This window comes from Wyeomyia smithii, chromosome 2 (genome assembly GCF_029784165.1).
Source record: "Wyeomyia smithii strain HCP4-BCI-WySm-NY-G18 chromosome 2, ASM2978416v1, whole genome shotgun sequence".
NCBI lineage: Eukaryota > Metazoa > Arthropoda > Insecta > Diptera > Culicidae > Wyeomyia > Wyeomyia smithii.
Genome location: NC_073695.1, coordinates 205309770 through 205381858, shown reverse-complemented (window position 1 = coordinate 205381858; position 72089 = coordinate 205309770). Strand labels below are relative to the sequence as shown.

Below are 72089 nucleotides of genomic sequence, written 5' to 3'. Positions count from 1 at the left end.
CCCAAATTTCACTCTGCCAGTGACACCTATAACAAACAATCGCATTGCAAAACATTTTCGAAACCCCACAGCGCTAGTGGGCGGCTGCCAAACGGAACGTGACACTAACCAAACTGTCATCATATTTAGACAAATTTGGGTCCCTTGTCGCAATAGAGAACAACATTTACCCTGCTGAAAAATAGATAGCTACACATTTAGTGAGCACACAGTTGACGGTGATCAGTCGTGCATATCATGTTTGCGCAACCCAAGCAAATCCACCCGCCCACTCTCCCGAAACACAACCCAACCTGGAAGCCAAAACTTTGACTCCGTGTTGACACGGAGGTCCCTGTCGTTCTTCGTTGCGTTGTGGAACTGTTCCTATTGTATCCGGATAAAATTAAAACAAATGAAGCCAAATTAGCGACGCTTGAAAACTTACCCTTGCTTAGATTCGCATTTCCAAGTTGACCTACTTTTGAAACAGATTCTTTTCATTTCCCCCAACGGGGAGACATTCTCGGAAACCCTATCAGAGCAACTAAATCCTTTTTATGCATCATCATCATCTCATCATTATTTGCAACCTCGTTTACAAAGCTCTTCAGTCATTGGGATTTGCCGTTATCAAATTATTTCGCTTCATGACGCTGTAAACGTTTGATGCGATGAAATTGTGCCGAACATGTTGCAAAACAGAATGAAATTTCTAATCACGGTTGGGAATTTTTACTGTCACCAATAAGAGGAAAGTTTCCACAAGCGTCGAAAGCATCGCCTTCTAAATGCATTCATAAAGCTAAGCACAGACGAGTAACGCCTCTGCAACATGTTGCCATTTGCCTCTTTACGTTACTTGTAAAATTTATGAAGTTTCTTTCAGTACCCGGGTACTTTCATTCCATTCAGCCAAATCCTTTCGTCAACTACAATGTGTGACTCCACTTATGGCACGTGCCATCAGTTACGAAATTATTGAGTTCGTGGAGCACATCAACCACGAACCACGCAATCTGCTCCGTTATAGGAAACCGTGCCAATGCATTTTGGATGAGTAAAGCGTTCCGCTAGAAAGCTTTGCTAGTTTCCTATTCAACCAAGCAACCGAATATGAAACCAGCATCCTCTCACTCACACACGCATACAGATTAGCATACGCTAGAGTTCACTATTCACTATTATTCTAACCCCAAAACCAAAAGCTCTCGAATGCCGGCAATAGAACGCGCTTGTCGAAGATTGTCGGAATAACGTGATGATTTATGCATATGATATTAATTATTATTTTCTGTTCAACTGATACCGGATGGTTTGACAAAAATCACTTGTATAAAATTGCCGTCCGGCATCACAGAATGTTGAAACTAAAACTTTTAGATTTATATAAATCTTCCAATATTCAATCGTCTTGATAAAGACATTTGACATATCTAAAACGTAATGAACTAAGCTGATAAAAACGGCGAACAAACCGTTTTGATACTTCAACGATTTTATTATGACATCATATACTTTCAGTTGTGTAAAAATGCTTGACTTTGTGTCAAATAGTCATTTGCGGAGAATGTTACTTTTCACGTTTTATTCAAGGATAACGGTGACTGAAACGCATCGAGAGTTAAAAAGTAGGAGGGTGGTATCCAAGACACGGCCTGATGACGTTGGACTATGGTATTTTTATATTCCAATGAAACAAATAATAAACGAAATTGTAACTCTAGAATTCTTCGGAAATTTTATCTAACAGTGCATTTCTAAATGCGGAGACGTTAAAGCTTTATAAATAATAATATATACTAAAAGAATGGATCTTTTATATAAGCGCTGTTACTTCAGAAAAATCTCTCTTCGTAGCTGCACTACCAAGACAATCTTTAATTTAGCGAATTTGGGAAAAATTTTCCTATCTTAGCAAAAAGCAAACTCAACGAGACTATCTGAAATTGAAAACCAGAACGATTCAAGCGGAAATTCTAAGATTGGAAATTGTCTGACATTAAACCCAACGGTCCGGTCAAACTTTGAACACTTTTCATTTAGACGCGACGATGATTTCTAGAGCCTGCTGCAAAATAAAAGCATCATTAAACCCGGGTCCTGACGAGATTCCGTCGACGTTTCTTAAAACGCAGATTGAGAACCTAATATCTCCGCTTCTGCATGTTTTCCAGCTATCTGTTACTTTCGGTGTCTTCCCATCCTGCTGGAAATCGGCGTACATGTTTCCAGTACACAAGAAGGGAAGCAAAAACGATGTGAGCAATTATCGTGGCATCACCTCGCTCTGTGCTGTTGCCAAACTGTTCGAGTTTGTCATCATCACAGCCGGTCGCTCCACCGCCACTAATTTACTTTGCCTCACTTCGTACATAAGTGACAGTATGGTGAAACGTGCTCAGACGGATGTCATTTACACTGACTTGACAGCTGCCTTCGATAAACTGAACCATCGCATAGCCGTTGCAAAACTTGACAATCTTGGAATCGACGGGAATTTTTTACTATGGTTTCAATCGTATCTTACCGGTCGCTGTCTAACCGTTGCTATTAGGGATTGCCAATCCTCTTGTTTCGACGCTACGTCTGGAATACCTCAGGGAAGTCAATTAGGACCGCTAATCTTCCTGCTCTATTTTAATGACGTGAACCTAGTTATTAAAGGACCACGGTTGTCTTACGCGGATGACCTCAAACTCTATCTTCAAGCTCACACAATTGAAGACTGTCTCTTCAACGTCAGCTAGATGTTTTTGCCGATTGGTGCCATCTGAGCCGTATGGATGTTAATCCATCCAAATGCTCGATTATATCGTTTTCGCGAAAAAAACAGACTATACCTTACAAATACGCTTTGCTAGGAACTGAGATCGAGCGCGTAAACCAAGTTAAAAACTTGGGGGTAATTTTGGATTCACAGCTCACTTTCAAGCCTCACATTTCGTTCATTGTCGACAAAGCCTCTAGAGCTCTGGGAAAGACTTTACGAATATCTACTGCCTTAAATCATTGTATTGCTTATTATCTCGCTCTATACTGAAGTACTGCTCGGTTTTCTGGACTCCTCATTACAACAATGAATGGCGTGGAAAGAATAGAATCAGTTCAACGGCGCATTTTGAGATTCGCTCTTCGTAAACTGCCATGGACGGATCGCTTCCGTCTACCAAGCTATGAAAGTCGCTGCTTATTAATACGTTTGGAGCTTCTGTCTGTCCGTAGAGACACGGCCAGGGCATTGTTCACCTCAGACCTTTTACAAGGCCGCATAGACTGTCCCGCTCTTTTGGAACAAGTAAATATAAACGTGCAACCTCGTGCTCTGCGAAACAATTCGATGCTACGACTGCCTGCTCAACGAACTAACTACGACATTTTTGGCGCAATGGTTGGTCTCCAAAGGTTATTCAACAGAGTATCTGCTCTATTCGACTTTAATTTATCTCGAACGCTTCTTCGTCGGCGATATCGTTTATTTTTTTCAAGATCTGACTAGTTCAAATGTTATATTGTTTGTAATATGTAATATTGTATTGACTCTCTGAAGATATTTCGATTGTTAGCTCTAAGCTCTACATTTGAGCACCTGCTTGCCTGTTGGTGAATATACCAAATAAATAAATTTAAACCGATCAAACTCATGCTAGGTTGGCTCCAGCCTAGCATATAACTTTATGTATTTCAAAAAATTACGTTTATTTCAATAACTTAAAAAAGCAAGACAAGTTTATTTTTCTCTCTGTGTGCGAGAAACTAAAACAAAACCGCGCTCCGAGAAACAAAAACGAAAATTAAATATATGCTCAATGAGAAAACTTCACCGATAATTTATGATATTCCTTTTACCGATAACTTATGGCACCTGTTTTAATCCAAATAAAATTTTCAGCAAATAAATGTTGATCATTGATTAACAGTACTTTTCCTTTGATGGATGAAGATTGGCTGAAAAAGTTTAAATCGCTGCAGTACAGTCGAATTATTCAACTGTGTTCGTTTAATCGTTTTAATATTTTTGATGAAGTGTTGATGAATAAACAAGAAAATACTAAATCTTCGATTAACACCCATTATAGCTACCCACACACGTGCTATAGCAATCCATACATACGAACGAATAAGACATTTAATTCGAAGACGTGCGCTTTTATAAGCAACTAAAATTTACCACCAAGTGCTTTCTGCTGCTCCAGAAAGAACCGGCCACTTTGCCAGCCAACGCACGAATGAGAAATTCAATTCGATGGCATGCGTATGATACCGGTACAGTTTTGGAATAAAAATGATGGGGTGAAATGTCCGAATGGTACCTTTTATATCAAGGTTTCGTCAGTTATTTGGAAAGAGGGAGAAGTTTTGAAGAATAGAGAATGGTAAGAGAAGTAAAACAACAACAACAACAACAAATCGTTTACAAAGTCAGATCGATTGTATCCGTTAGTGTCGGCTGTGCTTGAAAAGAGAGGTAGTGATTGGCTGCTCGGTGTGATTTAGACAATCGATGTTATTTACCAATTTTTCAATAATATATCTCAAACAATAGGTTGTTTTCGATACATAGATTTAACCGTAAAAAAAATTCTGACCGGTTGATGCCAAAACCTCGATATTCTTAAAAAAGAAATATATATAGATATATATATATATATATATATATATATATATATATATATATATATATATATATATATATATATATATATATATATATATATATATATATATATATATATATATATAGATATATAAGCGCTCAAAACCTGACCGCTTCTTCCTGGTTTTCCTAGTTGAATTACTAGATTTTCGAAATCAGGTGCCTAACTTCGAGATAGACGTTAGTTCAACGTCAAAAAAATTTACGGAACTGCTGCGCTAAGTGGAAAAACGTGGCGTGACTAGTTCCATCGCATAAAGATGGTAATTTCGACCAGGGAATAAATGTACCAAGCGATGACAGTTCGTCTATAATAGTAGTGGTATTGGCAAAATGAAGACAGCCCACCAGAAAAATGTTTTGCAACTATAACGTTGACGTCTAGTTTCCCATACACGAATATTTTTTCTGTGTTTTTTTTTTGTATATAACTTTCGGTATGCGATACACACATCCTTCCGTGCACAGCCGGTCTATTGCCGAGTTGTTTTTTTTTTTTTGTACGGAGACTGCCGTTAAGGTGTCGAACAGTCTCTATTTTACTCCTTACGCTTATTCTTCCTACAGCCTTGTGTAATAACCGTCACACGACATTCGCCACAGGCAAATAAAACAGGAAGGAAAATGTTTTCGGTGAATTTAGGCTGTTACCGAAATGCGACGTTGGTATAGTGTTGACACGAACATCTACACAAACAGCTTCTTTTTTTTCATTTTGAAAACACCCTTCAAATAATGCCGAATCGACACACGAAGTACGCGGGTAGCTATCGCAAACACACAGCAACAGAAAAAGTATTCTGAGGAGACAGTAAAAAAGGCTATACTTTTGGAGTAGAGATGGTCGGGTACGGGTATTTTCACCCGATACCCGTACCCGACCCGTACCCGACGGGTTCGGGTCGGGTTTCGGGTAACGCCAAAAAATATGTTTCGGGCTCGGGTCGGGTACGGGTAATTTAAAAACAAGGGCTTCGGGTTCGGGTTGGGTACGGGTTTGAAAAATTCTCAACTTGTCGGGTACGGGTCGGGTACGGCTAATTCGATTTTCGTGCGTTATGAGAATTTATTTATTGACTTTTCAAGCCTACGTGTTATAGCATAATCTTGGTCTGCGAGGGAGAAATGGATACGAATCTGTATTTTACAGACAAATTTGCACATTTAGTATTATGATGTTACTAAAAACTTAGTTGGAGTCATGCTCACGCTATCAAAAAACGACGAATGTGCGTGTCATCAGTTTCGATCAATTTTTAGTGCAGTATCCGTTTCTCCATCCCAGGTCTTGGTTTGCACTGTGACCAGGGATGCCGCATGTACAGAAATATGTGTTATGCCGAATTTAAGATTCCAGATTGCTACAATGCGCACATAAAACTCGTCGTTTATTCTAAACTCTACCAGACATGCATTTTTCACCATTCTCCGCGTTGTTCTAGTAGGGAAAATCACATATAGTGGACCCCTTTCTTATAGTGCACCACCCGCCAAATTAATTCATTTTATGTAACAACTCGAGTGATTTTTAGAAAACTTCCATCAGGAAACATCTTGTCCAACCAGTCTGCATCACAAACATAGGTTAATAAAACTTTAGGTTAATTTACCCCATTCTTCTTATTTTTTTTTTCTTTTTGTTAATATTTCAAAACAAATCTATTGAATTTTTATTAATCCTTCGAAAACAAAATAAATACTTTCAGCAGTTCATATGAATCACTCGCAGCATACAAAATGAATAATTGAAATCCCTGATCAATTTTATTATTAGGTAAATAACACGAAATATGGAACTAGGGTTTACAATCCCGGGAACAATTTCCCTGGAAATAGCTTTTCCCGGGATTCCCGGATCCCGGGAACAGAAATATTGATTCCAGAGATCCCAGGATTCCCGAGTTCCGCGAAAAATTTTGTAACATTGACTATAGTTTCTTATGCAATATTGCAATAAAATTAAATACGTCAAACTGATGCGACCTGGAATAAATCATTTAATAAAACTCAAAGTCAGTATAGTATTTCAACGTAAAAATCATCTTCAAGCATTCAAGCATTCAAATGCACTAAGAATGACTTATTTCAAGTCGTATTGAACTGATTATTTAGTGTTCCATCGTTTTCTTCCGGATTGTCTTGGTCACAGAAAACCACCGAACGGCGAAATAACGAAATAATATAGTTAATTAGGAAACTAAAATTCTTCCTCGGAATCTCACGTTCTAATCAATAATGATATAAACTCCAAAAGGGTTTGAAATGTTGTTTTGTCAATAAAAACTAGATTTGAGACGCAGTTTATTTGAAAAAAAAATCACAATGACATAGCAAATATATTTAAATGAAAAAAAAATAGCGAGTAGCTTTGCTACCGCTCAAGTAAACAGTAAATATTTACTGTAGTGTAAAAAATATTTTGCCCTAAAAGTCCGTACAGAATATAGCAAATAGTTTCCGCGTCCATTGCCTGCCAAAAACTCAGTTTTCTCTTCAACAAACTGAAAGAATTGGACACCAGTTTTAAATTAAGTGTAGCAAAAACTGTAACCGGTGATTTGAAAGTATTCTAGAAATCGAACATAAGCGGTGATTCAGCAGACTTGAGCAAAGTTTTACAAAAGGAAATAACATTTTTGAGCTTAACGGAAAATTGTCAGCGGGTCTGAAGCGATTGTTTGACGACATGAAGACCCTTAATTCTCCTCTTCTGCAAATATCTGCTACAAAAATCGATCACGAATATTTGATTTTAACTTGAATGTGTTTTGTATTTCTTTTTTTTTTTCATGTGAATTGAGAATGAGATTTTAAACAATATTTTGTTACCTTTTACTGATGAACTTCATTTGAATTCTCATTTTGCTAAAAAAATTGTCATTTTGCAAGTTACAAACATCATAACTTGCACACAAACTTTGATCAAAGATATTTCTTTTTTTTTCGTCTCGGTGTGATTTATTTTTTGCCACCCCCTTTGCTAACTTTGATAATCTTGGACATGAAAGAATTCGAAATTTGTATCAGCCTTAGTGCATAAAATGTGCGAGGTAACCAGGTGTTCGAAAAAAAATAAATTAAAAAAAAAGCCTGTATGGGTCGGGTACGGGTCGGGTACCGGCAATTTCGGGGTATTTTTCTTTCGGGTATGGGTCGGGTACGGGTAGTTTGAAAAAAAATTCTTCGGGTTCGGGTCGGGTACAGGTTTTTTAAACAAACCCGACCTCGGGCTCGGGTCGGGTACGGGTTTGAAAATTCTCGATGAGTCGGGTACGGGTAACAAATTTCCCATACCCGACCATCTCTATTTTGGAGTGTCTGTTAACAACTGCATACGTAAAAAAGGCCGAAAAGCTTCGAAGACGTTGAACTGAGGAAAGTGCTCATTAAGAAACCACGCCTAACGCAAAACAGCTTGCTTAGGTATTGAGAGATACCAGCCAAGCCATTTCCCAGCGATTGCATACTTTGGGAATGATAAAAAAAGAAAACAGTTGATCATCGTTATTTCGCCTGTGAACAACTTACTCCAGCGGTAAAAAAAAAAACAAATGTTTTTCTTATCGCATCATAACGAGTGATTCAAAATGGATTCATTACAGTAACCCAAGGTGAAGAAAGGCATAGGAATGGTTGGTCATCGTTTATGTCGTCGGTTTGGCCGCATATACACACTGCGAATGTTATGATGTGTATTTTGAATGGATCAGGTCGGTGTAATTCAAATGGTGAGTTGATAACCTGGAAGGAGCGTCAAGCGCTCGGCCCTCACAAATTCCATGATTGCACCATGCCGGAGACAGGGAGATTGCGGGCTCAAGTCCCGTCGGGATGCTGTATATTTTTCCAAATCTGTATCATGTTTCCAGTTCGCTTGTTTTTCGCTTTCCCTACTGCACATACTGTCTGCTTAGTAAACTTGCAATTTTATTACCTACAACTTTGCTGAAGACACCATTTCAATCGAACAAGTCAATGAAGTTTTATTTTGAATAAACAATAAACGCATTTTCTGTGGTCTGGTTATGGTTATGGTTTTATATCATTTTTCTAATATATAGGGTAAATTACCAATTCTCGTCAGTCTATCTCAATTGTCATGTTTTGAACTGTCATCCTTCTTTAGTAAGCTGTCTAATTTCATCTATTATTTTTCTAGCTTGCTTTCCTACTTTTTAGGAATTCCTTGGTCCAAAAACAGCGCGTTGGATTGGTATCATGCTCTTAGTGATAAATTTTCAACATTGTTGTGTGTAGCTAGAAAAAAACACTAAAAAAAAGTTCTGAGTGAAAATGTCAAAATACTAAAATGTTCATAACATTTTTGTTTTTCAATTTACCCTCACCAAATTTTGACAGATATTAGTACATGTTGTTATCTTCAATTTATTCAAAATAATATTTTAAGAAAGGTACTCTTTGAGATATTTAATATGTTGTGACACTTTGGGAAATTAGGTACACGAAAAAAAAAAGTTTTTTTCGTCCGGGTGAAATATCTAGATGTGTTAAAGTTGCAGTTAAATTTTTGTTAATTACACAATAAATATGTTTAATTTCTAATGAAGTGATTCATTCATGCGAACAGAAAAACTTCAACGTTCAAGGTAAGTTAACATACATTGAGTTTCTAAGTAGAATAAAAGCAGTAGAGCTTGGCAAACTGAATCCATGATGCATACCACCTGACTAAGCCGTCAGTTACCCTACGTACACAGAACAGATATGTAACTTCGAACAAAACTCTACAGCAAATCGGTGCCCAAGCTTTCGCATTCATTTATTGCTGTTCTATCCTACATTGATTTCACAGTGCCGTTCTAACAGTTCGCTCCAATAGTTTGAACATGCACCAAAAAACTATTTTTTTTGCTTTGATGACCAAGCAAAAAGGTGATCTTGAATAGATGAATCTATCAAAATCAGGTTAAGACAGGACCGCATTCAAGAGATCTTTAAAGTGGAAATTCAGTAACAATTCACAATCAACGTCAATAGAACAAATTAAACTAAAAATCTTTCAACCATTCAAACATTGCCTAACAAATTTCCTTGGATCGTACACCTCACGACTGTTGAAACTATTTTAACCTGTTAGTTGATTTACTTGAATATTTTCGTTGGACTTGAAAACCGAATTTCTCTACCAAGGACAATATTTTTTTTCTCGTACCATTTTTGCCTTTCTCCTAGAAAGGTATAGCAATCACAGGAAAAACCAAAGGTATAAAAGTGGTCCCAATGGCCGAATGTCATATTCCACTCGACCCCTTTCGACGAACTGAGCATTTTCTGTATGTATGTATGTATGTGTGTATGTGTGTGTGTGTGTGTGTGTGTATATATGTGCAACTTTTTTTTCTCACTCACTTTTCTTAGAGATGGCTGGACCGATTTTCATAAAATTAATTGCAAATGAAAGGTCTAGTTGCGCCATAGGTTGCTGTTGAATTTCATTGTAATCGGATTTTTAGTTTAGAGGTTATGTATCAAAATGTAAAAATCACGAAACATCAATATCTCAGAAACCACACAACCGATTTAAATAAAATTGGTTTCAAATGATCGGGCTGTCTCCAGAACCCTTAACTTTTGAATAATGATTGAACCTATGGTTCAAAAGTTATGTAAAGAAAAGTTATCCTGAGATTGTTTAAACTCACTCATTTTTCTCAGAGATGGCTGAACCGATTTTCACAAAATTAGTGTCAAATGAAAGGTCTAGTTGCCCCATAGGTTGCCATTGAATTTCATTGCAATCGGATTGTAACTTTGTCCGTTGTTCATGAAAATGTGAAATCACATAATGAAAGTAAACATATTGACTTCCTTCTAACGATGACTGGCTAATTAAAAGGTAGAAAAGTGATCCAAATGGCCGAATGTCATATACTACTCGACTCAGTTAGACGAATCGAGCATTTTCTGCATATAAGCATGTATAGGTGTATATGTTTGTGTGTGGGTGTGTACGTGTGTATGTGCACCTTTTTTCGCACTCACTATTCTCAGAGATGGTCTGACCGAACAGATTTCAATGAAATTAATTGCAAATGAAAGGTCTAGTTGCTCTATAAGACCCTATTGAATTTTATTGTAATCTGATTTCTAGTTTAGAGGTTATGCATCAAAGTGTAAAAATCACGAAACATCGATATCTGAGAAACCACTCATCTGATTTGATTAAAATTAGTTTAAAATGAACGGGCTACCTTAAAAACCCTTAACTTTTGAATTTCATGAAGATTGAACATGTGGTTCAGAAGTTATGGAAAGAAACGTGTTCTGGAGACTATTTAATCTCACTCATGTTTCTCAGAGATGGCTGGCCCGATTTTTATAAAATTAGTGTCATATGAAGGTCTTGTTGCCCCATAAGACCCCAATGATTTTTTTTACAAACGGATCATTACTTTGCCTGTTATGTTTAAAAATGTGAAATCCAGCTATGAAAAGAAACATATTCCAAGACAACTTACGTGGACTCACTCATATTTCTCAGAAATGGTTGACCCGATTTTCACAGAATTAGTGTCAAATAAAAGGTCTACCTACCTCATAACACCCTATTGAATTTTGCAGTAATCGGACTGTAACTTCGTCTGTAATGTATCGAAATGTGAAAATCACGAAGCTTCATTATCTTAGAAACTACACAACCGATTTGAACAATATTGATATCAGATGGACGGGCTAGTTAAGGGTTAACTGATGAATTATGAATGAACACGTGGTTTCAAAGTTTGGCTGCCCCATACGTTACCTTTTCATTTGATTGTAATCAAACTTAAGCAAGCGTTATGTTTTAATTTGTAAAACAACGAAAGTCTATTATCTCAAGTATTACACGACTTATTTGAACATAACTAGTATCATACAAATGAGTCATCTCTCAAACCTACAAATAACAAACTTCATAACAATTTGATATTCTGTTTAAAAGTTTTAGAAAGAAAAGAAATTCAAAGACTATTCAACACTTTTCCTGCTTCGATCAATATACGCGTATCGTTTTCAGCATAACAGGACCGGCTGTTTCTTCTCCGCTTACCACCTCCGTGGTAGAAACGTAACCACGAGAAGCGCAAAGCATGATATGAACTTGACCCAATTTTAAACCTGGACCGATTTCAAAATATACACTCTAAAGCCAGTAGACGAATGAATGATGATGATGTGATGAAATAATCCCGGACGATTGTCTCAAATACCTACGGAGAGGACTAACGCGACAAGTGGGTGGGGCCACGAACACAGTATTATGGAAGAAAGTGAAAAAGGTTGGGCTGCGCTGCGTGTTGTTTTTTAATAAAGGCGAACGTTGCGTGCGAAGTTCATTAGTTTTCCGTCGACATGTTCTTGAAGCTGTGCTGATATTTTTTACCATTCGAATTGCAAAATATGCAGTTCTTTATTTATTTCAAGCGATTAAAAACTGACAATAAAATTATTTTTCACTAAACGCGATCCTATTTTAACCATCGAGGTAGTTTGAAATATGTTTAAAATTTGTTTGTTGTTGTTTTTGAGTCGTTTAGTTTACTATGAAAAAATGTTTCAAAAATTGATATCACAAACTAGAGAAATTTGTTCTCAATTCAACGAGATATCAATGACTGAAATCCGTTTCGTGGTAACAAAGTTTTAGGCATTTGAAATCTTCAATTTTGCCATTTCACTCTATTTTCGATATTTCGGAACAGCACCTTATTGTATTCCGACCAATTCTACGTCAAAAAACCACAGTGTATTTCTGAAATGCAATAAATAATATTGGAACTTAATTCACTGTAAATTCTAAGTCACAAAAAGAGATAATTAAAAGCTCACCAAATGCAGGCTGATTTTTAACAGTGTATCAATGTGAAACGCTTCGTATTTCGTTACTAGTGTTGACTAATTTGAATAATTGAACATGTAGCCACCCACTCCGTTTTCAACAAAAGAAAATTTTATTTAGCAGAATGATTTGAAATAAAAATAAAATGCACCTGGTACGGTATGGCTGAACAAGATTTCGAGAGAGGGAAGAACAGTTCAATATTCGACTCCACGAAAATCATTCAGCAATTTGCTTGCCAGATTCTGACAACGATTGTTTCCACGAACTGCCCGGAGTGTAAAAATCAGTAAACGATTCGAATAAATCGCCAATTTCGCTATTCAAACTCAAACATTCTTCGCGGCATCGGAAGCCGCGATGTCTGCTACGGAGAATTTTAATAATAGCACCACTTTGAACTGTTCCAATGACGCTATTTTTATATTAGAGCTAGAATGTCTATTGAATTTTTAAGTTTATATGGTGAGCGTCTGGTTAAAAAGTTTCATTTTAACCTCATACTATCAACTATTTTGTTATAATCACCTTAACACATGGCTAGGTTATTGTAAAATTTTGAGAAAGATGATGTGGTTTAAGCAAATTCACATCATGTTTTCAAAAATTTTGTCTTCGTGTCTGCGTGGCCGCCTCAAGTGAGTTTTGCCCAATCCAAAACTCATGGAGACTAATATTGGTCATGTAATAAACGATAAATGAATGAATGAAGAGAACTACTTGCTTATCTGCAATTCAAGCAACTTTTTATCCTACTTTTTTGCATTGATATTGTTTAAAATTGCAGACTTTTGGTTCCCATTGAATTTTAATAAACCTATTCAAGATTCAACTTCTTTTCAGTATCATAAATTTTCTTTTGATTATTGGCAATTTTGCAATGCCAATGTGCCAATATTGCCGCAATGATGACATTGGATCATACACATGTTTCATATTGCTCCTACTTATTGATCAAAAACTTTTTTCTGTTTATGCGTACGGCAATGCAAAGTGAACAAGCCAGAAATCACCAACTTCTCAACAGAGAACACCCTTGACTGCCCGGGCCTTCTGGCAACAAACGTTATCCATCGGCTTCGCATCGGTCGAAAGCACTCCAATTTCAATTGGTTCCTGTGTGGGAATAAACATTCATTATGGTTTTCCGACAATTTTTTGGAATCGAATACCCATTATGAAGCCAATATCGGGGCCCGGCCAGCAGCCAGGTCAGGGCCGACAAGCAAGAGCTTAATATTTATCCGTCCCGGACTCAGCTTCAATCACTTTAGTTCATGACAAACGAATACACCGTCCGTTCGGAGCGAAGGAGCATTGAGTTTTTGCCATCGTACCGTGCTGCTTGACACTACACCCCTGGCCGGCTCGTTCGTACCCAAGAACCCACCTTGCCAAACGACGTCATCATCGCCATCGCAACCTGGCGGACAGCTTATCTAAGGACTTCTATCGACGCCTTTATATTATACATTCGCATTTTTATGTCCGCCTCTTTTCCGGATAACCTCGCAGACGTTATCCGATTCATCCGACAGGACCGGCGTTGAATGAAAAGTAAATTGAGGTGAAGATTATCCGTCCGATCTCGTTCGGGTTCGGGAGCCACTTCGCCACAGCCGCACGGGCCGGGGGGTCGGTGCACAAACGGATTGTTGACTGGTTTTATTCCGGAGTGGATTCATTTCAGATGCGAACTCAATGCTGTTAAATTGATTGTGATTGCGGTTTGTTCGCTGTTAATGCGAAAGCTTTTTTACAACCGCACTAGCATACCGCACCACGTTTAATTAAATTCGAACAGATATGACATTCGAGGCGCACTGCTCTTTTCATTTCATCTGCCGTCACCAGGTTGCCCCATTCGGGCGGTTGTGCCACACCGTGCGTCTCCGCTGGTGAGCCGTGTTGATAGCTCAACAAAAGTCGTAAATCATGTTCACACGGTAATTAGCGTTATCACATTTTTTCCCTGAGAAATTTAATTTATATTAATATATGAGTTTGCATAACGTGTAAATTGTAAACAAATTCTTTACTTCCTACCATTTCCTGGTTATTTCCTGCGGCGCTGAAACATTAATGGTTTCGATGGCTCTGGCCTGCGTCATCGGTCAGCATCGATGCCTCTTGTGGGATAATTACTGTGATACAACGTGGTCCAAGCAATAGTCCCAAGCGCGATCCAGCGGAACGAATGAATGTACATCCTGGTGATAAAATTGTACTTGTTATTTATGTTTGTGTTTAGTTAAGTAATTTGTATCGCGGCATGATTAATTGTTCAAAACGGTGGTTTTTGTTGCCTTATGGAACAGCCAGCATTCTGTCGCGATCCAGGCAGTGTGCAGATTGGGCGTGCAAACGTTTCACCGTTGTGTAGAATATTTATTTTACGTTTATGTGCGTTTAATTTCCGAGCTGGATGTTGTAGTCTGTTTGTGTTATCTCGTAGGTAGGTGTGTATGTGCCCGGTTTCTCTGGTGTGCTATTCAACTTGATTGCCCTCAGGTGACAAAATCGGTAGTCGCGACATGCAAATGTGAAATATTTTTACTGAAATGCTCATGACAGCGTCTGTGAGACAAATTTGATATTTTTAAAGTCGGTTGAATTAGGCAATTTAGTTTACGCGAACAACGGGAAAAATATAAAACCGTTTATAGACAGGAGTATTTTAAGATGTCTCCGAACGCCGATGACATGATTACTTACTGACTTGAAGTGACGTACCGCTATTTATCATAAATTTGTATTTATTTCATGACAGAATATTTTCAAAAAATGTGTTCGATATATTACAGTCATAAACAATAGAGTTCAGAAAATCATTGTTATCCAGAAAAAAAAACTAAGAAAAAAAACTACATGTTAACTCATAATTTTTGGGTCATAATAATCCTAAAAAGAGAAAAACAGTTATAATTTCATAAAAATACATTTAAGGCAGATAACAGAATAATGCTTCAACAATCAAACTATTTTAGTTAACCAGTTTAAACGACATCATTAAAGCCCAGCAGCGCCATTGCCAAGTTTTGAATAATACATTCCCAGGAAATGACCTGCATTAAATTGCTTTGTTTGCTTCTTCAATCAAATCACCCTGACATCTCGGTGGTCACTAATTAAATACGAGATAACCATCAGTGCCAATAGCGATAGGTCGCCCCTGATCTGTTGCGATGCCCCAAGTATCATTAGCAGAATCACAGCCTGGATTATATAGTGTAATAGCTCATCAAAACTTAACCGTCTTCCGAGCTGGTGGTGGATGGGCGAGCCACACGTTCCGATCCCACAAAACCGACACTGGTGCTGACACTACTGCCACGACGACGACTACGACGACGACAACGACGTTGCTGACGGTTGAACGTACGTCATTTCATTTATAACGTATTCCTAATGGATTCCCAAGAAGCCCGGTTGTTCTAATTGCAAACGTTGTGTATGATTAAACACATAAAAGACTAATGTTGGTGCCTTTGTCAGTGTCAGGCGAAATCAGGGGAGGGAGAGTTCGGATGTTGATACTTACGAGGGATGAACATTAATCTTTAGCATATTGGAGCAGCAGCCCCACCGTAGTATCTTGTAGGAGCTCTCTCGGAGCAGAGTTTGAAGATTTGATTTCGAGATGCGGGTCCGCAATCTTTGTTCGTCGGGAAAAGTGGCGTTACTGCCAACCAACATCTTGCTGTCGCGAAAAATATTATTACTGATGCTAGATTAGTGAATTAGAATGATTCACGTTTAAATGCAAATTTTAAAATTCGAAAATAGTTGGTTATGTCGACGTACCTTCAACAAAAACAAGACTCATTCGTATTACTGGCCAAGAGATGCAGACAGTACAGGACACAAAACCATCAGGAATACTGCTTTGGTACAAGTTATCGTCTTCCCCAAGACGACTAAATATTCTGCAGAGTTTATTTTCCTTACCCGAACTTCGTTCTCTCTTCGAAATATAGCCAATTTGAGTCGTAATCGAATTAAAATCGTATGTTATATAAAATCAAATTCGAATCAATCACATGAATCAAACCTTTTCCTTTCATGGCCCCCACAATTTTGGATAAAAAGTTTTAAGAATTAATAGTTCGCCAAACAATTTGCGTAGTTCTAAGTCAATGAAGCTGGTCGACAGAAGCAAAAAAAGTGCTGCCCTAGAAAGATTATAGCTTTTTAACGATTCATGTAAAGTTTGGTGCTCTTTTCCAATAGCAAAACGCGTCAACTTCCGTAAGAGTTTGCATAGCAATTGCTCGCCGGGTTCGTCCCTTCAACGTTACACTTACGAAAAAACTCATTGGTCAAAACACCATGCCGGAGACAGGGAGATTGCGGGTTCAAGTCCCGTCGGGATGCGGTATATTTCTGTATCATATTTCCAGTTCGCTTATTTTTCGCTTTCCCTACTGCACACATGCTATCTGCTTAAGGGGTAATATCTACCAAATGCTAAAAAAAACAAGGCTTTTTTTATGAATTTTTGCCTTTCTCCTAGAAAGGTATAGCAATCACTTGCAAAACCGAGAGTATAAAAGTGCTCCAAAAGGCCGAGCTCGACGAGCTGAGTATTTTCTGTATGTATGTGTGTGTGTGTGTGTGTGTGTATGTGTGTGTGTATGTGCAGATTTTTATTCTCACTCACTTTTCTCAGAGATGGCTGGACTGATTTTCATGAAATTAATTGCAAATGAAAGGTCTAGTTGCCCCATAAGATCCTGTTAAATTTCATTATAATCGGATTTTTAGTTTACAGGTTATGTATGAAAATGTAAAAATCATGAAACATCATTATCTCAAAAACTACACAACCGATTTGAACAAAATTGATTTCAAATGAACGTGCTACCTGAAAAACCCTTAACTTTTGAATTTCATAAAGATTGGACATATGGTTCAAAAGTTATGAAAAGAAACGTGTTCTGAAGACTGTTCAATCTCACTCATGTTTCTCAGAGATGGCTGGACCGATCTTCATAAAATCAGTGTCAAATGGAAGGTCTAGTTGCCCCATGAGACCCTATTGATTTGTTTTGCAATCGGATTGTTACTTTACCTGTTATGTTTAAAAATGTGAATTCCAGCTATGGAAAGGAACATATTCCGAAGACTACTTAAACTCGGCCATTTTTGGCATTTTTTTCTGCCAAAAATGGCCGATTTCCGTCTAACATGAGTATCTCTGGATCTAGAAAGATACACAGCAGCTGAAATCGACTACAGACCCAATTTTGGATTCTAGGTTGGCGACCTCCGGTTCCTGGGAAACAGCCGAAAATGATCGAATAACACCCAATATGGGTGTTTCTCCAACCAGAAACCAGAAGTTGCCATCCTGCAACTCATGATGGTGTCTGAGGTCAATTTTTAGCTTCTTGCAACATTCTGGCTTCGGAGATACTCATGTTGGGTGGTATTTGGTCACTTTGGGCTGTTTTTCGGAAACCGAAAGTCGTGATTTTGGACTTTAAAATTGCCTGTGAAATCAATTTCTATCATCTGGGAGTTATTCTGGTTCCGAAAACATTCATATTGAATGCTCTTTGGTCATTTCCGGATTTTTGCCAGACATCGGAAGCCACCATCTTAAAATTCAAGCTCCTGTCCACCTTTCTTGTTTCCGGAGATACTCATATTAAATGGGAATCGTCCATTTCAGGCTGTTTTCCAGAAACCGTAAGTTCTCATCTTACATTTCAAAGTGTTGTCTGAAGTCGATTAGTGGCTCCAGTGCATCATTACGGTTCCGGAAATACCCATATTGGGTGGTATTTGGTCGTTTGTCGCTGTTTTTCTGAAACCGAAAGTCGCCATTTTGGATTTCATCATGGTATTTGAAGACAATTTCGATCGAATTTAGCTCCTGTGTATCATTCTAGATCCGGATATTAATATATTGGGTGGAAATCGGCCATTTTGGCTGTTTTCCAGAAACCGTAAGTTCTCATCTTACATTTCAAAATGTTGTCTGAAGTCGATTAGTGGCTCCAGTGCATCATAACGGTTCCGGAAATACCCATATTGGGTGGTATTTGGTCGTTTGTCGCTGTTTTTCTGAAACCGAAAGTCGCCATTTTGGATTTCATCATGGTATTTGAAGACAATTTCGATCGATTTTAGCTCCTGTGTATCATTCTAGATCCGGATATTAATATATTGGGTGGAAATCGGCCATTTTGGCTGTTTTCCAGAAACCGGAAGTTGCCATCTTACAATCCAAAATGTTGCCTGAGGTCGATTATGGAACAAATTTGTTACCACTAAGAACATTCACCTGCCAAATATGGTTCCATTTAGTTGGTTAGCTCTCGAGATGTGCAGAAATTTGTGTATCATTTATATGGAACCCCTCTCTTCCAGAACAGAACAGAAGGGGTGTCAAAACCATTATGGAAATATTTGTTACCCCTAAAAACATTAACATGCTAAATTTGGTTCCATTTACTCGGTTCTCGAGATGTGCAGAAATTTGTGTTTCATTTGTATGGCACCCCTCCCTTTCAATAGAAGGAGGGACGTCAAAATATTATGGATATATTTTTTACCACTAAAAACATTTACCTGCCAAATTTGGTTCCATTTAGTTGATTAGTTCTCGAGATGTGCAGAAATTTGTGTTTCATTTGTATGGAACCCCTCCTTTATAGAAGAGGGAGGGGTATCAAACCATTATGCACATATTTATTTCCTCTAAAAACATTCACATGCTAAATTTTACATTTACTCGGTTGGTTCTTAAGTTGTGCAGAAATTTATGTTTCATTTGTATGAGACCCCTTCCTTCCAGAAGAGGGAGAGGTCTCAAACTATCATAGGAACCTTTATCGGCACCAAAAACCCCTACATACAAATTTTCACGTCGATCGGTTCGGTAGTTTTCGAACCCATATGGATCAGACAGACAGACAGACAGACCGGCTTGCATTTTCATATGTATAGATTACAACATCAATATTTTAGAACCTGAAGAGTGAATATACATTTATTGGATTGAAGCGTTAATGTAAATATATTTTTACAAATAAAAGTTTGAATGAGAAAGGCTGGGTCTGACCGCTAGGTGGATTAATTTAGGTTTTACAGGACATTTGAGAAGGTATATAAATAATATATCATTGGATTGAGCAAGTCTTGCAGAATAGAAAAAATATTTTTATTGCTATTTTTGTTACAAAATAGCGGCTGTGCAGCAATTGCCGTGAACCGCTTTTTTTTAAGTTGTTCCGCGACGAGCAGTAGAAGTCGTGCTCAACTTCACCTATAACCAAAACAATTTTTTTTTTCATTATCAAAATAAGTGTCGCTAGTGAAGTACACATTATTATATTTTTAGAATTTTTCTTCGCAAAATGGCAGCGGTTTGAAAAACAAAGTTTTGTTTCGACAAAAAAAATCGACTTTGATTGTTTATAACTTTAGTTGTTGTTAATCAATCGCTAAAATCGTGTGTACTTCACTAGATAATCTAATGAAGAAGCCACAGTTAAAATTTCAAGTCAATCGGATGTAAACTTTTTCAGTTCTACTGCTCGCCGATTTTGAAAACATGGTTTTGAGAAAAACGCGTTTAAAGTTTCAAAATGCTTTAAATCTTAATAATTGCAATAATAAAGCCCCTAATATTTTTTTTACCTTCAGTCAGCTATCCCTGCGCCGTAAAGTTGTCCTTCCTGGGTTTTATTTTCCTCTTCTTCCTTTTTATCATCTGATGTATGGCTGCGCCTAGCCTCTTTCGCGATATCAGACATGCGATGCTCAGCGACTTTGACACAGTTGGCGCCCGATCCCACACAAAACTTTTGAATATAACTCACAATTAAAAAGTATAGAAAAACTCAAACAAAGAACGTACACAACGAGAACGGCTGATCGACTAAACGAAGAGAAATTGTGAGTAAACACGTTCTGTAGAGACGCTATAACGGTCGAAACTTGATGCAGAGACCTCAATACTTCAGATTTGAAACACGATAACGATCATAGGAAACTTTTGCTAGTTTACCATGCCTCTAAATAAAAAAAAAACGAGCATCGCCAAATTAAACGAAAAATGTGATATTGGAGTATAAAAGTTGTTCGATAAAAATTGATTTAAACGAACTTTGAGTTTAGATTTGTATTTTGGCGATGTAGACTTTGATTCTTGGATAGTTTTAGCATGATTTAGACCAAAAAAAAATGGCGAAAAAATTTTTTTTGGTAGATAATAATATCGCACGCTTAGCCTTGGGGCTAATAGCGGTCTCGATCAACTAGATTAGTTGAGAGAATTCGTTATCGATATTGTTTTTTTGGCACATTTTGCATGTGTAGGATAAGTACAACGATACACCGTGCCCCAGTGCTGAGTCGAGAAAATTTTCAGCTCGAAAAGATCCTCGACTCGATCGGGAATCGAACCCGATATCACAACCGTGTGGAAGAGCTAGCCGACCGACATCGCTAACCACAGAGCCACGGGGACCACTTTTTTGGTAGATATTACCCCTTAATGAACTCATTTAGGTCTCTGAAAAAATTTTAGTGGTTGGGGCCACCAGAATTCCTGGAATGGCAAAAAACCTGTAATAATTCTTTTTTTTTTCTTGTTTGAGCTTCAGCTAGAGATTCACGGTGATCCCACAAACCGTTATTATAAACTAAATCCATCCAATTCGTTTTGACGTCCTGAGTCTCTGGGTTGGCGTGTCCTAGGCATGGTGACGTCACACGCACGCGATAGAATGGCAACTAGTTGGTCAGCAGTCGGGCCGAGCCAACTATCCCACTCGCACTCTCTTCTCATTGCCTCTTCGAAAACCTCGGCATCGAAATGTGATGTCTTCCACCCGCGGACGGTCGAAGTGTTGGCTCTACCCGTTGCTTGTCTCTTTGTTGCCTAAACTATAACAGACCGACTGGTGGTCGCTAGTAGTGTAGCCAACGTCTACCCTCAAGTTCGCCATCAGTCCTGGGCTGGAGAACGTCACGTCAATGATCGATTCCGCACCATTTCTGCTGTATGTACTTTTATTCCCAAAGTTGGCCAGATCTAGGTTGAGTTTTGCCGAAGCCTCCTACAAGATCTGACCCCTTTGGTTCGTAAAGCTACTTCCCCACTCAACAACCCAAGCGTTGAAGACGCCCGCCACCACTAACGGCGTTAGTCGGCCGTTTGCTCCATGGATAACAGGTCGACCATCTGGGCGAACCTTTCGGTAGCCCAACGTGGCGGAGCATAGCAACTGCAGTAGAACAATCCGTTCACCTTGGTAACTACGTACGCTTCTCCTGAGGTTGACACAACTTTCTGAACCGGGAACCTGCTCGTCGTACATATGGCCGTCGTACTGGACCTATCCGCAACCCAGTTACCGTTTTCGGGAGGAATGTGGTAGGGATCCGATATAATGGCGATGTCCGACAACGACTCAGTGGCTGTTTGGTGTAGTAGCTGCTGGGCCGCAGAGCAGTGGTTCAGGTTTAGTTGCGTCACCGTGGTTTCGCAGCCTCCCATAAAGTGTTTGGCGTCCCATTTCCCGGAACATACCATACACTTGGGAGACTCCCCACAGTCCTTTGCTTTATGGCCTGCACCTCCACATCGCCTGCACAACCGGCTCCTATCGGGCCCCTTGCAGGTCCAGGACTTATGTCCTCCCTCAAAGCACCGGAAGTAAATGTCCGGTTGCTGTAGTATGTTCATAGGGCATACAGAGCAGCTGACCTTTAATTTGCTTCCTTTCAGAGCCAGGAAAGCGTCAGCCGGGATAAGCCGGAAGGTAGCCGAGCCTTTGCGGAAGCGGATCGATTCTTTAGCCACCTCCACCCCGCACTTCGCTTTGAGGGCTTGTGCAATGTCGCACTCCTCGGTGATTTCGTCCAGGTTTTTAAGCTGGAGAGTCACCTCTGATGTGAGTACCCGCACTTGCACCTTCTTCCCTAGGAGCTTTTCGGCTACCGGAGTAGCACGACCAACCGTTTTTTGGTGTTCCCGGGGGCCGCTTCCCCCGGGAACTGGCTCGTTTGCTAAGCGACCTGCCCGTAGAGCAAACCGCCGCGTCTGTCTGCACCGCAGTCGTTCTCCTGGTCCTGGCCGTTTTCTCAGCCGCCTTCACTCAAGCTACGAGTTCTTCGTACTCTTTTCTGGCTTTATCAATGGTGCTCTGGAGCAGGAGGAGGCTCTGCTTCAGGTCACCAGCGATATTCCGCCTGTTCGCCGAGAACTCGATTATGGCGTCGAGTTGTTTGGACAACGCCGCCACTCTAGGCCACGTGTCCATGCACCTTTGACTAGCAAGGGACCGTCCACCGAGATGTCTAGTGTCGAAACGGGCGGATTCACCGTTTTTTTCCACCTCCAGACTTTGCTGCATTCGTCTCCGCCTACTTCTGCGGAGTCCGCAAGATTCCGCAAGTCACCTATGTGGTCCCATGATGGTCTATGCCGAAGCAGTGAGGTCATGGCTAGGGTAAGGAGGACATGCAAATCTAGTCCAGGAGAATTATCTGCGGTCGCTTCGATGATGCTGTCCAAGCTGTTTTCCGATCCTTTCAAGTAACTGCTCAGCTCCCAACCCTCTAATTTTCTGACGTTCTCAAGAGGTAATACTCACCAAATGCTCAAATAAAAACAAGACTTTTCTCACAATTTTTTTATAGTAGATTTGAGATGTAAGGCATATAAATAATATATCGTTGGATTAAAAGATACCCGACGACCAGATTTACCGAAAACGATATGAGGCGCGGGGGGGGGGGGGAGTTAGTTTTATTTAGATCTACTACGGTGACACCTGCCACGATGAAGATCTCCAAGGTACCTTAAACAAAATCCTCCGCTATGAAATCGGCGATGGATCTCAGCGTGTCTGATCGGAGTCTCTATCTGATCCAAAAAGATCCAGAAGGTTCAAGACCTTTCCTGATTCAATCAAAAATGGGTAAAAAGATCGAAGGGGCTGGTAAAAAAGGCCGCGGAAGGAAGGTTGGAGAATATCGTACTCATCGACGAGCAACTTTTCACCATACAACAGCTCGTAAATCAACAGAACGACATATTTTGGTTGTCATAAAATATAACTACTTTGTTTTGGTTCATAAAGGCTATCGTTGCAATATGGTATATTTTGTTCCGACTGACAATTGGTCATCGCAATAAGAGGACGTGTTTTTAGTTTGCCTTTCTGGTCATGCTTGCCAGTTTCCAGGGGAAAAGACGAGAACCAGAAGATTACTTGAATGCGTGGTGATGCGAGATTTGGTTAAACTTTTAACTTGCAAATTTGGTTTTAATATGTTTTAACGATTCAAGAAACCTTTACCTAAGTGAAATTATATCAATTCTACGTGTACTGATAACTACAAGGACTAATCGCATCAAGAAGAATCAAAATATTTGAAGTAACATATTCAAATCCATTTGCTGCAGTTTGCTCATGCCAAATTTCATTATGAACAAAGAAAATATACAAGCAAATATTGGCTCGGTTGTGACCTCACTTGCAAAGTACGACATTAGACGAATCAAATGTTTGCCTAATTTTCTGTTCAGCAAATACGATGACAAATATTTTTTAACAAATAATTTAGGCAAATACTTTGATGTTACACGGAAAGCAAATATTGACCGTCATTTTAAGCAAATATTTGCTTCGTGTTATGTCCGGTTTAGATAAAAAATTCAGTGGTAGCGAACATAGTCCGAAACATATAATCTCAAATGGCAGCAAAATCCAAGATGGCGGCCAAAATTTTGTTCGCTTCAAATGAAAGTCCAAGCATATTTTTTCGAGAAAAGTGTTCGACCGCGGGCAGTAAAACGGATGAAAATGTTCTAATTTTTGCACAATTTCCTCGTCTGTATCGAGTTGTTACATTACGCAAGAATACCGAGAAGAAGACTAACTAATTTGTGTTGTACGTACAAGCTATGATCGAAAGCTATTTTAATTCGGATATCTACCAAGTTGAAGTGCTAATATGAATAGGAACGAAGGTTGTTAATCTATAACCTATCGTACACGCCGATGACGATACTGTCTGTCATTGTTATCGACGATAACGTTAACGTTTTTAGACATTAGCGTCATTGCCAAGGACGACAGCTACTGGACGGTGTCGAATCAATAAGTCTGATAAACGAATTCACCGTTTGATTTCACTTTGGCTGCCCACTTTCGTTGCTACCTATCCGGAAATTTTCACTTTCGTGAAATATTATTTTCAAAATTTAAATAGCAAAGCTCGGTGTTGTTATTTTGTTGGCTGTCAAGCCAGCTTTAGCATCCGAAATTTAACCACTGGTGCACTTGCTCTGACATAGCAAAAGACGTTAGTGAGCCGATAACGTCTGGTGACTATCGTCACCGCCGATAACGTTAATGTTCGAAGACTCTATCGTCATCGTCGGTAACGACAGCAGACGTTATCGGTAACGATTATCGACGATAATCTATCGTATTAACAACCCTGATGAGATTCATATAATTTTATCATTTTATTCAATAAACATTTTTGTAATATTCGCTTCGAGATTGTAGATATTGATTAACCCCAATCAAATTTATTCCTCTACTTAGGCCGTTATTAATTTTGAATTCAGCAACGAACAAGCCCTGTGAGTCAATATAACGCAAATAGCGAAGCGTAGATTAGAAAAATACTTACCAATCCGCAGATAATCAGCGTTGCTGTATACTAGCTTGTGGTAGTACATACTTGAAAGGGTTAATATTCGATTCCCTCCGAAGTTCACCATTTTGTATATTTCAATCATTTTTCCATCTCTAAACCTACCTTTGAATAAATTCAAATGATTTTTCGATTGCAAAAATTAGGCAAACTACATTCTCTGGAACCGTCTAATTAAATAAAAACGAAGAAACTTGTCTTGAAATGGCGCCTAACGGGATACGCTTAGAGATGCACGGAGTTATTTCTGCCATAAAAACATTTTTTATTAATTTCTTCTTAAACCTATCATGATTTGAATAAATTTTAGAAAATATTCTGAAAAACGAAAATGCAGTTTGGCAAGGGCAAAATAAGTCGCCGAAATCTACATGGGATTGCTTTTATGAAAATCTAAAAGAGAACGCAGTGGCAAAGTTTTGAGACGAAAAAAGCAGTTTCTAAACTACGATTAAACGTAGGGTACAAACAATCGATAAAACAAGTTAGGATACCGAGTAGCATCACACAGTCATGGGAAAACCAATAAAATAAACTTTGATGGAAAACTTTCCAGTGTAACGCAAAAGGTAGCTAACTACGCTGCCAGCACACGAAATGTAGCGTATTATCGCTCATCCTTGGCGGTCGTTAGCCACTAGTTATGCAAAGTAAAAAGTTTTTCTTCTGATGTTTTACCCTACTTTCACACAACCATTTGCGTTTTTTTTCTAGTCTTTATCATCACATCATTGCTTGAGCTTTAAACCAACTGGCAGACAGACGCTCACATGGAGAGGACAATTTGAGGACGGATTTGTTTTTTCGTTCAGTTCAACTGGAAGCGCACAGAAAATGCTGCGATTGTGGAACATAAATCGAATGTCTATTAATTACAAATAAAATAGGTAAACTTTCTTTTTGATTCTTAATACTTTTTCCGATAATTTTAACTAGAAGGCCCTTTTTTGCCTACTCTCTAACTTCAGAATCTACACGAAAAACTGAAACGAAATAATAGAATGGGAGCTGTGCTGAATATTGATACGATTACTACTAGTCAAACTATTCCCATTCGTTCGTCGCAATATAAAATGTACACTCCTCTTGTTTCATTTTTCAAAAATTAACATGCATTGCTGGGTACCACAGACAGCTTCCCTTAATTTGTCCTCAGTTGGTAGTCGCCATTCTGGGTGATGTAGCGAACCCACGGTAGTGCCTGATAGCCGCTCTTCTCAATGATTTTTAAGTAGCGGACCTGAAACCAAAAGTATTATAAAAATTCCCACTAGAAGATTTCGGATTGTCTTACCTGAATACCGGAAGTGGTGAAGTACGGAATTTCAAACTTTACTTGAATCGGTGGCTTGCCTTCTGTGTCCTCGCATTCGACGCTCGGCAGTCCAAAGTGTGCCCGCATCAAATACTCTTTACCGCCCTGCAACAGTAAAAATTAACAGTTCAAATGTTTTCTTTATGAACGGAAAAAAGAAATTTTACCGGAAATGACTTGATCGTCCAGGTGATGGCATTCTGCTCCGGAGCGTACTTAACGCTGCCGATCGTAGTTTTGAACTTGGGCGAATCAGCATCCGCTGGAACGGGAATGACAATTTCCACGTTGTTCGCCGTGGATCGGCGCTTAAACTGCGACTTCGCCTTTATCATGTACTCCACCCGGCTATGGGCGTGTCGCTCGATAACGGATTCGATCCAAATCAGCGGCTTCACATGCGTGTTCAGCCGGTAGGACATCAGCTCGAACTCACCGTCCGGAGGAATGAACGAAATTGTCCGATCGTTTTCAAAACGTGACAACCGCACGCACTGATGAAATTTAACGTCCTCCAGCTCGACCGATTTGGACTTGCCGCGACCGGTGCTCTCGAACAGAACTTTATCGTTCAAACCCAGTCGCAGCTCCGGCATTCCGGACAAGTAAACACGCATCTTGATAGCTCCTACTATCTCACTGCGGAGCACATTTCCGTTTGCATTTGCCAGCAAGTTGACGCTTTCGATAACATCGAGGAATACCTCATTTTTTCGATACTTAATACCCTCAGAACGCCACGACACGGCGTTCGTGACTGCCATTGGAATTCGAGGTTGAATTTCTAACTTATGTCCTTCTTGTGTTATGTATTCCTGTAAAATTTTACTATCCGTGGTTTGTGGATAGCCAAAATCGATCAGCTCATCCAGCAGCTCGTAAATGACGACAAAATTGTCCCGAATACTTTCCTCCTCTAGTTCTTTGAAATATTCGGTAAAAACTTGCACCACCTTATGGAGGAATACAAATACCAGCGCGATATTCGCGTTGCTGCGAGTCACCGACACCAGATAGAGATTGTTAGTCTTCACGTACGCGAAGGTACATTCCGGTGTCTGCAATATTGGTGTTATCAAACCCTCCTCCTCCTTTTCCATCAAGAGCGGCATGAACTTGTCGATAACACCCATATCGATGTGACCGCGGTAGTTGCGGGAAATGAGCACTTTGCCTTTGGCGTCCAGGATAAAAATCGCCGACGACGACATGATTGATTGTTTGCTCTTTACAGGATAATTTTATAAACCTAAAAATAAGAAAGAAATCAATTGGGCTGAGAAAAACTATGTTTACATTCCGATTGAGCGACCCGATTTGTCACCCACTGGCAGCAAAACATGACAGCAAAATTTACGTCATCACTTTTCGTGAAGCAACAGCAACAGCAAAACTGTTTTAAAATACAGTATGTTCGCTTTGATTATCGTAATTCTAAGTAGTTAACGTTAACTTAGTTCGATGCGGTAATTCATAGTAAATCGTTTTGAAAATATGATAAAACTACAGAAATACATTTCGTCAGGGTGAGAAAGCAAAATGGATAAACTTTTCCGATAGCGGTCTCAGTACACTTGTAATTGATTAAATACCTTCACCACAATAGTAACTGCGCTGGAAATCAACTGGTACGCAGCAAATTCGCTCGAAATCAAAAAATTACACCTAATCACACTAGAATTAAACTTCCGTCGTCATTTTCGTAAAACTTTTCACTTTTGCACAGAGCATCACCATTCCGAAGATTCCGAATGATTGCAACGCTGTCATTTACCTGTCATGTCACTCTATCAAAATGACAGTGTACAAAAGGGATTACTTGGCGCACACAAACGTACTAGCACTGCCATCTGGTTGTAAAACTGAGATAAGCACATATGTTTCAGCAGAGATAACAGGCGTTCGAATTATGAGGAGTGTGAGGTAAAGCTGCGTTTGTAAGACTATTTTTAACAAAATGATATAAACGAGTCTATTTAGCACGTAATATGAGCTACATAAACCAGTGCTTAAATGCTTTTTAAGATACAGTTATTTGACCAGGGTAAATCGAAATTGTATATCGAATAGACCATTTTACGAGACGTTTCTGAACTCAATTCATGAATTAAATTTTGACAGAAGCTCGGAACCGCTCAAATAACGCACGTAAAAGCAACATCAATATCGACAGGATCCGTGACACCTGTCAGTTCGTGAAATGGTCTATTAATAATTATTCCTTAGGATTAACTGTAGAGCAACATGTCAAAAGGGTCTATCTGTTTCGATCGATATTTTGATCGATCGGTTTCTTACAACTGCCACGGCTTATTAAATACGTTTCATGATATGTCCTTAACACCATTTGATAGCGGAGAATCTAATCTAGCTTTTTAAATAAAAACCACCTTGGGAATAGTTACTTTAACTGAACCATTAAACAAAGGAAAAGTCAATCAAGAAAATCGATGAAAGTTGATAGATCCTTTTGACATGTTGCTCTACAACTATTCGATGTGCATCTTGAGGGGTAATATACCTTTTTAGTTTTCAAAAAAATTAATTTTGTTTTATGGGCGATTAAAATTACTGTTCGACTGACAGCTAGCGCTGCAGTAAAAATGATTATGATGATTTGTAGGCAACATTTTAACCTATCAAAATTCTATTTGCAGTAGGTTATCACTAGTTTACAAATTCCAATAAGCTAAGTACCTACCAACTCCTGTAAAAACATAATATAAAAACCAGCAGAGTCTCATGTATCCAAAACATTGAAATATTAGGGAAATGTAAATATGCGTATTAAACGACAGAGCACAGAGAACAGACATTTTTGTTCTTATAAAAAATTTAAATTTTCTTGTGCAAAAGTTTGAATCAATATACGTTAAAACCAATCAATATAGAAACATTTCAATGTTACAAACTATCTGTTTGAGTTTTCTGCACGCTGAAAATAGGCTATCCCGCTCAAATAGATCCGCTAACTTTCCCAAAACATCTGTAGCCTGTTGGAAAAAATCAAATCACTGTCCTGTCTGTAATGGCATGTTTTGAGCAGCTGGACAAATATGAACAACTATCTATCACGTCGTAAATCGTAAAATCATTTCTTTATTCCTGAGTAGGTTGACAATGACCCAGTGAAATAAACAAATTCGCACGAACAAGTGAAATAAACAAATAAGTAAACGCATAGGAAATGTATGGAAATCAATAAAAAAAAATAGAAATCTCGATATTGCAATCCACACTGTGCCATTAAGCTAAATATCTTTATTTTGATAAAACAATACTTAGATTATAATATACTTTGATATTTATCGAGTCACAACCTGATCAACCACCTTCATGCACCTTTAAAAAACAATAACCACTGAAATCAATCGATATAGGTTCAAAACTAATCGATAGCGATCGTTTACGTTTCATAAAAAAACTTGAAGATTGGTTGGTCGAGAAATTACATCACACTGACGACAATGTGACGTCAAGGAGCCCTGATATAGAAAGAGGAGTGAAAATGGCAAATATTTTGCAATATCTAAGAAACATTTCAAAAGGTCCTATCTGCTTTGATCGATTTTTTGATCGATCATTTTCATTCAATCACCACAACTTATTCAACACCTTTTATGACACGTTATTTGCACAAGTTGATAGAGGAGGGATCACTCTAGCCTCCTGAACAAAAACCACACTTGGGAGAGTTACTAAAACTCAACCATTACCAAAATGAAAAGAGGCTTTGGAAATCCGGATGAAAGCAGATAGGACCTCTTGAAATGTTTATCTAGATATGTCAATAGTGTAGTAGTTTGATAACCTCCATGAAATATCAAATCTATCCGCCATTACTAGTCTCGGAGAGCTAGAAATAATCAAGTCCGACGCTCACAAAATGAATCTTTTTGGTCAGTTGATTCTTCATGGCAAGATGAAGCTACTTCACTCTTTTCTGAAATATAGCATTTTTCATGTCGTTTGGCCAAAAAAATCGATAATTTCATGGGTCCATTTTACACACAGTTCGCACAGTTCATAATACTGAGTTTTTGAGTTTTTCAGTGCTAAAATCTGTGTCACAAGCTTGATTTAGAGAGATAGAGACTGAAGAATTTCTTATATTTTTTTTTTAATTAGACCTACTGAATGTTCAGGTTACTTCTAGAGTTTTCTTCATAAAAACAGCAGCGAAATTTCGTTAAATGTTCGAGCTGAATAAAAAAAATCATCATCATTTTCCAGTACCTACCCATCAGATCCGACAAACTAAACTGTTAAAACACTGTTTATCTTCTGATTTGCAAGTAGCGTTGAATACAACCGTCGTTTGGCGTAAAATCTCGGAGCAGCAGCAAAAATCTTTTTTGACTGATAGTCATATCCACATCAGAAATGTTATCTGAAAAGTGTCCTTTCAAATAACAGCAATTACCGTGTCGACTTAAGCCTCTGGTGAAACCGGGTATTGAGTGCCGACGGAAAAAAAAACAAATTATTCCAGTAGGTATATTTTTTAGTAGCAAGCCCACCAGTGGCTAAATTGAAGTTTCTAAAGCTAGTTTGGCAACTCCCACCATAACGCGGCAACCGCAACGGGGGTTGCTATGTTGGTTTGGGAAATAACAATCCTCACCTCGGGTAGTAGCGAGTTATTGAATTTGGCAACGCGATAGCAACGAGCCGAATCGTTGCTATTTGATGAAATGTCAAACTGTTGTTTTTTTTTGTGCTCGATAGTGAATGTTCGTAATAATATTACGAAGATGATGAGTGTTTCGAATGCGGACTCAATTGGTCGGCCTCGGAAGACGAAGTGTTTTGCCTCGCTTGTTAAACACGTCGTAGGACGCAAGTGTCGGCGTGAACCACTACTCAATTTTATTTCCGATTGAGCAGAAATTTTGCATAGGGTGTTTTTTCGGGCAGGTAAACATTTTGTATAGGTTTTTTATTGAGATGACCATTTTGGTTGGCATTTTGGTCTGCAAACTACACGATGCGGAAAGCTCAAATCCTCACAAGATTGGCCAATATTATTCAATAAACCTGGAAGGTTTAAGCAAATCTGCTCGGGACTATTTTCCCGTTTCGTTCGGTCGTTGTATAAAAAACCATTTTTCTCCTTTACCGCTGTTTCAATCTTCAAAAACAACCTAAGATGCATTCGAAAGCGGCGTTGGAAATGGTCATCGGTATAGACCGTTGTTAAAACGCTGGATGGCACCTTCCTCCGTATGGCGGTCAATATTTGGCTATTTACTAGGCTGAGAGTCGCCCCGAATCTTTCCAAAAACCATTTTCTTAATCGCGTATAAGGAAATTTGTTTTGCGAAATCACTTTCTTCATCACTAGAATCAATCAAATAATCGAAAACAATTTACGCGTTCTATATTTAAGTTCTTTTTGGCGGCAAATTTTCAAATAATAATAGCAAACTGTGGGAACAGAGACAGCATGAAATACAGAATACAACTAATGACAGTTCGCCAGCTTTCAGTAGAATAGAGCTTTCTGACAGCTCAGTCACGCACACTAAACTCGGATTATTTGCCTCATAAATGACTCTTGCTTAACTCTACCGGGGTTAAGCTAATCGAAAAATATAGTCGTTTTTGAGTTGCTCGGTACTGGAAATCAAATACTTATATTGTAGGATACTATCCGTAAACAAATCTCCCAATTCGCATAAGAATAAATTACGTTTCAAGTCAGTGAAAGAAAATGAAAATTCCGCAGTCAATGCAGACATTTTGACAGCACATTGCTGGCCTCATTTTCAATCCGACTTATACGGTGTAAAGTGCACCAATACCAGGGGGCTCTTGTGGCTGTCAAACTCCATACATTTTCCATCTACCACTCATTGATTCTGATACCAGCGTTTCTGGTACCCACTTTTTGGTTGGTTTGCCCTTAAACAAGTGAAATAGAGTAAACGTCCCATTTTGTCGGTAGACTTGTTCTCGAGTAAATGTCGTTTCAGATGAAAAAAAAACAAGAGCTCAACATTTGTTTTCAGTACAATGTGCACTTTAAATGAATAAGATAAGTTTTGCAATCATTTGAAATGAAATATTACTGCCGTGATGAATTTATGATTGGTAGGCAAAATGTTGACGTTTATAGGCCCCTGACCAATACATCACAATTGGAGAGGTCTATAGTCATTTAAGCCAACGTTGCGGGACGTGCCCAGTTTTACGAAATTACTTTAAATAAACATATAAAGATGAAAAAATTTATGTACGCACAAGTAAAAAAATCTGCAAAAGAATTATGTTTTCGATAACTTGGGAGAACGGAAACAAAATTAAAACAAAGTTACGTGAAATGGAGGGAACATTTTATAAAGTAGAAAGAACGTAGATCATTCCGGAAACGATTGACTGACGGATAAGTTGGTGATTAATAGATCCGCAAAAAATATGCGAAATACATCACAAACAAACATTTTGCCAACGCTGGCTAGTGACGGTCTTCAGAAATTGGCAACTGCCGGTGTGAAAAAGAAATAGTGAAATTGGTAATCCCCATTAGCAACGACCGGTGCGAAAATCGGTTGCTATCCAAAATAGCAACGGTCAGCGTTGTGAAAATAGCAACTCAAATGGCAACTCACCGGTGCGCTTGCTCTAACATACACATTGTTTATACAGTCACACCACTTACCGAATTTTTTATTTGTTCTGGTAGCGGCAAACGCTTCTCAAAAGGAAACTCTTTGGCCTGTTGGTCCTCCATGTGAAGGTAGAAGTGCTTCACTTTTTCTCGTTCAATCTCTACTACTTATCAATCTAACATTCTCGACGAGATGCTGGCTAATCCCAAGAATTCCGCTGAATTTCGGATCAGCTAGGAGCCGACGAGCCAGATTGCCCTTATTCGTGCTTTCATTTCCTTTAATATAGGGGCCTAATTATGCTCATCTGGAAGTGCTCCTCGTCCAAACGGTTTGCGATTACTCGAGCCTTCGCTTTCGCTAACGGATTTGCCTGCGCATACCGTCCTTCTGTATACTTGTCTTTAACCACTCGACAGTTTTTAACCTCGAATGAAAATATTACGGGTTCAGACGAGAATCAGCTCCTGCTACGCATATAGGACAAAAATGCGTATCTCCTTTGCCAAGCATTCCTGATACTTTTATGCTAAACTTCAACCTGTTAGAGTTGATCAGAATTGGGTATTTATTTATTCATTTGCTCAACCTCAAAGAAAAAATCTGGAAACAAAATTGAAGCTGGGGCTTGGGAATAAATTAAACCATCTCCATTTAGTTTTCTGGTAATTTGTTGGTGTATTTTATTCATTCTTGCGCAAAAAATTCAGCGCAAATTGCCAACCAATTTTTCCAGCGGCGATTAATTAGTGGGAATCCGTTCCCACTGTGCAATGCAGAAATAGTTGACAGAGTTATTTAAAAATAAATCGCATAAATATTAGGAGGGTGGTATCCTAGACACGACCGCATAGTTGACGTAGTACTACAATAGTTTTATATTTCCCTTTGAGCACAGAACGGAAGGTCATCTGTGATACGAAAACTGCTAAGTGCTCAGTGAATTTTGCAGCGCTCCCTAGGGGTGGAAAGAACGCTTTTTACACGGAAAATAAACAAAATTTATAATACTTTTATCGAAATCAATCAAACACACTGGTATAAATCTGTCGGCGAAAACACTACAGGTTAACCCTGCTAAGCATCTGTAAGAAGGAAAACACATTATTTCTAGGGGCTTGACAACTTTATTTCATGAAAAATATTTCGGTAATGGTTGATATATATATTAATATCTATCATTTATTTATCACATTAACTTCCCAACCATAGCGTATAGGACATGGTGAAACGGTTTGATCAACAAGTAGGCACGAGCGGGGAAGCGTTTTTTTATTTTGTACGGTTGAAGACGAGGCATCACCAAGCGACAGCAAAAAACTTTTTCTACTTGTTAATAGATTCTTACTAACTAAGCAAATGAAAATCGCAAATTCATGTGTTTCAAGTTGTGAATTGCTTCTAAAATGAATGAATATCAGTAGCAAGGTATGTAGCTTTACCGGATTTATAATTTGAATGCATCGAAATAGTATATTATAAGATGCGATGAATTTTGGTCATCGGTTGTTTTAATAAACAACTTTAGTCTTTGGCATTTTTTTTGCAATATAGCCGGTTGTACTTTTGACATACCGTTTTACTATGTTTCTATACACCAACATCACAACAACGATAATATGACTTCAAAGAGTTTTGATGTAACTAGAGGAGTGTCTGAAAATGCAACGAAAAACACTTAGTAACAATGAATACAATCGAATTTTGGTCGTTGCACTAAATTCGTAGTCCAACTAGTGAAGGACTTTCACGCGTTGGGTTGAGCTATCCAGGTTGCAAGATGACACCGGTTGTTTCTTTTTGTTAGGATTATTAAGAGATTTGCCCAAAACTGAACGCGGTCTAATCCAAACACCGCGCTTGAATCAAAGGCCGCGCTGAGTTGCCAGATGTATGCTGTTTTCATTTGCATCAACCTTCATTGTTAAAGTATCGGGAAAATCTTTGAAGAAATCACTGCTGGAGACAGTGGAGACTAAAAAGGATTACTAATCACCAGAGGAAAATCTATCGCATCACATACTAACTTTATGGTTTCTGTTTCAAGCATTATGATATCAATTTATGTTAGATTAATCTGTAAACCTGGCACCCCTGCTGCCGCCTTCAGTGTGCTGCCAGAATCGAAGTTTGTTTTGATTTTGGAAAGGGTTGCCAAAGCAGGTAGATTTAATTTTGGCTGTTGTTTAGTGTCCCAAAGAAAATAAAATCGACTCGGCAACCAAGAAAGGCATTTGGTTTCAGAGTTGCGGTTTATAGCGCGGCGAACAAGTTTCAGTGAAACTCACAATACTAATCACCTATTGGGTTACGCAGTGTCTTGCCCCTAGCATTCTTCAAAACAGCTGACTCAGATACTGGCATAGATGATTGTAGAACTGTTCCTTTATTGTTTTTCAGTAATCTACTCCTTTTAACTGAAAATGATGAAGATTATTAACACGAGTTACATAAAGTGAGAGTCGCATCTTTTGTTTCAAGTTTTTAATTACCATCTCGTTTAGAGTCCTCTTAAAGAATATTCGTATTTTACGTAACGTGAAATTTGGCAATTTTCAAAACCCCCATCAACTAAGTAACGCAAATTTGCATGGTGGTCTTATGCAGTGTAACACTTCGCTGGATACCTTTCCTCCACCTCTCCCTTGAGCGCGTTATGTATTATACAAATGTTTCCATATATGAAAGAACGCTAGAGGCAAGGCACTATTGATATACAATGGTGATTTGCTTACCGGTTGCTCCTTAGTCGGGGGTTTGTTAGTTGGGCCCTCATCCATCTAAAAAGCGCTCTTATGTCAAAATGGAACGACATTCAAATGCATGCAAGAAACCCGAGAAGTGAATAAATAATAAAATAAATTTTTACTACTCGTACTTGAGTTTATTTGTCATTGATTGTTGATGGTTACCTTTGATTACTCGAAAAAAATGACATTGATTACTTCGGAGTATTCTCAGGTTGCGACGCATTTCGAAACCCCTTGAAACGAACCTCTTGGGATCCTTTTTTAGTGTTCTGTAAGGTTGTCACTTTCGATTGTCAGCAAAGATACCAGATTTGTCAGCAAAACGATGATTTGTTTTGAATAGCAGGTATGTGCGGTTTTTTTCAATCTCCATCCCGCATAATCAATAACCATAAACGGATGATAATCCATATGGTTTAACGATACCCCATACAGTCGAAACTATATCCCGAACTAGTTGTTAGGCACGTTTTATGGTTATTGATTATGCGGGAAGGGTAACTTCATTTTTTTTCCCTATGACTTTCTCAAAATGTGTGCAGATTTTTACTGATTTCTGCCTGCTCGAGCGCATTTTTTCGAATCACGATTAGATTTTCATCAGATTTTTAAAAAAAAGACTGCACAATGAAACCGGTACCTCTTACAATCGCATTATTCGTTGCTCTAGAAGCTAACCTGATTTTAATTAACCTTATTCAGCTTATTTTTATTTAAATGGCATGTCGCATGTCACATCTATGAGTAGAAAATCTATATTCTCCAGAATGGACTAGAGTCAATCGGCAAAACATTTAACATAATCTTATAAGAGGATGAAAATAGTTTATAAATTTCATTTTCGAATAAAAATGTGATTCATTTATTATAAATATTCGGAAAATTTGCGTTAAAAAATCCATCTGTGCCATGATTTTTAAAAACTCAAAGTACTTTCTTTAGTTGAAAAAAAACTCATGAGCTGCATTTTAAATTTTAACAATTTTCAAAAATAGCCGTCTATGACACATGGTACAATTGTAAATGGAAGAATTGCAACATTAACGTTTTAAAACGCACGATTTTTCAATAACATTGATTGTTGTTCGTGTTTCAAATCAACATTTGTCGATTACAATAGCTTCGTTACACTATTGTAATATGACAAACTCCACAAATGTGAATAATTGCGAATTTTACCCAAAACGTTTTTGCATCGAAAGTAATAGATTGTATTAGACGGGTTAAACTGTTGAAATAACCGTCAATTCAAAACATCGAATAAATTATGCCACATTATACCACTGGCAAAGCGGCATAAACGTACACGACAAATAATTATAGCCTGAGAGCACAGAAAATTCAATTGTCATTTTTCAGTCCTTTTTGTGTGCACTTTCTGTTCGATCATATACCTGAAGTTGACCTTCCGTTCTGTGCTTTGAGGCTCTGTTCGATTTGGGCTCGTTTTACTTTTGGCACGGTTCGAATATGTCTAATCACATTTCTTAATTTTCTTGATTATTTTAATCAATTTAAGCTCAACATCCTCCAAAAGAAGAGTATTTTGGTTCTTTATGTTGCCGAAGCGGATGACTGGAATCAGTAAAACGGTTCCTGTAATATAGACTGTTCCGAAAACTATAAATACATCTTCTTTCTTGAATAAAACAAAAAATACAGGATTTTCGGGTCATATTCTGAAATATAGATAATAAGTGTTTCCTTTCCAGTTTCAATTCAAGTTGGGATTATTTTTCGTAGGATACGCGAGTTCTCTAACTTTTCTCTTAACACTACTCATAAGCTTTTGCACAGTGTGTTCTCCGACCATTTTTACCACTTTAAGGTGAAACGGGATTGTGGCCTTTTCCTATACAATTTTGAGGTTAGAGTTCTTTTTATTTCTGTATTTTGATCGTAAAAAAATCGGCTTCCACTAAATAAACAGCACTCAAATTACTACTTCAGGCATGCAACAGTTGTGAAAACAATTGATCAAAGTTTCATGTACGTAGTCTTCATAAATCAAGAAAAAATTAGATTGCAAAATTCGAGTTGATCGCGACCACGTCCCGTTTCACCTTAAGCCAAACTTTTTTAAATTTTTCAACACTGTCCGCTGGTTTGACATATTTCCCTTAGCTTTGCCTTGGTCAAAGCCCAAAAAGTTTCAATAGGGCGAATTTTAGGGCAGTTTGGAGGATTCATCTCCTTTGGGACACATGTGACATTATTTGTTTTATACCACCCTAGTGCATACTGAGAGTGATGTCAGGAAGCAAGTTCGGGCCAAAAGATTGGAGGATTGTTATGCTGCTTAACCATGGGTAACAACCTTTTCTGCAAACACTCTTTCACGTAAATTTTACCATTCATTGTGTCATTCGTAATGAATGGACGAGATTTTTTCCCACATTCACAAATGGCCTGCCAAACGATTACCTTCTTGCTGAATTTTTCGGTGTAAATGGCTTTCACTGGTCCAGGGACATTCTTTCCTGGCAGAGTCTTATAGTCCAGTTTTATGTAGGTTTCGTCATCCATGATAACACACCCCATTTTTTTGGTCAGAAGTTTGTCATAAAGCTTCCGAGCTCTCGGTTTCACAGATTCAGCTTGTTTTGGATTTCGTTTTGGCTGCTTCTGCTTCCGACGGGTCTGCAGACCCATTCTTCCCTTGGCACGCATAACGTTACTCGCCGAGGTTCCAAGCTTTCTCGCCACATCTCGTACTGATACTGAAGGATGCCGCTTGTAGTATTCCTTAACCTTTTTGTCCATTGTGGGATCAACAGGCCCGGGTTCTCTACCACGTCTTGGGGCATCAGTAAAAGTGCACTCTTCACAATACTTCCGCAATGCGGTTTGAACTGCTCCGACACTTATACCTTCTTCTCTGGCTAATTTTCTTATAGAAAGACCACTCACGGTGCCCCATTTGTGCACAATTCGCTTCCTTTGCTCGGGAGAAAGGCCACGCATTTTCAAAATTTCGCACTAAAAAAATGACAGCATCTGTGCCGGTAATATAATGATCATGTTCTAAGCAGTACTAAGCCTCTAATTACTCGGGTAGTAATATCAAGTATCTAGGTCGTCAACCTTAATTCATGAAGCGACACCTCAAACGACTTGGAACTAAAACTAGTTCATTGGTGGAAATATCTATGAAAAAAGTCATGACAAGAGAACCTTTATTTTTGGCATGGTTCAATCTTGGCAACAGGAAAATTCTGCCGTGTCGTGTTTGGTAAAATCGAACTGGGTCTGTATTTTGATGATTTATTTGCACCAGTCTATTTTAGAAGAAAAAATATTCTCTTTAACATTGATGAATGCCATTCATTCTAATACAGTCAATTTTCTTCAATACGCGAAAAGGCAAGCTTCTATACAGACCTAAATTGAGTACGATTTAGTTGAAATTAAACAATATTTATTTGTCTGGTGAACGATGGCTCACTCTCCGATCACCAAGCGGCAAAGATGTCACCTAGTAAAATTTTCCTGCAGTTACAAATTCATGGAAAAAATAACGATAAAATATTACAGTTTTTAAACAAAAATGTGTATTCATAGAAAATTTAAAATGGACATGAGAAAAACACACTGTAGAGTTCAAAAATAAACCACGCATTTTATCTGTACAATGAACCTAATTTATATTATCCTGCTATCTGCCTCTACCGACATGTACAGAATTTTGTTGTCCCCGGTGGCGCAGCGTATTTCGCGGCACCCGAAAGATCATATTGAATTCTGATATTTGCTACTATACGAAACAAAAAGACAATTCAAACAAACAAGTCAAACGGCAATTCGATTGTGTTGCAGTTCGCAAAACGATACCTACGCGGTAACTCAACACGCCCCACTATGCGTCGACTGCGGCAATGTAGTCTTCACCTGGCTTGGCTGCACACAAATCAATATCGAGTTCTACTGCACTGATAGACGACGAGCGCTCTATTCATACATTGCTCGGTGCAGTACTGTTGCCTGTGTCAGCATGTTTTTCTTCAAGACATCAGTTTTAACAAAATTCTTAAGCAGAACGTAGAACTGTCTGATAGTGGAAGTGATTACGAACTTTCCGAAAAAGCTTCACCTTCAAGACATCAAATCAGTCTAGGCTCATGGAAGCGAACATTAGTTGACCTATTGGGATAAAAAGATTCTGTCATTTTTTTTTGCCACTGCTGTATAGGATATTACAGCAGGCTGTTGGTGTCTACTCATGAAGTCTGTGCCAGGCATGCTCATTTGTGATTGGTACATTGTTCGTGAAAATTTGACCTTGAAACTTTTATGAAATTTTCACTGTTTAACAATGAAATGATAATGATAACTGAGGAATCACAAAATTGTCCATCATTTTATCAATTCAACGACATATTGATTATTGTAATCCATCATGTGGTTACACTATATCTCGATATAGTGAGGTTAGACGTAGTCCTACGTCAAAAAATCGTATCAGTCTGGTACACACACTCGACAGAAAACGTTGCTTGAAAAGTGAAAAGGAACAAGGATAGCACTATTACCAATTCGTCAACATTATAAGCAATCCCATCTAAAATAAACAGATGGTCAAGTTCCGATAGCGGAATGTATCACCAGCATTTGTCTTTAGACTATCGGCGATATTTTTTTGCATAACTACGGGAATCACTCCTACATTCTTCTCAATGCCTATATCCATTCCATCGCTCTGAATTGCCCAATTCATCGTCAAATTTTACTAGATTTTCCAAGTAGAATTTTTGATCACTACTAAATCGAATGAGAAAATTTAAATTACTTTTACTTTGGAAAATAAATAGTAAGATTTGACGTAAATTTACCAAATGAAAGCGATGACATAAATATAGGAGGTAAGATGAATATAGGAGCGATTACCCTACGTCTTTCTTCACTCTACTGGGGTACATAATGTGAAAACGGTAAGGTTCATCTTCATACGTTTTTCAATATGATTGGCTCGTTTCCCTAACACAGACATCAACAAGGTGGACGAAATGGTTCCAAGCGAAATTACTTGTGGTGCAGTGACGAGCTTGCGTGCCTGTATTGATGCGTTCCATCCATGGCAACCTTCTTGATAGTGAATTAGCTTCTTTCTTGTTCCTACTTGCTATCTCCAAGGAACTAGCGGCGTTTCCTGAGTGAAGTCACTCGCAGTCAGCTCTGGAATCGTATAGGGGTAAACAGGGTAAGACCGCCCACCGTAGTTATACTACCAAGTTATAAAATAATTGAAAAATTTCTTTAACGTGTCTATTACAGTATAATTACATAACATTTTGCACGTTCTTCTGTTTTGATACTGCGCGAACGGTCGCAGAAATAAATAAAAACAACCTTTCAGCTGGCAACCAGTCAATGCGCTATTGATTTGCGGCAACGGGACTTAAGGTTTTTCAGTCTAAAAATCAATTGTTTTGTTCGTGAAAATACGTTTTATCGCTTGCCTGAATCTATCTTCTTTCGGAAATATCGAAGGCCGTGAGTAATCTTGTAATTTTGACTACTTTTTCGGTCAAATATGAAAATGTTCCACTGGGGGTAAAGTCGCCCACTATACAAGGGGTAAAACCGCCACGTATACAACTGCTAGTTGTTTTACTTCAAGACCCAAATGCCTCGACACTACAAAGGGAATATTTACAGGATTAGTAAAGCAACTTCAAGCCACATAAGACATCGATGTTAATCGACCATTTTCGATTTGGTTGAAGCTTTTCTAGTAATATATTTTAACAAGGCTTATTTTTGAAAAAAGTAAACCTGTTTGATCTGAAATTTTTTTCAGATTATTCACAGTGTATATTTTACTCAAAAAGAAAAACAAAATACCATCTACAACTTTGTCAGAGACACTATACCGATAAAATCAACCGTTTCGGCCCTTAAAATATTGTTTATCCTCAAAAAATGGTGGGCGATCTTACCCCGCTGGTGGGCGGGCTTACCCCATATGAAAAAGATCTGCACATTTTCAATGAATTTTAAAAATTTTAAAAAAATCTGGAAAATAAACAAAAATATTTCAGTTCTTATTTTTAAATGCGGGTATTGAATAGAAGAACCTCTTAGCGAAGAAAAAATGAAATTGCAGCCGCAACTTTTTTTTCTATAAACAGAATTGCTTAAGAAGGCGGTCTTACCTCGCTTACCCCTACTTGTGACTAACAACTTCGTTCTTCTGAGTGAAAGAAGTATCAAATTCACTCGCAATCACCTCTGAAGTCGTTTTGTAATGAGCTACCAAATGTGGAATTGTTTTTCGAAGGCAAAAAAATGTGGATTTGTTTTTCGAAGTCATATTTTCGAAATCTTAGAAATAGTTCAACAATGAAGCATTTCTCTTTATTTTTTTTTTCAAAAGAGTAAAAACCTTTGTACGGTTTGCTTCATTGCGTTTTGTTTCTAAAATTCGGTAGACCTTCAATTTGCGTTTTCGTGATTCTTTCCCTTTTTCATTCTTTTTGAGCTTGACATATCCCATTCTGCCATTCTGCATAAAATTCGAAGAGTAGCACGATAGGTGCCAAGAAAGGTTTACGTGCATTCAAAACTCTTCAAATATGCTAGTAAAATGTACCACACATTCCAACGTGTTCGACAAACTTGTTGTGGAAGCTTAGTTTTATGTAAAGTAAAAAGTTGCCGACTTTCTTTGTAGTACATTTTCAGGAACTTTTACGTCTGTTTAAAAGTCTGAATTTGTAATTGCGTATAAACATTCTATACAATCAGTGATTTTGAGCAGTGTGCGCACTACATCTCACATTTTCTTATAAGTCCAAATCAATGACAACACTCTCTTTTCCCTGCTCTATTATTGTGTTCTTTCCATAATTTCTCGAATAATTTTTTGAAAAGTCACCTTAATTTTCAACACAGTTTACATTTTAGCTGCGTTGCAGAATTCTTGTATTAGGTTCACAACCGTTTTGTTGCTAGTTGGCAGTCCCATTCCTCGAGCAGCGAACGTTGCCGAATATGTTCACTTCTGGTTATGCCATTCACAGAGAATCCGTCTTTGGTTGCAGGTCGTGCTATTTCTTTATTCCAATTTTTTCCGTTTCCTATAAGTCAACTGCTTTATTTGCAAATGACGCAGCAATCCACTTGTGGATGAACCCTTGTACCTGAGTATTCGCAAACATCGGCCTCACTGTACTTTCTCGGGTCAAGTGGAAGTTTTCTTGAAATGCTTTCAAAATAGATCTTCTTGATGTTTGATCGTGTGTCTGCATCTAGCCTAAGACGAGCAATAACAAGACACACAGCTCACTGCAATGTGATTGGAAACAAGGTCGGAATGCCCTCAACGCGTCCAAGAAACATCAACACTGTGTCTGTGTGCGTGTTATCGGTTTGGTACGTTTGACAAGACATTTATGTAGTTGTTATTGTCAAACTCGTATTTGATAGTTTATGCACATTACACACACACATTCACCAATAATGTGTCTGAGAGTCGTTAGTGGGCGCTACGTTACTGGAAGTTCGCTAGGTGTATGAGAAGATCTGACACTTGTGAATCTTGTTATCTCGTCTTTGCTCTAGCACAAGCGAAAGAGTATATACTTCGTTTTGTAAATTTAATACCGTTTCTGTAACAAAAATACGGATTTCCACTCTCTTTTAAATTATCCAGTATTGATACATTTTATAGTTGAAACACAGACTAACAGACATAACACTTCGAACAAATTTTCAATAAAATCATCGTTTGGATGATTGCAGTACTTTACGTTAGTAACACTAGCACCATCTGCTGTCGTGTTCGCGCTGCGTCATGTATTTCGACATCAGCGCCAGCGTTACTGCATGTGTCAAATGGGGAACTACAAAATATGTATTAGATTGCATGACAGCGCCCCAGACGACGTTTTCGCGCGATGGCTGTTATTCGATTGAAATTTTGAAATGAACGTTTTTTGCGGCGATGGAGCTAGGTTCCAGTGTTACGTCTGTTAGTCTGTGGTTGAAAGTTAGCTTAAATTATGTGAATGTTCCAACTTCAATATCAATATGTAAATGTACAATTTTCATTTGCATATACATTAGGGTAGGGAAAAGTGATCGATTTTCCAGAACCAAGTTTTTTTGGTTCCTTTTGATATCCCAAACAACCCTAAACTTACCTGCAGTTGATTGGTTTGTCTTTGCTTGGCGCATTGCATTTCAAATTTGTATGAAAATTTATATGGGAAAACCAACTTTTTTGCATTTACCTTTCTAGAGAGCTCAATAATGCTCTAATAATGCACTATATTATGTTAAAGGTATTTTAAATGCCTAACAACATTGCAGAAGACACTGAAGAGCTAGAATGTCCCTAAGAAGAGCTCTAGCTGTTCAAATTTGAGTATGTCGATTTAAATGCAGACAATCTTGTTTTCTGCCAACATTACCAATGTACCGGCGTCAGTAGGATTCCCATCAGAAGTAACCTGTCGTAACGAGTTTATACACTCAGCTGGACCAAGCAAACAAATTTAGGTCAATATTTTAGGCGTAAATAGAATCTACAACGTGTTTCAGAGGTTACTTTTAATGGAAATCTGACTGACGCCGGTACACTGGCAGTGTTGGCAGAAAAAATGATTTGCAACATAAAAGTCGACATACTCAACTTTGAACAGCTCTAGTATTTTTTTGACACACCCTAGCTCTTTAGTGTCTTCGGCCAAGTTGTTAGGCATCAAAAAACCTACCGTTTTTTATGATACCTTTGGTTTGAGCCATTTTGAGCTCTTTAGAATGGAAAATGCAAAAGAGTTGGTTTTTCCATACAAATCTGCATATAAATTTGAAAGACAAAATCAATCGACTTGCAATAAATTCAGGATTGTTCGGGGCCCCAAACAGAACAAAAAAACTTGGTTCTGGCTTTCTGCTATCAAGTTGCGTTTTTTCCATATAACGATTCCCCACCCTAATATACATGCCGATTTAATTTTTGTTTCATTACTTTAGTTCCAACAACCAAATGAAGAAGTCGCATCGGCTTCATCATGAACTGCCAAATCCGCCCTTTTCGATTACGACTCATGAAACATTTGTCGTAAACATTGTTTTGTCGGCTTCGTCAGCTGTGCATGTTATCATCTTCATTGGTAAGCTCATTATACGTGCGGTAAGTGCGCATTTCCTAATTTACTGTCGATTTTGATCATTTGTATTTTTAGTTCAATTTTCATAGAGTGACAAGTAAAAATGTTCAATCCTGCGGAGCACGGCCTTAGCCGTGACTTCCGCCTTACGAAATTTTCCACGCTACGCGGGTGAGGTTCAAAGATTCCTCAAGATGTCCTTGACCGGCTTCTGCGAGGAGTTTACACCGAACAGTTTACCGCTAGCGATAATCAAACGACCGAAAATGTAGTTGATAAGCAAACTGAGGAAGGTGTTGGTAAGTAAATATGTGCTTATTAAATTTTCGTGGATTCAATTTGTGCTTTGTGTCCGTTGTCATGCAGGAATTGGACTCGATTCGTCTGTTATACCGCTCAAGAATGACTTGCAACTCGTACAAACGGTGGACTTTTTCTATCCGTTGATTGACGATCCGTATCTGCTGGGTAAAATTGCCTTGGCCAATGTGGTAAGCGATGTGTATGCTGTCGGAGCAATGGAGATCGATGAGATCCGGTTGGTGTGCTCGGCTCCAACGGAATTTAGCGAGAGCGAGCGGGACATTGTTGTTCCCATGATTGTCAAGGGATTTCTAGACGCGGCAGCTGAAGCCAAAGCTAGGGTAAAAATTGGCAGCATCGCTCTGAACCCATGGTGTATCATCGGGGGAATTGCAACAGCTGTTTGCCACAAATCGGAGTTGATTCTGTAAGGAACACACTTATTTAAAATTATGTGTTACTAAATTGTGTTAACTTTTAGACCTTACCACGCACAAATAGGAGACGCATTGGTGCTCACCAAACCTCTTGGAACTCAATTAGCAACAAATGCATTTATATGGATGAGTGAAAATTCAGAAAATTACACAAAACTGCTCGAGCACGGTTTGGACGAATCGGAGATAGAGAAAAGCTATAGTATTGCTGTGGAGTCGATGTCTCGGTTGAATCGATCTGGTGCTCAACTAATGCACAAATACGATGCACATGCCGCTACCGATGTTACTGGTTTCGGCCTCTATGGTCATGCGGAAAATTTAGTTAAATTTCAGAAAGAATCCGTGGACTTTGTAATAGATAGTCTTCCAATAATCAGAAACGTAACAAAAATTGCGGAAATTCTCAACCGGAGTGCTAAACTGCTTGCCGGCAAGGCTGTGGAAACATCCGGTGGGCTGTTGATTAGTCTACCAGCAAACAATGCGGCGGCATTCTGCGATGAATATCGAACGGTGTCTGGACACGAAGCGTGGACCATTGGTAGCGTTTTGGAGGGTAGTCGAACGGTGCGGATGAGTTCGAATCCAACAATTCTTTCGGTTGAATAGTAAATTTCAACAGTGCCTTTCAGCTTTGATGGTATAACAGCGATTTTTTCTCGATGAACGTATGAAGCGAATTTTTAAAGGCTAATATGCTGGTAAATTTGTGAAAGTTTTTCTTCGAATGAGTTGCTGTATTGCTATCAAAACTGCTTTGCTTTAAATAAAACTTATAAACTTATCTAACATGTCAATTACTACCGTGGTGCAAATATCAAGGTGTTCGATCCAAAAAATGTGTTAACGCTTGACCGCTGGTTCTCCAAATACGAAGACCTGTTCAGGCAGGATGCCAGAAAACCAAGTGAAGGTGCGGCTTATGCTGCGAAGTTTTAGTGTTCTAGTTCTCGAAAGAAATCTTAAATTATTTTCTGCCTAACGTGATACATCCAATTTCATTCTTAACCAAGTTGTGAATAAGTTGAAGGCGATTTTTGGACTACATGAGATTGCTCAGTTCATCAAGAACGAAGCCCACGATTTTATAACGTTCGCTGGGGTCGTTAACTGGCAGTGTGAAAAATTTTCTCTGCAGAAACTTCCACCGAACCACTTCAAGAGCCTGGTGTTCACTGTGGACTTGAATCGAGAAAGGACGACGATATCAGAACTTGACTCTTATCAAAGCTCGAGTCCGATACTACCGATACCAACATTTAAAGTTGGGTGAGCGAATGCCTACCAAATCCAGCGGAAATTTCAGCAACCTCTCAGATGCCAGCTCCAACTGATATTGAGGCTTATTACGGAAGTCACTTCACGGTGAGATGACAACCGTAACAGGCACGGTAAAAGTGATTCCCATTTGAATTGCACGCGTCTTTTTTCACCGTGAGATTTTTTCACTTCGTTCCCACCGTGAGGTGACATCCGTAAAAAGCCCCATTGTTACCCTGCGATCATTCCTGGGAGCCATTAACTTCTACGGTGAATTTGTTCGAAAGATGCATCAATAATGCCATCCTTCTTCAGCCCATAGCAAAACAGCAGCCAGATTAAGAAGGAAACACTCACGTTGGTTACAACTAGGAGCCGATACCAACTCACCCACGTGTTTTATCCTAGACCTGTAGGGCGTTCGATGTCATAAACACAGCCTCACATACCAGAACTAACGAGAACCGTATTCTGCAGACACGGGAAGCACTTCGGAACCATTAACCGCCTTTGGATAGCAGTCAATGTTTTGAACACTGCCAGCTTGCAGAACACAGCTGAGTACAAAGCTCGCGGTGAACACACTCCGCATCAGGTGGATTCATCTACCACCCACGGCGTTGTGTATGCGCGAAATCATCCCGATACCGTCAGTGGCGAGAATTAGCATACCTCAGTGGTGGCTAGAGAGTAACGGTGAGAAACAAAAAGGTTAGGAGGCTTACCCGAAGGAAAGTAACGCCAAGCAAACATTCAGGTGCAGGACAGCTAAACCTTTATTCGTGGTCCTTTAAGTACGTTTACAGTATCGTTTCGTGAGTCGGTAATTGGTTGGTCGTAGCCAGTGTCATTCGGAGGAGAACATCCCAACGTCTACCGGGAATTTAACCCTCGCATCTTAGCGGCAGTTTGCTGCCTGGCAGAGAATACCTTTGTCTTATGTTACTCTTGAGCAACGATTGTATATCGAGCTCGTGTCAACGCATTATTTCGGATACGCAGATGTTCAATAATTATCGATGAATAATCACGAAAAGCCAAACGAGGAAGACGTTAGTTCCGGATTGCAAGACTTTTCGCAAAACCTTCCGATAACTGTCGAAATGGTGCAAGAATCAGCTAAAAAAAGGTTGGCCAGTGCGTGCCGGAGCTATCCCCGAGATCAAGGTAAGACCGTTTTTTGGTCATCGAGAGTCGAGTACATCTAAAGATCAACACCCCTTGCCGTGCTTGGTGGAAAGTAACCTGACAAGTTGAAGCTTGGACGTTCCATGCGGACAACTCGGCAAGGTGTATTAACATAATAAAGTCTAGAAGTGGATACCAGGTGTCGTTCTCGGAAGAACTGGCAATAACAATTACAAAATTCTTGGTCGACGAAAGGTGCGTTGATCCCATATTGGTTTTAAGCGTCCCTTGTAATCCGTGCATTTACTGAAGAAGCCTGATGACTACAGCTGTTACTTGCCAAAGCGGTAGATGCTACTGGAGCAGCAATCTAGATTCCAGATTCCAGTAGCCCTTGGATTGCCTAGTCGCTATGACAATTAAAAAACGAGTCATATCATTACACTAGACTGCCTGCTGAAACATGGACACATCTGGTTGGCATTACCGGGGCAATATCATCCGACATTAGTTAAGTGAGAAGGTTCGACGTGATCATTGGCGCAAGAACCATACTTCGGCACTAGAGGAAATGCTTCGCCAACCCGAGCGTCTGTTCACCAGTGGTGCGGCTCAAAACAGCCTCTGATCGCCATGTTATGAGTGGTTGAGCAATGTCCTGATGCAGCCCGCAACGGGACGTGAAATTCGTCATTGGGGACATACATGTTAAAGAAGGACGGGAGGCAATGTAGAGACCGGTAATCGGGCGACATAAACTGTACGCCGTGTCTAATGATAACCGGCCATCGGTGCGTGAACCTCGCAGCCTCCCGTGGCATGGTAGTCCGAAGTGCCTTTTTCCACCAAAAAGATATCCGCAAAACCATCAGGAGATAACCCGACCAACAGACAGAGAATCTAACCAACCACGTTCTAATCGACGACAGGTTTTTCTCCCACATCATCATCGTTCGCACCTACCGCAGTGCGAAAATAGATTCGGATTACCAACTAGTAGCTGTGTGCAGGCGCTCAGAACTCTCGGCGGTGAATAACACCCGCCAAAGTCAAACGCCGCGACCAAATGTCGAGAAACTGTGAGACGCCGGAGTTGCACAGTAAAATGCGCAGCAGCTGGAGGTAACGTTACCCACGGAAGACCGGCTGGAATAGCATCCGATTCACCATAGGTAGCACTGCTGTAACGCTACTAGGTATCAGGGCTGCGAGTCATAGAAATGACTGGTTTGACGGCGAATGCAAACAGTTAGTCGAAGGGGTGAGAACCATACGAGAGCTAGCATGGAACGATACCAACAGGCACGGAACAGCCAAAACTCAGCCCTCTGAAAGAAGTAGAACCGGCAAGAGGACCGAGATTACGTAGCGATGGAAGAGCTGTACCAAGCTAACGACACTCGAAACTTCTACGAGAAGTTGAAAAGCTCCCGTGAAGGCAACGTGCCGTAAGCTGATATATGCAGGAACATGAAGTAGATCGCGAGGACGGTATGGCATGGCTACTGATCTTGATACACGAGCAAAAGACAAAAGGATTCCAGCCCGCGATCTCCTGGAGGTGGAGGAGGAGATTGGCCGGCTGAAAAACAATGAAGCTGCTGGAGTGGACCAACTTCCCAAACACTGGCTAGAGCAGTGCACTAATTATCATTGTCAAGATTTGGGAGAAAGAACGAGCACCGGAGGAGTGGATGTGTGTCCCATCTACAAAAAAGCGAAAAACTGGAGTGCTGCAATTACCAGGGACTCTGCAGAACGTCGCCTACAAGGTATTCTCCAAAATACTATCACCATTTATGGAACAGTACGTGAGGCACTACCAGGCGGGATTCATGGGTGCTCGCGTCACCATGGATCAGATATTCGCGGTACGGCAGAACGTTTCCACACACCATCTATTCCATCGATCGAGGCCAGCTCTGGCAAACTATGCACGAATACGGATTCAAAGCGGCGATGGGTCGAGTTATGTGTGTAGTTCGAGTATCGGGACATTTTTGAGCCCCTTTGAAACTCTAAGATGTTTCAGGCAAGGTCTCTCGTGCTTACTGCTTAATATGTGGCTCGGACCCTTGTGAAGATGGCGGATACGCACATCGGACTAAATGTCGAAGCCAAATGGATTGGACTGGTCTTCAATGCATCAAAGACGAAGTACCTGAAAGGTGGGGGTTCACGAGAAGACAGTGCTAACTCAGAATCCGAATTCGAAGTTGGTGATGAGGAAAACGAGGTAGTTGACGAGTTTGTGTTCCTGGGCCCACTGGTAACTGCCATTATGGCAGGAAATTGTGTATACCGCCGCCCCAAATTGATCATCTACAAGACGCTGATTATACCGGTAGTCCTCTACGGCCATGAGACATGGACTATGCTTGTGGAGGACCAACACACCCTTGGGGTTTTCGATCGAAAGGTGTTACTTACCATCTTCGGTAGAACCACGGATCATGGAGAAGACAAGAGGAACCACATACTACAGAAGCTGCTTGGGGAGCCATCTATCGTCCACACCGTTAAATTGGCAGTTTACAGAGGGCTGGGCATGTCGTTAGGATGTCGGACGACAGTCCGGTAAAGATGGTTCTTGTAGCCAATCCGTCAGGAACGAGACGGAGAGGTGCACAGCGAGCAAGTTGATCGATCAGGTGGAAGATAACCTGTGGACCCTACGCAGACTGGAGAGCTGGCGAACTGTAGTCATGAACCGAGAGGAATGGAGACAATTCTTACGTACAGTTCGAGTTCTAGTGCAAAACCAGTGTAATTGGCTCTTGGTGGAAACAAATTTATGATATTGTCATAATATTGTGTATCGTTGTTTTTCAGGATGAAGTCTTTAAGCACAAGGCCACCAGAGTCAGAGTTCAACATATTACTATTACATCGCGTGGTTATTGAATGTTGAAACTGTTGTAATCAAATAGTCACACTGGGCACAGTCATGATACCGCACGCAAAATCACTGGAGAACTGCTAGAACTACGATGGCGATTCGATAAGAATATAGCCTCACTTTCCAAAGGTACCTGTATGACAAAACAGACTTATTATCATGTTTTAAATTCTCTTAGACGGTTACTGCAAAAATTCCAGTCGAATCGGACTCGTAGTTTTGTTTTGTTTTTGTGGTTCGAAAACGACAGCATGCATTTAAAGACAGCGTGTGTCATCTAAAGCCTTACCCGCATGATCAATAACAATAAACGGATGATAATCCATATGGTTTTACGATACCCCACACAGTCGTTACTATATCCCAAACTAGTTGTTAGGCACGTTTTATGGTTATTGATTATGCGGGTAGAGTTAAAGTTTGGCCGACTGTCACTGAAAAGTTCCAATCGAACAGTCAACTGTATTTTCATCATAGTTTTAACATTGCTGATGTTCGATTGAACCGAGTTTTGACAGTTCGATTGGAGCTTTCAGTGACAGTCGGCCAAACTTTAACTCTAGGCCTTTAGTGTCACATCGACTGTGAAAGTGATATCCTCCGTTTTCTGAGATTCACACGGTGTGATCTACATCGACTACCTGGAGCAAAACCCGAACAAAACAATTATAGGACCATTTTATGCCAGATTGTTGGGCCGCTTCGATGCCGAATTATAGAAAAAACGACCCCAATTGAAGAATAAAAACCTAAATTAATCCACCTAGTGGTGCAGAAACCTTTGTTATACTAACTATAATTGTATACTTATTAGGCCAGTAAATCACAAATCGTACAACGACGTAAATCCAATTTCAATTATGAATAAAATGAATTCAAAAGATATTTTCAGGAGGTGAACCAAAGACGATCTTTGAACTATAGCTTGACATGGTTTTCGCAAATATTATGGATGTTATCACTGGAGTATATGAGTCTTATTTTTGCAATAGAGAACCAATTTTTTAATGCTGGATAGAAGCAACATATTTTTTTATTAAATAAACAGAAACAGTAAACAGTAAATAGTAATAGATAACAAAGATGCTGATTTCATACTAGAACAGTAAATATGTATGTTAGTTCGAGGCTGTTCTAATTTTTTAATTCCCCATAATCCAGGTTTGAATACCACATTCGCATTATTTTCAAAAATCACAGGACCTAGAATAATGAATCAGCATCAAGTCTTTTTTACGAATTGAAGCAAACTTCTACTAACCTCAGATCAGCATTACAAAGGAAAAAAATATACCTATTGACGAAAGTTGTCAATTCAATTCTATCTCAAATGCATAATCTGAAAATGAAGGCTTTTGCGACATTTGAGAGATTTGGATTTTCGGGGTGTAGACGAGAACATTATCTTTTTCGAAGGCCTAGGCTGTACGATAAAATCCGGAATAAAGATTTTATAAAACTTCCTGAGGTAACGAGAAATTGAATAACATGTTTGCACTTTGTCTTAAATTAGAAACCAATATTTATATCTTATATGAGCGTAGTGTATCATATCATAGGAATAAGTGACTTTCCACCTGCGCACACTAGTAAACGTGTATAGCCATGTAAAGTTGCTTTAGTTTCATCCAAACTGCAAATGATTGCATCTCGATGTTCACAATTTTTTAAATTCTTGGTCACGAGTTAAAAGTATATTTAGAACCTAATATTAAACATCAAACAAAAGTTCAACTGAAAAATTTTCCAGCTGTTCAAAACGTAGCATTGCAAACAAAACAGCGATTTTTACCTTTGTTATACTAAACAAAGGTTATAAAATCGGTCGAAAAACGCAAAATAGATCCACGATCCGGAGGGCCGAATCGTATATACCATTCGACTCAGCTCGACGAACTGAGCAATGTCTGTTCGTGTGTATGTGTGTGTGTGTATGTATGTTGTCTGTATGTATGTGCCGCAAAATACTAACGCACCTTGCTTACAGAACGCAATATCTGATTTGAATGATCTTATACGCAAATGGAAGCTACTGTGCTCCCCCAGAATGCTACCGAGTGGATTTTTGATTGGTGGCTTAGATATTAAAATATTGATCAAAGAGTATTTTTTATATGAGACATTTAACTTTTAACGCAAAATGGATGGCACGGAGAGCCATGTGTTGCATACGAATTTACTCAGATCGACGAATTGAACAATTTATGTTTGTGTATGTGTGCCTGTACGTATGTATGTGTAAATATGTTGTTTAATGTGTAGTATATTTAAATCGACCCAAAAAAGAGAGATAATAAAAACACTCTCTTTACAGAACGCTTATTCCGATTTTGATGTTCGCTTGCTCAAATGAAAGCCCCAGAGCTCTTTGAAAATCATACTGAGTGCGATCGTTTATTGGTTGCTTGAACTGTAGAGTTTTGACCAAAGTATATTTTAGACATGGGATATTTTACTCTCTGTACAATTTTTCTCTCTCACCGCTCTTTCTTCTTCTCTATCCCTCTTTTTTCGTATCGCTATTTATTTTTCAAAGGAAACCAACAATCATCGACAACTTTTCATAATCTTTATACTCTTCGTAGTGCGTCTTAACTGGTGTAAATAAATTACCCTTCAGCTTTTTCCTAAAAATTTTAACCAGATTTTAGAAGAAACTGCAAGGCTTACTTAGCTCCTTATCTTCCGAAGCTCCTCCCGTCCTCACTTCTTATAAAATATATACTAAATTGTACGTTGAACCTACACACCAAATTTTCATTGCTGGAAACCAGCAAAATTTTGCTGATTTTTGGTGAGCTGTGTTTCCAGCAATCTGTTCAGCAAAATGAAATTAGCTGATTATTCAGTAATGCTCAATTGCACAAAAATGACAGATCGTTTGCTGCATGTTCAGTAAAACAAAATACAAATTGCTGGTTGTCAGCTATGACAATTTGCTGTTCATTCAGCAAAGCATTAATCAATTTGCTGGTTAACCAGTTAGTTCAAGGGAACCATGTTTCCCTCAGGCACCAGCTTCCATCTGCCCATCGGATCATAGCCAAATTACTGTTGAACTAGAGATGTATGATTATCATTTCAACCTTTAAGTTCATCTAGCCCAACAGTGACTCAGCTATGGTCCAATATCCGCTATCAGGAGCTTAGAGATGATCCCGTACCAGCTGCACAGCGATTTGGCGCGTTTTACTAATGTCAGCTTGACGTAAAATATTTTGACATATCAATTCTTTCGCTGGATTCCAGCAAACCTTCATTTACTGTTTTCTGTTCAGCAAATAGATTTGCTGTATTTTTGCGAATCACTGAATCGATTACTGATTTTCAGTAAATTTATCAATGAAATACTGGTTTCCAGCAAAAATTAAATTACTGAACGAAAAAAATACTGTGATTCAGTAAACAAGTGATTTGCTGATACACTTTCAGCAATGTACTTTGCTGAACCATAAAGAGAATTTTTGGTGTGTAGATTTGCGAAGAGTTGGAAACATTTACAGCTTTCGGGAGCCAAGCATTGTAGCAAAATCTGATCCCACAGTTTGCACATGTAACACAATTAGCGATGCAAATATTTTGAAAAGCTTTACCAAATAGACCTATTTACGTAAAATAGACCTATTTACGTACGAATGTGTTAGTGCCACCCGTTGAGAAAAACACAAATAATTCACTGTTTTGAACAGCTGGAAAATTTTTCAGTTGAACGCTTATTTTATGTTTTAAATTTGTGACCAGGAATCTAAAGTTGCTGGTGAACGTAATCGGCAAAATAAGGGAAAAGTGTTGAAGCAACTCTTCACTTACTAGTGTGCGCAGGTGAAAAGTCACTTATCTCTATGAATGATACAATAAGCTCATGAAAGATATAAATATTGCTTTCTAATTTAAGACTAAGTGCAAACAGAGTATCCATGTTGTTCCACTTCTCGTTATCGCAGCAAGATTTAAAAAGTCTTTAGGCCTTAGAAAAGAATAATGTTCTCGCCTACACTCTGAAAATCAAAAATTCTCAAAGATCGTGGAGAACCTTCATTTTTAGATAATGCATTTGAGATAGAATTGAATTGACAACTTTCGTCAATAAGTATATTTTTTTTCCTGTATAATTCTAAACTATAATTTTACGAGGGCAGGTTTGTAGAAGTTCACTTCAATTCATAAAAAAAACTTGATGCTGATTCATAAATCTAGGTCCTGCGATTTCTGAAAATAAAGCGAATAAGTAGAACCGCATTGAATACATATTTGCTGTTCTAGTGTAAAATCAGCAACATTGTTATCTATTACTGTTTCCCCACGTTCGATTATTTAAAAAAAAAATAATTGCTTCTAGAAAGCATTTAAAAATTGGTTTGTGATCGAAAAAATAAGACTCATGTACTCCAGTTATAACATTCATATTATTTGCGAAAACCACGCCAAGCTTTAATTCAATTATCGTCTTTGGTTAACTCTCTGAAAACTATCTTTTAAATTCATTTCATTCATTATTGAAATTGGAATCACGTTGGTATACGATTTGTAATTGACTGGCCTAATATGTATAAAGTGATAGTATAACAAAGGTTTCTGCACCACTAGGTGGATTAATTCAGGTTTTTATGTTACATTTGCACATTGTGGGATCAGATTTTGCTTCAATGCTCCCCGAAAACTGTAAAAGCTTCTTATTCTTCGCAAATCTGAGTTCAACATACAATTTAATATATATCCTAAAGAAAGTGTGAACAAAAGCTTCACGAGCAAGAAAAGAAGCTAAGTAGGCATTGCAATTTGTTCTAAAATTAGTTTATTAACACCAGTTAAGACGCACTACGAAAAGTTTAAAAATTATGCAAAGTTGTCGATGATTGTTGATTTCCTTTGAGAAATAAATAGCGATACGAAAAACAGGGATAGAGAAGAAGAAAAAGCGTGGAGAGAGATAAATTATCCAGAAAGTAAAATATTCCATGTCTAAAATATACTTTGGTCAAAATCGCACTCAGTATGATTTTCAAAGAGCTCCGGGGCTTTCATTTGAGCATGCGAACATCAAAATCGGAATATGCGTTCTGTAAAATGAGCGATTTTTTGTAAATGTTTTTTTTTTCGATTCTGATATACTATACATATAAACAACATATTTACACATACATACATACCAGCACACATACACATACAAACAGAAATTGTTCAGTTCTTCGATCTGAGTCGATTGGTATACAACACATGGCCCTCCGTGCCATTCATTTTGCGTTGAAAGTTAAATGTCTTATATAAAAAATACTCTTTGATCAATAATTCAAAATCTAAGCCACTAATCGAAAATCCACTCGGTAGCATTCTGGGGGAGAACAGTAGCTTTCGTTTGCGTATAGGATCATCAAAATCGGATACTGCGTTGTGTAAGAAAGGTGCGTTAGTTTTTTGCGGCACATACATACAGACAACATACATACACACACACACACATACACACGAACAGACATTGCTCAGTTCGTCGAGCTGAGTCGAATGGTATATACGATTCGGCCCTCCGGATCTTGGATCTATTTTGCGTTTTTCGACCGATTTTATAACCTTTGTGTTGTATAACAAAGGTAAAACTGCTCTTGAACCACGACAACGATTGGGCTGCTGAGGAAATTAACACCGGCTCGGGGACTTACTCTGCAGACCTTCAGAAAACATATTTTTTTAAAATCTTATGCATCGAATCTTATGTATGAAAAGAGGAGCTCCGTAGCCGCAAGGTTACAGAGCCCGCCTTGGTAAGCGGGTGGTCATGGGTTCGAATCTTAGTAGAATCAGGCCATTTGGTTGCCAAAGGACTTAAGTATGGATTTATTCTCGAGCTGCCCACCTTTTCTTCAATCTGAATTCTACAGTGCCTCTGTTGACTCTCCTTCTAACAAAAATAAGTCCCTGTTATAATAAAATTGATGTGAGTAACGTATGAAAGTTCTCTCCAGGGAATTGTAATTAGGCGATACTAGAGTAGTAAGCTTGAAACGGAATTGTAAAACTTACACATAAGCACGGATATGAATGATAAGCGCATAGCCGAATTTAAGGGGGGGCTCCTGCAAATCGAGAAAAAGTTTTTTTCTCTATTAAAAATGAGATTCAATCAAAAGTTCGATTTACAGTAAGAAAATTTGAACAGACCATTTCGATCTGTTCAGTGTTATTTTCTCGCGAGCGCCAATATCACATTTATGGTGTTCATAAGAGTTCACCTTGGATTCTCTTGGAATATAAATATGATACCTATAAGTCAGCTGGCATTGCATTGTCGAGGAATGAGAAATACGAAGTGGTTTGTGTACGAGTACCAAACGTTCGGCTCAACCCCGTTGGTGTTAAGAAAATAACCGCGTCGACACAGATTTCTGCAGAGGAGAAATTTAAGAATGAAGGCATTCTACCAGCCATTGATGAACTGGTCGATGCTCTCGATGAACGAAAAGCGGCCAACCGATTTGGTTTCTGTCCGACATCAACACAAAACCTTCTGAACTGGAGCTTGCTGCTGGATAACTTGTGGCTGCCTATCCGGTTGATCTGTGAAATAGATTGGGAAACGAGTTAGTTCAGCTTTTTGCGCTTGCTAAGCAATTTCAGAGTCCAGAGAATAGTCATTTGAATTACATTTATACAATGTGATTGTGAACAAAAGCATGGAAAATGTTTTTGTAAACGCTGAAATTGCGTTGCGGATTTATTTGGGTCTAATGATCTCGAACGCAACTGAGAAAAGGTCTTTTTCGAAAATGAAACTGATTAAAAATACGACTATAAAGAATGAAAAGCTGTCAAACTTAGCATTGTTAAGTTGCGAGTATCGTACTCTGAAGGAGTTGAGTGTTGATTATTTTATTAATAAGTTCTCTGCAAAAAAAAAATCGTAATAAAAAATTCTAACAAATATTTGGTAACTTTTCAAAAACAAATAAATGTTTTTAACTCGTACGATAAAAAACGGTTTTATTTGGTTTTGGGGCCCCCACAATCGTAAATTCGGCTCTGGATAAGCGTATCACTTACTTCAATAGTGATACTGCCAATAATATGAAGTGTGGAGTACAGAAAACACCTGGGCAATATTACAATAGATCTAATCTCTGGTCGCAGTGATGGGTCTACACAGGAAAAAAATTGAGCTGAAAGGTCTTAAGGTTTGAATATGTCAAACATAAACGTATTTTGTTTCGGGCTCCATCTGAGTTGTTCTATAAATCCTTGTTACATTTTTACTAACTTTTGTCATCATAAGAACTGTAATCAATTGGGTAAGGCATTTTTAACGGTTGGTTTTTATAAATCATTATCTAATACGTTAGAATTGGCCACCAACGTCCAAATCTTCATCATAGAAATGCTTACTGCAAATACAGCGTTTCGCGCGTCCAGCGGTCAAGTTGATATTTTATAAATATCAAAATTTAGTGGATAAAGATTTGGTATCGATGAATTCCATTTATTGTGAACAAACAAATGGTAGTAATCGTTTTTTAAATTATTTGTTTTATTTTTTCCCATAGATATAACTAATTTATAAAGAAACGGTAAGCCACACTAGTGTAACGCGTGTTGCTTTAACACAAATTGATGGTTAACAAATGTTTGCATCTCTATCAACTGTGCACTTTAAAAATTGATTTGATTATACTGGATGTTGGTTATATTATAAAAACAAACAATAGCCCCTGGAGGAATACATCCTCTCTTGTTTATTTTGTGTGACTATTCCCATCCCAGTTATAGCAGCAACTATTTGAAACCATAATAATTGCTCATGTTATAAACCAGATGAGGTTAATGCGAAATAAACTATCCAAGCTAATGTGTGGTCAACGATGGAGGCTTCCAATATTCACCAACCACGAACAAACGATTCTAATTTGGCTTTTTCCGAGAAAAAATTTCCTCCTACCGTTCTCTCGCTGGGCCTATCTTTTATCAGCAATGAACTGCTTAAATCTTAGCCAGCGAACCGCCACGTGCCTACGGCGAAGTTTACAGTTCCCGCTTGTCGAGGCATATGGTGGAAACCGCAAATTGCAAATTTGCCGTCAATCTTGCCGCTCATCATAAGCAGTTTCACCCTTCGTGCTATTGAAATTCAGCCCCAACTCGGGGCACGGAAAATGATCCACTCCCGAGAGGAGAGAAAAATCGAATATCAAAACACACTTACCCACGATCGAGCGGGTATGGGAATCCAATTTCAACGACTCAAAAGTGGTGCGTGAAAAAGGCATGCTCAAATCGAAAAACTCCAGCGATACCAGAAAGCTTCCATCATTGCTGCCGAAGGGATACGTTGTTTTTTCCGCAACTCTATGCTATATCATCGCCACAGAGAAAGGATTTCCCTATACGCTGCTGAGCCTCCCCGTTTGGTAGCGAGCGTTTCCGTTTCAAGGGGCGGTATGCGATTTTCCTCGTCTTCCGGGAAAGCGTTGATGATAGTCAAGCCAACTGCGAGTCGAGAAAAGTGGCAGAGGGCACCGTTTGATTTGATTTCTGCCTACCGAAGTGGAAAATGTCGTAAAATTGACACTCAAGATCTATATCTCGCAGCAAAGTAGCATACGTTCGGGTCGCCGCCGCCGGTCGCTGGTGACGATACCACCGTTCAGAGCATCTGCGTCGAAATTTGCATTCACTCAATAATCAATCGGTTGTTACTGGAGGAGTTTCGGTTTTCGCGGAAAGCGTTTTTTTTTCTCACTCGCCTTTTTATACATGCGATTGTTGCTTGTGGGATTCGATATCAAAGAAAATCGAGTTGGCAGATGAATCGTAGATGAAAAACAAACACATTTGAATTTTCAACCTTAACGTTCTAGAATACGAGGATGCCGAGGATGCCGATGAATGGGGTTGGAGATTAACACAAATTGTCCATTATTCATTGATTAGTTTTTACGTTATAAGAAGGCACTTTTAATACAATTAAGAAAGACTAAAGATATGTCCAAATATTTCCCATCGTTTAATTTCTTGCGATTACTTGAGTTCCATTTCTTGGAATATATGTTTCAAAATTGTCGGAATTTTCACAGGACATCGTCGTGTGTTCTAATCTCGTCTAACGAGACTTTTCGAAAGTAGAAGAACCCCGCTAATCACGCATATCAAAAGTTGAGTGTGAAGTCTGTCTCCTATAAAAAAGGACCACGTCAAATACCGAATCAGAATGTGGCACCTAAGGAGCGTCCTAGGAAATACATAATAGATTACCGATCAAGTTCTTATGACCATTCTTGACCGCTAAAATATTCAATTGAACTAGGCTAGAAAGCTAGGTTTTATGTTTTGATATTTGGTTTCCTAACCTCTCCTCTTGTTTAGTAATCTAGTCATTTATTTTACAAAGTTTATTCGTAAAAACGTCTAGATACTGATATTCTGTGCGTTATAGAGAATCATGAAATAACTTGTTTGATGAACAGTTACCGAAGGGCAGTGTGCAAGATACGATCACAGAATTTTACGTAACTGTTAGGACTGTATGTTGTATGTATTTTAGTTCAACTGATTTACGCCGAGTGGAATCGATCAAATAACGAGACTGAGTATATTTACCGTATATCTTATCAACTATGAAGTGATCTGTGTGAAACCATGAAAACAATTATTGAATTGAATAATTTATTTGCAAATTCCTGCGTAAAATGTACAGTTTAACTCGGCGAACGAATACATTAAAGTCATTACAAAAAATGGTTGCTCGCTCGTAAGCCAGAAAAATAAAATCGATATAACTAAAACAAGAGTGGGGTTGCTCCTGTTTCCAGGTTTTTACGGTGATAACAAATCGTTTTTACGGCCAGATAATTTTGTTTTGTCTCTATCGAAACCGAATGACATTAATAATTACTCCTTGCATAGCTATATAGAAAACAGGGCAGTGTTACAGGTTGACCGATAGGTGACCGTTTTTATGCGCTCCACTTGTTAGGAGAACAAACTAATGATGTTTCGACCGATACTGATTTCCATTGGTTTTCAGGTGGAAACCGAAGCAATTTGATATCCATTGGATTTGGTTGGAATGAAAAATTCACATTTGTTTCATTTTAAAGCTTGTGAGAGTTAATTTTATACGTATTAGACCTCTGTATTGGTATAATTTTTAATAAAATATCAGCAAACGGATGCTTCAGCCTCCGTTACCTGGTAGCAGCTGGCGAAAATTTTCTCTGAAACAATGTTGTACTACAACTCGTCCTTTCAGCGTCCGACCAAAGTGCCGAAGGGAACAACAAGCTAATGAAGTTAAACTGGCACACAAGAGAATCGCTAAGAAAACTGTAACGACACAGTAATTTATTGAATTTGTGATAAAAAATCGAATTAAATGATAAAATAAAATATTTAATTCACTCGGCAGGAAGAGAGAGAAAGAGAGAGACAGAGAGAAAAAAGCTGTTCATTACGTGACAGTGACTGTTGCCCTTCTGTTCACGGTTGAGAGCGAGTTAGCAGAGCTGGGAAATGGCCAATCGGAAGATTGTCCATAACAGATCAATCCAGGCCATCTATCTTCTTCTAGTACACGCGAACCGAGAGCTGGGTAGTGCAGTTCCACACCGAGAGTGGTTCCAAGCGGCAAGGATTTAATTCAATTTATCCTCCGGACCGATCCGATGCTGTCTGGTGTTTGGAGTTTGAGCATGTTGGCAAAACATTTACCGAGAGTTGCTGGCTCTGGATCCGGTGGTGAAACCATCGGCTGGCATCGCGCGTGTCGCTTGACAAAGTGTAAATTAAATTCAAATCAATTTATTTTCCAGTAATCGTTTTCTGCTGCTTCTCCAAGAGTAGTACCACATCGCCTGTTCGGCTGGCAGCGACTACCGTCATGTATTAGATGGGGGTCAGCCTTGGAGCTCATTGCAGGGAAGGCGAGTGGATGATTATTTAGTGTCCGTCTTCCTAAGAAGCGCAGTAGGGTTTTGCCAGTTCTGATTGGTTAGTCACGATCTGATATACTTGTTTGGTTTAGCTCTCAGGTGATGTGAAATTTTATCTACCCAATTTCGTCAAAAGTTTTCATTATTATTGAATTTTATGACTGATTTAGATTGTAGCTTAAAACACCTTATTTTCTGTTGCTAATCAGTACTAAATCAATTATCATCAGAAATATTTTAGGCATAAGTTTAGTTTTCAGCTGATTTTTTTGAGTTCTGAAATTGGCGCACAAAATTTCTGTCTTACCTACATTCAATTAGTCAGCTATGCATTTGAGCAACTGGGAAAGCCCGTATCTAAAAAACTTCCAACCATCTTTAAATAGCACATTGCACGATAGATTAGCCAACTATATCAGCGAAGTTTCTTTTATAGTTTGGAAACTTTTCCCTAAAATTTGTAAAGACATGCTCAAAATGCTGCAGGCTGCTAGTGTTTTCGTATAAACGATTGCGTTTCCTTACTGTATGCTGTTGAAAGAAAAAATCTCTGCCAGTTTCAAAGAAAATTGCAACTAGAAATCGTTGAACTAGGCCAAAAGTTTTGTTATACGATTAAACTATAGATGAGACCAGCATCTGGGGCTTAAGCTTGAGACTAACTGGGAGGCTTTACACCTTAGTTGTAAATACAATACATTATTTGTTAAATACTCACTTCATCATGCAGTTGTTCAGGTTCAAAAGCTGTTTTTTTGCTCATATATCGTTTATTTGACACGGCACAAATACAATTTAATGTTTAACGGCGCCAATTATATCTGGTGACTTAAAAACTAAAAGCAAATTTTTTATCCTCGCTGCCGACTACGAGCTGAAATTAAGTCTAACCTAAAACTAGCATGAATTATTCAATCAGTGTTTTGTTGTTGAAGTCTGATGCTCTTCGAATGGCCGATGTCATGAGCTGGGGCAGGGGCTTGTATCCTCGGGTCCTGGAGGTATTGTGCGGGGTCTAGTTGCTGGTTATGGTTCGTTGTTGTTGTTCGCTAGTGTTCAAGTGGCCATATGGTATGTGCCGCTGAGCCAAGATATCACTGAAGGCCTCGGGTTCACAGGTCGTGGCGAATTCGAGTGGGGTGCAGTTGCTGATTCCAAAATATGTGCTTAAGGTTCAAACGTGTTCATGTCGTTTTGTTGGGTGTAGACGGAGAAGAACGGGACTAGACTGGGGCATGGATGGATTTTAGGAAAACGTATATAAGGGTCATGTAGGGTATGTCACGGCTCGCCAAGTGATGTACAGGTACAGCTGGCCGTCTACCTCCGGCCTCAAGGGAAGCTACTAATTTGAGCCTGGCGTCAAGGTGGACAGGGCATGACCAAACAACGTGCTCTATGTCGTGATAACCTTCACCACAGGCACAGATACCACTTTCCCCGAGCCCAATACGACGGAGATGCGCATCAAATCTATAGTGATTGGACATAAGCCGAGACATCACGCAAATGAAATCTCGACCTACATCCAACCCCTTGAACCACGGATTCGTCGATACCTTGGGTATAATGGAATGTAACCACCTTCCCAGTTCCCCTCTGGTCCAAGAATTTTGCCAACTGATGATCGTATTCTGACGTACAAATGCAAAAAATTCATTAAAGGCAATTGGTCTTTCATAAATTTCACCGTTTGTTGCGCCCACCTTAGCCGAAGAGTCCGCTTTCCCATTGCCCGGTATCGAGCAGTGAGAAGGAACCCACACTAAGGTAATCTGAGAAGATTTTTCGGATAAAGCACTCAGATGTTCCCGTATTTTCCCCAGGAAATACGGAGAGTGCTTAACATCTTTCATCGATCGGAGAGCCTCAATGGAACTGAGACTGTCCGTAAAGATGAAATAATGGTCCGTGAGCATTTTTTCGATAATCCCTAGGGTGTACTGAATTGCAGCTAATTCTGCGACGTAAACAGAAGCAGGATTATCGAGCTTATGAGAGACGGTTAAATTGTTATTGAAGATACCGAAGCCAGTGGTCCCATCGATAAGTGATCCGTCAGTGTAGAACATATTGTCGCAGTTGATGTTTCGATATTTATTAGAAAAAAATTTGGGGATCTGCTGCACGCGTAAATGATCCGGGATTCCACGGGTTTCGTCTATCATGGGTGTATCGAAAAACACAGTAGAATCAGAAGTATTCAATAAGTTGACACGATTTGGAATATTCGAAGAAGGATTGATATTTTGGGACATGTGATTGAAATACAATGTCATAAAACGGGTTTGAGAATTAAGTTCGATTAACCTTTCAAAATTTTCAATCACAGGACGGTTCAAGACCTCACATTTGATAAGAATACGAGAAGACAGGCTCCAAAAGCGGGTTTTCAAAGGTTGAACTCCAGCTAAGACCTACAAACTCATCGTATGGGTCGATTGCATGCAACCTAAGGCGATACGCAAACAACGATATTGTATTCGCTCCAGTTTGATCAAATGTGTGTTTGCTGCGGAGCGGAAGCAGAAACACCCGTACTCAATAACAGACAATATCGTTGTTTGTTAAAGTCTTATAAGGTCTCCTGGATGGGCTCCCCACCATTGTCCGGTTATTGTATGAAGAAAATTCACTCTTTGTTGACATTTTTTCATCAGATACCTCACGTGGCAACCCCAGGTGCCTTTAGAGTCGAACCAGACACCAAGATATTTGTGTACCAAAACCTGAGAAAAACTACTATCTCAGTCTTCTCCGGAGAGAATTCGATACCTAGCTGTAAAGCCCAAGCAGACAAATTGTCCAAGGTATCCTGCAATGGTCCTTGCAAATCGGCAGCTTTGGCTCCTGTAACAGAGATTACACTGTCGTCTGCAAGTTGTCTTATCGTGCATGAATTTGCCAGACATTCGTCGATGTCATTTACATAAAAGTTGTAAAGAAGGGGGCTTAAACATGAGCCCTGGGGAAGACCCATGTAGCTAATTCGAAAAGTTGCAAAATCGCCATGCGTAAAATGCATATGCTTTTCGGACAACAAATTGTGCAAAAAATTGTTCAAAATTGGAGAAAATCCTTGTCGGTGAAGTTTACCCGAAAGAATGTCAATAGAAACGGAATCAAAAGCCCTCTTAATGTCCAAGAACGCAGACGCCATTTGTTCTTTGCGAGCATACGCCAGCTGAATATCTGTTGAAAGCAACGCAAGACAATCATTCGTCCCTTTGGCACGACGGAAGCCAAACTGAGTGTCTGATAGTAGACCATTTGATTCGATCCAATGGTCTAAACGACGGAGTATCTTTTTTTCCATCAATTTCCGGATACAGGATAGCATTGCAATCGGCCTATAAGAATTATGATCAGAAGCTGGTTTCCCTGGTTTTTGGATGGCGATCACCTTCACTTGTCTCCAATCCTGCGGTACAATGTTTTGCTCCAGGAACTTATTGAATATGTTAAACAAGCGCCTCTTGGCATTGCCGGGTAGATTCTTCAACAAGTTGAATTTGATTCTATCTAACCCAGGCGCGTTATTGTTACAGGACAGGAGGGCAACTGAAAATTCTGCCATCGTAAAAGGTGATTCTATCGCGTCGTGGCCCGGAGACGCATCGCGATCAATGTTTTGCGCAGGAACAGAGTCCGGACATACTTTCCTGGCAAAATCAAATATCCACCGACTTGAAGACTCCTCGCTTTCGTTGACCGTTATACGATTTCGCATTCGTCGGACTGTGTTCCAAAGAGTGCTCATCGATGTCTCCCTCGACGTCTCATTTACGAACCGACGCCAATATCCGCGTTTCTTTGCTTTAGCCAAGCTTTTAAGCTTGGTATCAAGCTCCAAATATCGTATATAGTCGCCAGGTATACCTCCCTTCTGGAAGGTCAAAAACGCGTCGGATCTTTGCGTGTAGACATCGGAGCACTTTTGGTCCCACCACGGAGTGGGAGGCCGTTCTTTGATCGTTACGCCGGGATATTTCTTCGTTTGGGCTTGCAACGCGGCGTCGAGAATCAAGCCCGCGAGGAGGTTGTATTCTTCAAGTGGTGGATGATGTTGAATCGACTCGACCGCTTTGGAAATCATTTCCTCGTATAACTTCCAATCGACATTCCTTGTGAGGTCATACGGAATGTAAATTAGTCGCATGCGAGTTGACCCGTTATTAATTGAAATAAGAATAGGCAAATGGTCGCTACCGTGAGGATCGAGGATTACCCTCCATGTGCAATCCAACCGTAGCGACGTCGAACATAAGGATAGATCCAAAGCGCTTGTGCGCTGGAGGCTTCGGGATACGTGTCATTTCACCGTTGTTCAAAATAGTCATGTCGAAGTCATCGCAAAGGTTATAGATTAAAGAGGAGCGGTTATCATTGTAAGAGGAACCCCAAGCCACACCATGAGAGTTGAAGTCTCCCAAAATCAAACGTGGCGAGGGAAGAAGTTCTATTAAATCAAAGAGCAGCCGTTGCCCAATCTGTGCTCTGGGAGGAATATATATTGAGGCAATACAAAGCTCTTTACCTTGTATTGTCATTTGACATGCAACAATTTCGATGCCTGGAATCGAGGGGAGGTTAATACGATAGAAAGAATAGCACTTTTTAATCCCTAGAAGTACTCCTCCATATGGGGTGTCTCGATCAAGGCGAATAATATTAAAATCATGGAAGTTGAGATCAATATTTGAAGTAAGCCAAGTTTCACAAAGGGAAAATGCATCGTATTTGTTTTTATTTATCAAAACTTTAAACGAATCAATTTTTGGTAAAATACTTCTACAATTCCACTGTAAGACAGAGATAGAATCCTTCAGATTAGCAGATGAATTAGGCATCGAAGGATACGATCGCTGCAAGGAGGGGCCATTGAGCAGTCAACTGCTTCAAAAATGTTCTAACTGTTGGGAGGAATGCTGTAAGAAAAATTTTAATTGGATCGGATACATTGAAAGTTTCAAAAATCCAGTCCACAATGTCAGAAAATTTCACTAATCCAGAGTTTGTTTCATCAACTGGATGTGCAAAAGAAACAACTGGGGTTTTAGATGTTCCAGGAAGTGCTGGGAACTCCTTCTGGGACTTTAAATTTGCAAGCCCAGGAGAAGTTTGCTTCGGTTTTTCCGCTGCACTTTTAGGTTTGTTTGTACCATTCATTTCACTTTGGGAAATCTTTGGACCTTTTCGGGGAAGTTTAGGAGAGGAAATATTTTTCCTCTTTCTAGACTCCCCAGGATTGGCACAGGATGTTCCCGCTGGTGAATCGTCAGAATCGGTTTCATCAGAGGACAACAGATCGAAGGGATTCGAAGTAACGGGAGCAGTGGTAACGGTCTTCTTCAGCATGTCAGCGTAGGAACGCTTTGAACGCTCTTTGAGAGACCGTTTTATTTTATCCCTGCGCTGCATGTACACCGCACATGTTGAGAGCTCATGCAGATTTTCCCCGCAGTGAATACACTTTTCAGCGTTAACACTGCAAGAATCTTCCGCATGAGACTCCCCACACTTGCCACAACGTGCCTTATTGCAGCAGTAGGCGGCTGTATGGCCTAACTGCTTGCAATTCAGGCAGTTCATGACGCGGGGCACGTAGAGCCTCACAGGGAGACGAACCCGGTGGATCGAGATGTGGCTTGGTAGTGCAGACCCGGCGAACGTAACTCGAAACGAGTCTGACGGAGTGCAAACTTTTTTGTCACCGACGAGCGATACCGACCGCAATTACTTGCAGTCGAGCACCTTCACATCGGGACATGTGCTGTTCTTGAAGCACCCTTTAGCACTTTTCAATATACACTCCACGGGAAGACTCGAATCAGTCACGACACCGTCGTTCTCCACATCTCTAGCGGGTACATAGACACGGTATTCCCGTGTAAAGAGCTCGGAGCAAGCTATATCGTTGGCCTCTTTCAGGTCATTGACCACGACACGGAGCTTGTTCGGCCTGATTTTAGAAATTTCAGTCACAGCTTTATAGTGAGACGTCAGGTCTTTCGAAATCTGTAATATATTCAATGATATCGATTTCGGCCCTGCTTTAGGCCTGAGGTAAACTGCCACTGGAAGCGTCGATCCGTCTGGATACAACCTGACACGTGAGGGAGCTGAAGAATTACCAGTAGAAGGAGGGGCAGGAGGGACAGGGTCGGGGGGATTCGAGGATGAAGGTGCGGGAGGTGGGGGATCTACATCCATCGCGCTAAAACTAGCGCGCCGATGGGACAGACAAGAAGCACGTACCTTCCTTTCCTTTTCTCCTTCGTGTTGGATAAACGTCCACAGGAGTACACTGCACTCACCACCAAATCGTTCGACAGCAGGCAGCTACAAAGCGACACAGTTACACAAAGGCACTTAACCTTGAATGCGAAACAGCAAACTAAACAAAAGACACCGGGCTCGGTCAAAGAATGCCAGCACTTGTGCACACGTTTTGAATTTTATCGGAGCGAATTCGAAACACAACCGATGCTGATGCGTGTTCGGCACAGAATGCAGAAGCTGTTTAGCCAACTCATGTTGGTAGAAATATTCATTGTTTATATACGAGTACATCGCCAGAGTAAAGTTTAAAAAGAGACTACCGGGTATTACTGATCTGAATCTGTAAAATCCAACTACGAAATCTTTCTAATGTATAAAAAAAGTTGGAATGCTGTTCAGTAAAATCAGTGAAATCTTCAATCTTTGTAAAATCTGTAAAAAAAAACAGCGACCATGAAAAATCAGCAACTTTTCTTTGCAGCTGGCTACGCAGGATATTGTCTGTAACTGTACAAGCTGTTTAGTGCCAAGTGAGTTGCTGTTTGGTTGTTAGTTGACTGTAATTTGTTTCTGATTTCCATTGTTTTATGTACCGAAATAAATGTTGTATAGTCCCTAATGAAGATCCCAACCAACCCGATTGAAATTTTGGCGATGACCCCATGACCAAGACTGAGTAAGGCAAAACAAAATCAGTTTTTTCGTACGTATGGTACTCGATGGTGCCTGCCGTAGAGCTACTATCCTGTTGTTGAATGATGCTCTCAATATCAGACCAGCAGTTTGGCCTGCTCTACTTACTTTCATGACCCGGTGCAGAAAAGTGCCACGAATGTTCCAGCCAATTCTCTGGAAATCGTCACTTACGGTCTTGCAAGTTCACCATTCCATGTTTTTCGCATCCTAAACCAATGAGCCACTGATGAAGGACAACGCTTTCCACTGGCCTCGCCAGTGATACGGAAATTCACTTACGAAGACGACGTTCTCTCAGGATATAACGACCACGACACGTTGGTCGAAACTTGCAAGCGGCTGATTGGATTGATGAATTCCGCTGGTGCCACGTCCCAGAAGAACTCTGGGATATGTACGTAGAATTAGAGTTCGATCATTCGCAAGCCATTAACTGAGCAGGACGTCTTCAAAATAAAGGTAGCTACTCTCCCTGAGTTAGATGTTGTCACCAAACGGATTGTCGTGTCGGAGATATCTTTTCGACCTGCTTGGACTCCTTGAGCTCGTGGTCTTGAACGCCAAAATGCTTATCCAAACTTTTTGAACAGCACACATATCGTGGGAATCTGTTCGTGCGAAGAACACAATATGGTGGATGAAGTGCCGTATAAACTTTAAGGAATTTATGCCGCTACAAATTCCACGGTCTATTGAAACAAGAACGCCTAGCGATTCCTCGCACAACGCTAACGGATGCTGAGTCTACATCATACCAGCAGATAAGTTTAGCAATCTTCTTCGCATCTGCTCACGTAGGACATCAAGTCCACACTTGGAGCTTCATGCAGCTTTCCAGGGAGTTAACTAGGCCACTGCATACTGACACTAACGTCACTAGGCCAGTTACGTATCGCACTTCACGGGATCGAATTCTCGGAAAGTCTTCGTGTTGAATCAGAACTGGATGCACGTACCGACCGATCTGAATCTTGTCGACTACATCCCAAGAGGAATGCTTGCAATCCAGACCCTGTACCTCATCTCACCTCCACCTTCGAGTTATGGCCAAAGTGTGCGGTTTCAACGCCAATCAATTCGGATTTGTAGGAGAAGATGCGCCTGTTAGTTTCTTTATATCTACCGCAAGACAACGCAAGCAGCTTTAGCGGGCTCTAGGAGTTGGACAAGCTGACCAGCTTCGTCGCCTACTACTTTCGATTTCGGAACAACTGCAAGCTCCCGAGAAAAATCAACGCGTGTTATCCTCGTTGTCGCCTCAAAAGGGGGAGTACGCATCCATTGGCTCGCCTGGCCCAGCGCCACGGATTTTCAACGGAAGTTGAACCGCAAAATCATAAGCAGTCCTAGAATGAAGTCAGGGTCGTATCGAAATCGCGACTACAAAATCTGAACATATCAATAGACGATTAATGATGACTTCTTCGGATAGACGGACGGATAAAAAATTTGAACCGATATATTTCCGAGTCTTCTTCCAGCAAAAAGAACAGCCTGAACGTCCACATAGCCAGTTCAGTTCATCTACAGACATTTTACGTTGTCATGGTGGACCGTCGCTGATGCTCTCCGGTGTTATGACTTGGCTCGTAAGCTCTTTCGCAAACAAGTCATCAGCCAGCAGTCAACCAGATTACGGCACTTTTTTTCTGTTTAGACTCATAACTGCGACCAGAATATCACTCCGGTGTTTTCTGTGCTCCGCAGAATCACTATTGAAAGTAACTGATATGCTTATCATTTCCATGCTAGTGTGTAGTGTATCAAAAGGAAGGGCTTATTTTGTCAAGATTTTGTTTTTATCGAAACCTTGTTTCCCCTATTAGTACGACGCTGCAATAACAATTTCCTGAAGAAGCCGCTACTATGCCTCTAGTCAGTTTGATTAAAAGAAGGACATAGTTTCTTTATGTTGTTGTCCTACCGGCAAGCTGGCTGCGGAATCACGGGCGTTGGATGGCACAACTAAACCTGAACCACTGCTACGTGGCCCAGCGGTTGCTAACAACACGAGACGGTGAGCGACGCACAGTGGGGCCATTTGAAAAAAGACGGTCAAAAGTCTTTTCGCATTTTTACTTACATTTTAGGGGTTTGGTGTTTTCGGAAGAACTGTTCAGAATACTGATTAGAATTATCTGACATTTTCATTTAATTGCTTATTAAGCTAATATCGCACTTGGAAAAATTAACTTTTCTATTTTACGAGATATTCAATTTTGATCTCAGGTAAAGTTGTAGAGCTATCGATTTCATGAAACTTTGCCGAAGACACAAAATTCCTATGTCTTATTTCTGAAGAAATATAACCGTTTTCTTTAAAAGACTACCTTAAAACTAGTGTTTTCACTTAAATCATATCTTAACTACTTCTGATTGACTTAAGATGTTTTAGAAAGTTTCAGATAATAATAAAATACAAATTTTTCTGAAAAAAAAGAAGTTAATTCTGTTGAACCAACTCCGAGATAGATCGATTTTAAGGTAAAATTATGTCAATTTTCAAAATCAAGAAATTCAAAATTGTGAATGTTTGTGAAGTATTACTCAACGTCATTTGTTTTGACATGTTTCGAGGTACAAGTACACACATTTTTTAGAATCGGAACTCTTCAGGAACTTCGTATTTTCATAGTTTTAAAATATCGCTTTTTAACTGCCTTGTTACCTTAAATACTGCCCAAAAACTAGTTTTTTCACTTAAATGATATCTTAACCATTTTTGATCAACTTTAGATGTATTAGACAGAAAAAAATATAATGCAAAACTCATGCGGTTACCGAGATATTGTATGTCATGAATATGGATGCAATATCTGTGCAAGACCAAACAATAACTTTTTTAACACTTTCGTTATTTTCTTTCTAAGTGCCAATCAACTTTGACAGCCTGTGGTCCCGTACACGATTCGATTTTACGTCACGTGATTCATCTTTTTTCTCCTTCCTTATTTCGAACAATTTACCTCTCACGGGTTGATATACAGCCAATGTTACGATACGCAATATTATTCGTAACAAACACTAACAAATCCGTGTAAAGCACTGTTTAAAACAACGTAACTTAAGCGTCAACAGCTTAGTATCAATATTGACAGATTGCTTTAGCTCACGGCTCCAGGCTCAAGGCACCGCCTACTTCAAACTTCGGGTTTTGCATGAGGATGGATGATAGCATTGTTCGAGGTGAAGCGATGAGCTCAGGGGGCAATTACC

General features: G+C 39.4%; 2 protein-coding genes across 3 annotated transcripts; one reads left to right on the top strand and one right to left on the bottom strand.

Moving 5' to 3' along the window:
* Nucleotides 1-26006: 26006 nt before the first annotated feature.
* On the bottom strand, nucleotides 26007-28242 carry LOC129721680 (AP-1 complex subunit mu-1). Its single transcript, XM_055674542.1, has 4 exons — nucleotides 28071-28242; nucleotides 26646-27727; nucleotides 26458-26583; nucleotides 26007-26403 (listed from the first exon to the last, which is right to left on the bottom strand). Exons 2-4 carry the CDS (start codon nucleotides 27687-27689, stop codon nucleotides 26305-26307), a joined length of 1269 nt encoding a protein of 422 aa, XP_055530517.1. The 5' UTR covers nucleotides 27690-27727; nucleotides 28071-28242; the 3' UTR covers nucleotides 26007-26304.
* A 16584-nt stretch (nucleotides 28243-44826) lies between these two features.
* LOC129722107 (inactive selenide, water dikinase-like protein) lies at nucleotides 44827-46480 on the top strand. Of its 2 annotated transcripts, none has more exons than XM_055675344.1 (4): nucleotides 44827-44955; nucleotides 45028-45251; nucleotides 45319-45682; nucleotides 45737-46480. In XM_055675344.1, the coding sequence occupies exons 2-4, from the start codon at nucleotides 45056-45058 to the stop codon at nucleotides 46302-46304; spliced, it is 1128 nt and encodes a 375-aa protein (XP_055531319.1). In that variant the 5' UTR covers nucleotides 44827-44955; nucleotides 45028-45055; the 3' UTR covers nucleotides 46305-46480. The 2 variants fall into 2 exon arrangements, with proteins under 2 accessions (XP_055531319.1, XP_055531318.1); XM_055675343.1 differs by having other exon boundaries at nucleotides 44891-44975.
* Nucleotides 46481-72089: the final 25609 nt, after the last annotated feature.

Coding starts and splice junctions, on each gene's coding strand:
- LOC129721680 (XM_055674542.1), bottom strand. CDS start 27,689: ATGTCGTCGTCGGCGATTTTTATCCTGGACGCCAAAGGCAAAGTGCTC. Junction 26,584..26,645: donor GGACGATCAAGTCATTTCCG/GTAAAATTTCTT, acceptor TTACTGTTGCAG/GGCGGTAAAGAGTATTTGAT. Junction 26,404..26,457: donor TCACCACTTCCGGTATTCAG/GTAAGACAATCC, acceptor TTTTGGTTTCAG/GTCCGCTACTTAAAAATCAT.